The sequence below is a fragment of the Lycium barbarum genome, chromosome 12 (genome assembly GCF_019175385.1).
Source record: "Lycium barbarum isolate Lr01 chromosome 12, ASM1917538v2, whole genome shotgun sequence".
Lineage (NCBI taxonomy): Eukaryota > Viridiplantae > Streptophyta > Magnoliopsida > Solanales > Solanaceae > Lycium > Lycium barbarum.
Genome location: NC_083348.1, coordinates 89,743,754 through 89,815,199, shown reverse-complemented (window position 1 = coordinate 89,815,199; position 71,446 = coordinate 89,743,754). Strand labels below are relative to the sequence as shown.

The following is a 71,446-nucleotide window of genomic DNA, read 5'->3' as shown; positions in this document are numbered from 1 at the left end:
ACCAACCCAGTAACGGTCAGGTTCCAACCCGAGGTAGATCAATACGAAGAAATGGAAAGGGATGCAAAGGCAGGGGCAGATAACATACTGCTAAAAGAAATCCACAGTCTCAAAAAAGCAATGAGGAACCTTCAAGTTGCTAGAGGAACTAAGAGTGTAGAATATGAGGATCTCTGTGTCCAACCTGACGTCGATTTACCCGTAGGCTACAAACCGCCAAAATTTGATACATTCAATGGAACAGGCGACCCTCATACACACTTAAGGGCTTATTGTGACAAACTGGTTGGAGTGGGCAGAGACCAGAGCATAAGGATGAAGCTCTTCATAAGAAGCTTATCTGGCGAAGCACTTACTTGGTATACACAACAGGATGTCCGTAAATGGCGTGGTTGGAGTGACATGGCGCAAGACTTTATGGACAGGTTCAGTTTTAACACCGATATCACACCAGATAGAGTTTACATGACTAAGTTAACCAGGAAGTCAACTGAGACGTTCCGCGAATATGCGTTACGTTGGAGGTCAGAAGCAGCCAGGGTTCAACCTCCGATGAATGATAGGGAAATGACTGCTACCTTCATTGAATGCCAGGCTGGCATATTTTACGAGAAAATGATAGGTATGATGGGACAAAAATTCACAGAAGTTGTTCGAATGGGAGAAGCACTGGAAGAAGGAATCAAATCGGGGAAAATTCAGGATCTTATTGCTTTACAAGCAATGAACAAAGCTATACAATCTGGTTCTATCAACGAGATTAAAAAGAAGAAGCAAGATGTCGCTGCAGTCATGAACGCTCAAGGACATGAGCCGAGCCAAGCCATTCCATACTTTAACCACCCACAACAAACTTTCCACCCTTACCACTACCCTGAACCCTACCAAGATCCACTACCTCTTTACCCCGTTTACAACACCCAAGCAAACTACTACCAACCCCGAGCGCCTCCGCATCAAAACCCACGCCCGTATCAACCCAACCAAGCTCCAACTTACCAAAATCGACCACATACTATACCTAGAGCCCGTCCAAACCCTGACACCAAAAACACCTGTAATTACACTCAGATCGCTGAACCCTTGGCTCAATTGTTCGAAAGAATGAAAGCAGCAGGCATAATACAACCGATTGAAGGAAAAATTCCCGAGCCTATCCCAAAATGGTTTGATGGTTCCAAAAGCTGCGCATATCACTCTGGAGTTGTTGGGCACGCCACTGAAGATTGCTATGGGCTTAAAAACAAAATTGAAGCCTTGATTAAGGAAGGAGTAATTCAGCTCGCTGAAGCTAAGCCCAATGTGGTCAACAATCCTTTGCCTGCTCACGGAAATGCCAAGATTTAGAGGAGTCCAGTGCGGAAAGAGTCAGATCAACAACTTTGTCGCTCTCGTGGGAACAATCTAATACAACTACTCGCAACACCAAGACACTGACAATATGGGGCGCCGAACCAGGAAAGACTCTGAAGAATTGGACTTGTACTCCGTCCTCGATCCGTCGGGAGCCTTGGTAGCATGAACATGTAGTGAACTTGTTTTCTTTTATTGATGCTTGAACCGTACTCAAAATTTTGTTTGTTTTGCTTCACCTTGTGGAAGCTTGAATTGCAAAACTATGAATGCATTTCTGATTTTTCTTAATCATCTATTTTCTACTTTATTTATCATAACTGTCAACTCTACGATTGTGACATGAAATGTACGAATAGACAACACACATTCCGAGAGAGTAACAAAGAAACTAGGGGGACAAGACAAGATTCCACTCACAAGAATTGAAATAGCCGATAGGTGATAACATAAGCCTAAAAGCTAGCAATTCAAGAAGAAATAAAAGTACGACATTAGGTTAGACAACCTAGTTTGCAACCTTTCCTTTAGGTGCGAACTACGCTTGACCTGATTCCTCGGTGGATACGTAGGCAGCCCACATAGGGACTCGGTCATACTAGGTTAGAATTTTTCCCATTGGCATGCATGCGAACTACGCTTGACCTGATTCCTCGGTGGATACGTAGGCAGCCCACATAGGGACTCGGTCATACTAGGTTAGAATTTTTCCCATTGGCATGCATACGAACTACGCTGACCTGATTCCTCGGTGGATACGTAGGCAGCCCACATAGGGACTCGGTCATACTAGGTTAGAATTTTTCCCATTGGCATGCATACGAACTACGCTGACCTGATTCCTTTGGTGGGATACGTAGGCAGCCCACAAAGGGTTCGGTTGCTTTACAACAAAAAAAAAAAAAAAAAAAACAAAAACAAAAAATATCTTATCCGTACGAACTACGCTGACCTGATTCCCATGGGGGATACGTAGGCAGCCCACATAAGGTTCGGTTACGCTATAACATAAAAATCAAAGAAAACCACACAGGGCCTGATTCCCTCGGCGGGATTCGTACACTATCAACATATAGATCCGTCACACCTAGATAAAATCCAACAAATCTTTTACCATTTATATAACAGAACTACGCTGACCTGATTCCCTTGGTGGGATACGTAGGCAATCCACGTCGGGTTCGGTCCCTTTATTAGAAAACTTCAGACCACTTTATGTATTTTACGAACTACGTTCTGACCTGATTCCTTGGAGGGATACGTAGGCAACCTATACAAGGTTCGGTCGCACCGCATCATAAATTTAGCATGCTTTTCTGAACCCAAAACTGGGGCATATTTTGGAAAAATATAGACGAAAGAACAGTTGTGCATCGACAAGATTAAGGCTACTAGACAATAAGCATTATGAACCAATTACTTTAGAAGTGTCACAATCCGAAGTTGGCAGAATATTTTACAACTTGCATGCTTACACTCACGTATATATTTTTCAAATTGAAAACTTTCTTTCAATACTTTCACTACTGTTCATCTACCGAGGCTTAAACAGAGATCACAAGATCCAAACAAACAAGACGAATGGAGCGCCAACCACGTCAAGCTTCGAGTCAACACGAATCAACTTCCCCCTCCCAAACTAAGAATTTTTCTTTGAGTGCAGGAACTTAAGACCGCGAGATCAACAGTCAAGTCTATCAATCATGGCAGAAAAGCATCATCTGGCTCAATATGGCCTCGCCTAAAAAGCCAAACGGCTTTATTTGTAACCCTATCTTTAATTTTTATTTTATCACAATAACTTTATGACTTTATATACCTGTTTTGTAGGTTGACGAAGTTGGAGGCGAATTAAATCAGGATCGCACGTCATTAGAATTATTGTCAAGTCCCCGAAGACAACCGGAGACACATCATCAAATCTCTGAAGACAACCGGAGAAGTATCATCAAGTCCCCGAAGACAACCGGAGACACATCATCAAATCTCTGAAGACAACCGGAGATGTTCATTCAAGTCTCTGAAGACAAACAGAGACAGATCATCAAGTCCCGAAGACAATCGGGCATCACTTGGCTATACTGCCTCATATGCATATGCCAGACGGCTACACATCATCAACTCTAACGATTTTATCTTGAACTTTACAGGAATATCATCAAGTCCCCGAAGACAACCGGAGACACAGCATCAAGTCCCCGAAGACAACCGGAGACACAGCATCAAGTCCCCGAAGACAACCGGAGACACAGCATCAAGTCCCCGAAGACAACCGGAGACACAGCATCAAGTCCCCGAAGACAACCAGAGACACAGCATCAAGTCCCCGAAGACAACCGGAGACACAACATCAAGTCCCCGAAGACAACCGGAGACACAGCATCAAGTCCCCGAAGACAACCGGAGACACAGCATCAAGTCCCCGAAGACAACCGGAGACGCATCACCAAGTCCCCGAAGACAACCGGAGACATCGCATGGCTATACGGCCTCACTCGCATAAGCCAAACGGCTATACACTTACTTCACTCCTTAATTCATTTCTTTATTTCATCATCTACTTTACCTACTTTAACGAATTCACCTTAAATTTCGCAGATATCATTTATCATCGAGTCCCGGAAGACAGCCGGAGGCCTTATCACTATCATCTTCAACTGCAACTAGAGATATTATCGCATCCTCAGCATACGCATCACGCATTCATTCAAGTCCCTGAAGACAACCAGAGACAACATTGGCCACACGGCTTCATTTTTCATTCCCCCAATCATATTTACTATCATTTACACTCTTTATAGTTTTACATTTTTTAACTTTATTACTAATTTTGACATGAATTCCAGTTTTGGCAGAAAATACAACCTGCAGGGACACAGCACAACGTGGAACTTTATCTTACGCAGTGAACTGGGGCAAATTTGCTAAAGAGGAATACCAAACTCACAAGCAAAGGTCACGAATCTACTCCCGAACTCAATTCCGCCTATGTCCACAAACACGTGATACGTAGGTTAAAATTCTCTTTCACATCCACCGCTAAAACTCTACTAAATCTACTCTTTTCACAATCTCATATTCCTTTCTACATCCCCAGTGTCTCCATAACTCAACACTGGGGCATCTTTGAAGAATTTACATCGTGCCTAGTAGAGTCCTACTTAAAGGTGTGTTGCGCGCCACATTTATAATTAGGAGGCTATAAGCACATGTTCCATTCTTGAACGTTCTCGTCACCTGTCTACAACCCCCCGCTAGATTATGAATCCACAAAAACTTTCGAACTACACATGACCTGATTCTCGTGCAGCCCGAGATATGTAGGCAACTCGAAATTGAGATTCGGCCATAATTTTCCATAATTCCTTCGGTCCTCACAATATTTTCCATCAATTTTCCTAAACCGTACTTTCTTACAAATTCATATTCATTGGTCAAAACAAAATTGGCTACTACGTCAACTTCTTCGCCCGGAGATTCTTACATCATCTTCGATCGAAGAGGGGCATCTGTTGACACCCAATTTTGTCCCTCTTTTATTTTTAGCTTACTCGGATTTCTAAATTTACTGACAAGCTAAATACTTTATTTTCACTATTTTTTTTCTTTCTTATTTATTATTATTGCTACTGTTATTTTCAACATCGCGAGCATTACTTTATCGCAGATTTTAAATGTCCATCATCGTTTCATTTTTTGGGTTTGGAATTGTTAAATTAATTACAAGACAATACTTTATAAAATCTTTATTTTTTCTACATATTAATTATTAATTGTCTTTACATAGTATATGTTGCATTAAATTAGAAGCCCAAGAATAATTAAATAGAGGAGAAAGGATCAGCAATTTTCACCTCATAAACAATTTCTCGGAAGTATATCAATATTGGACTCATTTTGAAGCTCGTATTTTAAAACGACGCGCTATAATTTTTATTTCGTCAAAATATTATTTTAAAAGGGACAAATTCTTGATAATTCTATTTACCTTTTTTCCCTATTCCATAAAAAATAAAATAAAAAAATTTAAAAATCCTTCTCAAAGTTTCCATCTGATTTCTTTCTCCTTTTTCCTATTTTTTGGGTTCCACACGTAACTTTTCATCTTAATTTCTTCCTTCTTTTCTTTTTGGGGCTCCACATGTTTCCTCCTTTTTGACTTCATTTTCCCTAAATTGCTCCCCAATTCAAACGACAGAATCCTCTTTCTCTTTCTTTTCCCTCTTCTTTGTCATCTTCTCCTTCTCTCCATCCCTCATAGCTGCACACCCCTTTCTCCCTTCTCTCTCACGCTCCCTCCACCTTTCCTTGTCCTCTGCTCCTTGCCTCCTTCCACTCACCATCTGCTCCCACACGCTCCATACCTCCTTTCCTAAACCCGAATCTAAACCTTATAAGGAGGCTGGTCTTGAAGGTTTTCAGGGGGGATTCTTCACCTTTCCACTACGTTTTAGTCTCATCTTTGTGCTATCTCTACTGATTTTTTTTTAGTTTTGGGAAAGGGGGAATACCATTTTTCGTTTTTCTTGACCTCAGTTTGTAATCTCAAAACATTATTTCTGTTTGGTTTCTTTTATTTCGAGTTCGAGTATAAAGGGGATTTTTTAGATTTTTGAGGACTGAACGTTTTCGAAGAAAAGGAATCCCTACTCCTTTTTTTAATATATCTGGCTTGATTCATAAAAGAAGGGATACTTTACTACCTTCAACATTTTCTACTTTACCTACTTTAAATCTGGGATTCTTGTTTAAATTCCATTCTGTTTTGGGTTCGTTCGAGTTCGAGCGTAGATTTGAGGCTTCGACATCCCAGTTCATTGCGCGCAAAACAGGTAAACTTCGATATAATTGTCACTCGTGATCTTTAATTTCTGCTTGTTTAAGATTTTTAGTTTACTAATTGCGCTGTCGTCGTGTTGCTTGTTTGGTGTTTGGAGCTGTAGGATAGAACATTAGTTGCTAAATGAACTTGGAAGATGTATGCTGTAGTTTGGGTGCTAGACTGAATTTCCAGGATTCAGAATCTATTTTAAGTTGAATATACATAGGATATACAGTGGGATATCAAGGCAAGAAGAAGATATACATTCGATATACATCTGATATATACACCATGGTGTGTATATCTTAGGTATATCGTTCATATGATTAAAACAGACTGACACTGACTCATCTCTATAATTATCTTTCGTCTGTAGGTTCAAATTTTCTGTTTTGATTAATGCTAAAATGAAAGAGCATGGATTATTTGTTCTTCTGTGATTTAGAGGTTGCTACTGCATATGTTTTGTACCAATCAGGTCCTGAGATTGCATTAAAACACTGAAAGATTGACTCAGTCCTGTCTGTTATGTTTAAATGCCCATCGAAGTATTAGTTTGATACCGTGACCTGAGTATGAGGTTAAGGCATCAGTTTGTAACTTGATTCGGTCTGTCTAGTAATGCATTGGATCTGTATTAGTATACAGTGCTCTTTTCCTACTCTTCATGGCATTACACTGTCACTCCTTCCTCTGATGCTGCCATTAAACCCCCTTGTATATTCCTCCGCGTTCAGATGTGCATATATTCTCCTGTTTGTTAGTATAAAAATGAGAGCTTAAAGTTGTGGTCACTATTCTGTATGAATAGCATGTCTATGTTCGAATTAAGGTTGAGTGTGTTGTTCTGTTCAAGCATGGTCGATAACACAAGCATATGATTGTTGTGTTTAAAGACATGAGGCTAGGAATCTTTGTACTAGACCAATCACAGTTATGCAATAGAGTATGTCAAAATATGAGTTTTTGAAATAGGCCCTGTCCATTCTGAGTGTGAACATGTCTTATGAAATGAGTAGTCTCTTCTGGTTTATCAATTTAGTTTTACCTGAAGATTCTGGTTGCATTTTAATTATCATTTCAGTATAATAATTTGTGTAATTTTGAAAGGTTCAGCTAGTTTACCAGGAACTATGGCGATTTGTTGTTTATTCTATTGCTATTTTTGATAAAGCAAACGACACACTTTGAGGGGGAAGTTAGCTGCTTATTGATTTGTTCTATAAAAAGAATAGACACCATATTTGATAGGCCTGTCCTGCCTGTGGTCGAAATGGCCACCATGTTTGGTATATGTTGCTGTCCCTGTTTGGTTTTTATACATCTGGTCTCTATTTCAAGTTCTTTTTTCTCTCTGTTAATTTGAGTCAGCATGTCTGGTAGGAAATATTGAGTGTCACTGTTTTTTTTTCCAGTTAAATTCATCATGACTAGGTAGTATTTAGTCTCTTTCATTCCGGGTATGCCACCAAAGGTATAGCAATCAGTGGCCTTACTTAAAGTTTTTCATGGCTTTTATAATTCAATTCTGTGGAAGGCTCATTGGACTTATTCAATCAAGTTAGTAACTGCCTGAGTCTGTTTTTGAATTGGAAAACTCTCCATCATATTGACCAAAGTGATTTGAATAATGAAGAAATTATGTAAAATGAACAGAAACAGTTGAAATTGGAAGGTCCCTTAAACTGAATATGTGGAACCTTACTTGTTCAATGATTGTATATGTTAAATGTATTTAGTGTGCGGGCAGTATAAGGTTGTTATGCGTTGAAGAATGTTTAAGGCCTTTTCCAAATCCTATAGTCAAATTATGCGTGCAAATTGCCTCCTGACATTCGTATTTGTTATTTTGAGTTGTGTTTCAGCCTGACTGTGTTGTGTTAATTTCCCGAATGAATATACTTAAATATATACAGTATATACATATTCAACTTACTGATCTGCTTTGAGTCCACATTTTATGTGTTTAGCCTTATTTATCGATTACATATTAATCCTTTTCTTTTTCATTTTTTATGCATGAACATCGCATGCGAGTCCAAGCGACTCGTCATCTTCTCCCGCATTTTGGCGTTGGGCTAAAAGCCCAACATGATCTCCTTCCTGTCCAACCTCTGTCCGCAGCCCAATGAGAAAACAAAATCTGGGCCGAAGCCCACTAGACCAGACAACCTACAGCAGCAATACAGAGGAAATGATTGGGTCTAATCCCAATAAGCATGAATAGTTCAGCTGGGCCTTGAACCCATTTATCTATTTACTCTCTCCCCTTATTCTATTGTTGTGTATTCTTATTTGCTTTGTATGACTAACATTTTATCTTTGGATAATTTAGATAAATTCTAGACATTAAGAGTTTAGTTTAATAATGGGTAGTTAATTCCACAAAATTACATTTACTTCTATTTTCTAAACTATTTATAGTATTTATAACATTTATTCGAGTAATTGATTTTCAAATAATATGACTACATATTTTTGGGTTAAAGAAATCATTTTTCATTCTTACTATCTTATGAATTTCAAAACGTCATTAAATAAGAATCCAATTTTATTTTATAAACATTTTCAAGATTTACCCAATTACACATATTTTAGCCGAAATTGGTTAAACAAAGAGTTATAAAAAAATAGAAAGAAACTTATGGACTTTTTCATCTTATTTAAGAATATAAGTCTAGGCATTTTTACACCATAATATTCATATAACATCATTTTTATCTAAAGATCACATTTGACAAATCATTTTTTTTAAAAAAGGGCTATTAATCATAAGCAAACCACTCTATTTTTTTATGAATCTTATTTTTGGGATAATATTACTATATTTTCATTTTAGGCTTTAGCCATATCTTTAAGGTTCATTTAACATTTAGAATCTTCTATTATACAAATTATTATGTTTTCTACAAGTATTATTTTAAAACAACATTATTATACTTTCGTTTAAAATCTTAACAACATTTATAAAGTCGTATTTCAAAATAGCATTAAAGTACTCTTTTATACAAATTGTTATTATTTTACAAGTTCTATTTTAAATAGCATTCTTACATATTTATCTATAACTTTAGCCGTACTTACAAAATTGCTTCTTTTTTTTTCTATAATATTATGTTTATATTTAGCCTAATTAATTTTAAGTCCGGTCGGTTAACCATTGTTAATGGGTCTTAAAGGGTGCCTAATACCTTCCCTTTAGACTAATTGAACCCTTACCTAGAATCTTAAGTTTCGTAGACCTTAAACAAAGTTAACTTTAAACATAATTTTAATAAACTTTAGGTGTCCTAATTCACCATAAAATAATTAGGTGGCGACTCCTTAACATAACACAAACAAAAAACAGGAATCTCCAATACGTCATACTTCTAATTTTAACCTCCGGGTAAAAATGGGGTGTGACAGCGACGAATCTTGAGATTTCACAAATCAGTAAAAGAGATGTGGTTAAGAAGATAAAGACGAATATAGTTCAGTTTAGTGTGCACGAGTGGCATGTTGCAATATATTTCCTCCATGTTTTCTACCAAGAGAATCTCGAAATCCTACTGCAAAAGTAAACGTCCATTTTAATTTAGGCCCTACTTTTGAATCCGAATCGGAATAGATTTTCATGCAAAAGGCTAATAAGTTCTTGGTTCTACTATAAGGATCGCTTTTTGCCCTTTTCAAGACTATTTTTTTTTTAAAGTTAAATTCTCAAGACGAATAAACAACTCTCTTGGGCATAATTTAAGTAGTTGTAGGAATATTTAACTCAATGCAAGTTACTTTTTCTTACTTCCTCCATTCCATATCAAGTGACCTTTTAGGTCTTTTATTTTGTTTCAAAATAAGTAACGCTTTAGGATTTCAAGAAGAAATTAATCCTATTCTTCCAAACTTACCCTTATTTATAATCAATAATCATTAAATAACAATTTTTTTCTCAGCATTAATTAGGGGTAAGTTAGTAAAAATATTCATAATTTTCTAAAAGTAAGCAATTTTTTAAAGAGTGTGCATAACCTAAAAGAGTCACTTATTATGAAATGAGGGAGTATAATTTACTTCTACCTCGCTCAAAGAAATACGATTTTTTATTTTATTTTTTTTATGCATTTTATACAAGATCAAAGCACTCCTTGAGCATTCAAAGATAATGGACAGCACTATATAACAAAATCATACAAATTACATTTTTGACAATGGCAGCTCTTTCCCTCTTTAGAATAAGATGCAACCTTGGATTAACAAAAAGTTTTGTTTTTATTATGAGGTAGTAACACAGAAGGTCACCCAACTATGGGTAATGATCTCTCCATGTTTTTTTATTTTGTAACAAATAAGGTCACTCAACTATGGGTAATGATATCTCAGGATCATGTTGTTTTATTTTGCAATAACAAGGTCACCCAACTTTCCCTATATCACATCAAAAGTCACCCAATAAATATTTGACAAATAAGATATGACATGACATTTAATTTAATCTACATGGACTTTTCCTTTTTTTTTTCCCTCAGTTCATGTGGCAAAAAAAGATCCGACTCGACCCAAACCCAAATTAATCCTATTCTCTCTTAATTAAAATAGAGTTTCTCTCAAAAAAAAAAAAAAATTGGCTCATCGTTTTATTAAAATCGTGTCATCTTCTTTTTCCTTCTCTTATTTGGCATGACTAAGGAGCAAGTTGACGTTACAGAAGGTTTTGAGAGTGCCAATAATGAACAAGTTGAAGTCGCGGAGAGTGTGAATGAACAAATTGCATTTTCTGATGTTATGTGCGTATTTCAAAAAGAGGAAGACATTTTAAGAAAAGAGTCATGAATAACTATGTACAAGAAGTCTAAGAAGTGTTAAAAGTAGGAAAAAGAAGACGACACGATTTTAATAAAATGATGGGCCATTTTTTTGAGAGAGAGAGAAATTCTATTTTAATTAAGAGAGAATAGGGTTAATAAGGGCTAATTTGGGTTTGGGGGGGGTCGGATCAGGTCTTTTTGCCACGTGGACTAAGAAAGAAAAGGAAAAGTCCATGTGGACTAAATAAAAAATGTCATGTCATAATTTTTTTGTGAAATATTTATTGGGTGATTTTTGATGTGATATAGGAAAAGTTGGTTGACCTTGTTGTTATAAAATAAATAAACATGACCTTGTGCTATCATTAACCATAATTGGATGATCTTGTTGTTACAAAATAAGAAAACATGACTTGAGAGATCATTACCCATAGTTGGGTGGCTTTATGTGTTACTACCTCTAATAGTTTATTACTTATACTATGTACTACTAAAATAAATACCCTTTCAGTAATGCTGAATCAGTATTAACAAAAATATAACTGTTAATCTGGATATACGACCAAAAATGAAACGTTAACTACTTGAACCAATCGATCAAAAGCTAAATCTTTCCGTTACTTAGCATTCTGGCTACTTGAGGCATTTTCTCATTTCAAAAGTGATACTATTTCATTTCTGTTCTTGAACAGATAATCATTTTATGGAGTGCACCTTTGGTCCCGATAAATTATAAAAATTCCAGCTCATTATTGTCAAATTCAATGGTTGAATTATCACTGTGGGCTCAGACAACATGTATTCTTGCTTACAGTAGCGATTACTTTGACATTGCGAAACGGCAAACTTAAGCATATCTGCAGTTACTTGCACTTATAAGATTAAGGAACCTTTTTGTATTGGGTTTATTGTGAGTAGTATACTTTATTTCATCTGATCTTTGATAAGCTTTTAGATAAATCATAAGAAGTGGAATCAGATTTTTGTGCGATAGAATTAGAAAGACAAGAGAAAGACTCAGTTTGTAAGTATAACTTTGATAGAGGTATATATATATCTACCAGTATATGCTTAATTACAAAATTGTTCCTTTACATGGATTTCATAAGCATATCCTACAAATATTTGGATGCTTATGCAATACAAGACAGGACTAGTACTGTTTTCATTGGCAAGAGACTACATTCAATAGTGTGCTCCTTGATCTGATCAAACATCTAAAGATGTTGTCAAGACCATTCTCAATGCATTCAAAATGAGATTCCACAGTTTCTAATTTGCTCTGCACAAATTGGATCTTCTCCACTTCATTAGAACCACACTTGGAAAGACTGCTTAATGCACCATCAACACTTTCTATTTCATTTACATTGTATTCAGATCCCTTGTTCACAATTCTTGAAACTAAAGACCATTTGCTTGTTGGCTTAGAAATTGGGGCTGACAAGAAAACCAACACCATTTGGAAAACTGAAATTCCCATTGTACTGGCTTCTCTTAGGACTCTGATAACAGCTGAGACAAGTTGATCAACTTCCATTACTGCAACCACCTCATCAAGATCCATTTTCTTCAAATTTGTAACTAAGTTTCTGGCATCTTTTTTCATCTTCTTCCTGAACGAGGTGTAGCTAGTGATGCTCAAATCTCCCTTTCTCCTCCTCAGTGAAGACTGAACATCTTTAACATTTTCTTTAAACTGTGACACAAGCTCCCTTGTTGTCCCACAAATGTCGAGAAATCTCACATATTTATCCAAGATCTCATCGACCCATTTCTTATCTCGGCATTGGGAAAGTGCTTGAAGGGTAAGGGGCAAGTTTAAAAGATCACCCATACAATTATGCACCTCACATAAGCCAACTAGACCATTGTAAACAGCTTCTGCAGTTTGTGAAGCTGAGAATTCCCAATTCTTGAGTTTGTTGAGCTCCTCTTCAATTCTCTCAGTAGCTGGATGTGATCTGCTTGGCAAACTGATGGATCTCTTATTGGATTTTGCAGAAAAGGTTGCCATCTTTTTTCTCTTTTCTTTCCTTTTACTTGGAACTCAATGCTTCGGGATGATCAAATGCCTTTGAAACTCATCTTATTTATACCAAAGTCGTATAGAAAGCGACAAGATGCAGAGTACTCTGCTTTGTAGATTGCCACTTGGCATTGCCCTATTGCTTGTAAGTGGGGGAAGATGTCTCAGCAAATACGTGGCTTTCTAATATTGCCTTTGTTGGAGGAGCCAATATTTGTCAATGGTAACAGCAAAGCGCCAGTAATAAATTGAGATGAAGATCTGTTATGAGAGATCTTGATACTTCTGTTTCAAAAAGAAAATCGTAAAGAACTAATAAAGATATATTATATATTGAAGGGATAACTTAAGGGAACTCTGAGTGCTACTGTGGCAAAGGTGATGCATATTAAATTTGTACCCGTATTGCTTTGTCGGTTAACTTCCTCACACGAAAATAGGATGAGCATAAAAAAGTGATTTGTATTTTCTAAAAATAATGGTGATATTCAAATTAACTTGCACATATATATAGCTGCTAATCTCCTACCTGTTTCAAGTAATTTAATCTACCAAAATTTAGACAGAAAAATCTTCTTCCTAATTTTACCTCACCTCAGTAATCACTAGACTATATCTTTGAGTGCAAGTGTGCAACGATCTGATTAATATGTGATAGCACCGTAGGTAGTCCATTAACCTAGTTGACCTGTCACATTATTTGGGCAACAATCTCCAATATTTTGCTATTTCTTTAATCCTTCTAGTTATGAGATAGTATGACATGATCTTCTAGATGAAGCCACGAGTAAATAATAAGCTCCCTTCCTCCCGGGCATTGCGCCAGTACAAGCGCCTCATTTGTTAGTTTTTCTAATTAATATTATTTTCTACAAGTTTGTCTGCAAATAAATGGCTCTCTGAGGTCGTCTTAGCTGGAGGAGTGGAAATCTTCCATACCAGAAGGAGACATCACCAATATGATTATTTAAATAGATCATCTGCTCATAATGGAGATTAATACTAATGAAGTAAATTATTTAATTGTGCACGAATGGAAGGCTGGATTTGTGTGTCCGGGATATTTAACTCAGCAATCCATAAAATCGTCTAATCTGAAGAATACGACCCTCTATTGTGACTTTGTCTCATCATGTTAAATCAACAATTTAGATTTTTTTTTAAAGTAGTCTAGTTATTGTCTAGGGTTTATATTTGTGCAGTTTGTGAACTACTCCTATACGATTAATTCTAATTTTAAGCTTTACTTTTTTATTCCATATTGAGATAAATTTCTAGCTAAGAACGGAAATTTCTTCCTGATCATTTAATTTGATATTGTTAAAGACATATTCTGATAATGGTTTATCTATATCAATCAAAAAGATTACCCTTCTAAAAACCGCAACAAAAAGGGAGAATAATAGGTCGGCATTTGAACGATTTGAGATCTAATCAAACAGACGAAGAATCTCGAGGTTTCACTAAGCTTATAATAAATAGATTTAGTGGTGAAGAAGATAGAGACGAATAGTTTTAGTTAGGGGTGCACGAGTGGCTTGTTACGCAGATGTTTCCTTGGTCCGTGTTTTCTACCAAACGAATCCTCATAGCTGATTAAATTAATGCTTAATAGGGCTAATTTCTTAAAATCCAGTTCTACTGATGGTCATGATATTCAAATATGGGTTAAATCAGTTAATTACCTCAAAAGAAATACTAGACATGTGGAATTAATTGGAAGGTAAGGAGATCCCGAATTAAGTCACTCACCATCATGAGATCATCATCTCCTCCATGGCGCTTTACTTGCACTTGTAAGATCACGTAGCTTGGTCATTTTTAAGGTACCTTTATTATTAGGTTTATTCTAGTACTTTATTGATGAATCATGAGTAGTACTAGTGGAATTCATGGGCCAAGTGAGTTGTTTGTTAAAAGTTATGTACTATTGAGACATCTCTGCTATATATGAGAAAGGAACAACAAAGTAATTAACTTGTTCATTCAAGGAAGAATTTCTTGGATTTGACCAAAAGTATATCTAAGTTCATTGCTAGATTTTGTTTGACAGAAATTAGAAAGATAGACAAGAGAGGCAGAGTTCGTGAGTATAACTGTGATTTAGGTATATATGTTTTTCTGTATATGTCTAATTACAAACAAAAAAAATCCTTTACAAGGATTTCATATGCATATCCTACAATAATCGGATGTATATGCGCTTCAAGACTATTTTCATTGGCAAGAGACAACATTTAGGAGTGAGCTTCTTGATCTAATCAAGCATCTAAAGATGTTGTTGAGACCATTCTCAATGCTTTCAAAATGAGCTTCTACAGTTTCCAATTTGCTCTGCACAAACTGGATCTTCTCCACTTCATTAGAACCACACCTGCAAAGGCTGCTTAACGCAACATCAGCGCTTTCTATCTCATTTACATTGTCTTGATCTCCCTTGTGCACCAATCTTGAAACCAAAGACCATCTGGAAACTGGCTTAGAATTTGGGACTGACAAGAAAACCAACACCATTTGGAATACTGAAATTCCCATTGTGGTAACTTCTCTTAACACTCTGATAACAACTGAGACAAGTTGATCAAACTCCATTACAGCAACCACTTCCTCATGATCCATTTTCTTCAAAGCTGTAATTAAACTTTTAGCATCTTTCTTCATCTTCTTTCTGTATGAAGTGTAGTTAGTGCTGCTGGCTTCCATGCTCAAATCTCCCTTTCTCCTCCTCAGTGAAGACTGAACATCTTTAACATTTTCCTTAAACTGTGACACTAGCTCCCTTGTTGTGCCACATATATCCATAAATCTAACAGATTTATCCAAGATGTCATCAACCCATTTCTTATTTTGGCACTGGGAAAGTGCTTGAAGGGTAAGGGGCAAGTTAAGAAGATCACCCATACACTTATGCACCTCCCCCAAACCAAGTAGACCATTGTAGACAGCTTCTGCAGTTGGTGAAGCAGAGAATTCCCAAGTCTTGAACTTGTTGAGCTCTTCTTCAATCTTTTGAGTAGCTGGATGTGATCTGGATGGCAAACTTATGGATCTCTTATTTGATTTTGCAGAAAAAGTTTCCATCTTTTTCTCTGTTTTTCTTTGCTTCTACTTGGGACTCAAAAGTTTGGGGATGATGAAATGCATTTGAAACTCGTCTTATTTATATCAAAAAGTCTACAGAAATTGACAAGATGCAGAATTAATAATCTTCTAATATTGCGTTGAGAGTGCCATGTGACGAGAGAATGGGCACTTCCTAAGAGTTCGGTGAGATAGTTGTGCTTCCAGAAAACAAACATTTAATCGTTAGTGATTTCTTTAATGTTGTTGTCTTCCATAGATTGTCACTTGGCACTCCCCTCTTGCTTCTTCTAAGTGATGAGAGATGTCTCATCAAATACGTGGCTTGCTAATATTGCCTTCGTTGGAGAATGGAGGAGCCATTGTTTGTTAATGGTAACAGCAAAGCGCCATTATTAAATTGAGATGAACATCTTTTTATGTGTTGTGAATATATTGAATGTCCATCAAGTAAATTTGGAAGCAAGGGAACTTGGCCACCAAGCCGTTTCCTTGGTTGCTTGCCCACCAAGCACTTTCCTCCTATAAATAGAAGTTCATTTATAAAATTTTATATATAGACAATGAAATCTCTCTTAAGTTAAAGATTGAATAATACATCAATCTTTTTTTATATAATTGCCTTTGGTGTATTTACTTTATATCCTTTATTTTATAGCATTATGCAATATTTTGATACTTCTTTTTCAAAAGAAAATCATAAAGAATTTTAAATAAAGATAGATTATACGTGGCAAAGGTGACAGTACTATTAAATTTTGTACACGTATGGCTTGTTGGTTACCTTCCTCATAAAAATACAGGATAAGCCATAAAAGAGTCATTAGTATTTTTTTTTTAATAATATTGGTGTTCAAATTAGCTTGCACACATATTGACAGGTATATCATGTATATGAATCAAATATTTTTATGCATACAAATTTAGATATATGATTTTTTTATATATAATATTTATCCTACCTCAGTAATAACGGGGCCACATTTTTTTTTGTGCAACGATCAAATCAATATGTATTTGGAGTCCGGGAATCAAAATGCCTCCAAAAAAAACATATTGAACCAAAATACACCAACAAAAAAAAAGTTACTAAAGTACTTATAGCGCAGTATTTTACTGCGCTATAGCACTAACGGAGACGGACCCGTCAAGTCCTATAGCGCAGTAAAATACTGCGCTATACGAAATACGGTCTGACCTATAACGCATTATTTTACTGCGTTATAGGAGTTTGCCTCTCTCCTATAACGCAGTAAAATCATGCGTTATAGGCCTCCACTATAACCCGATCGGGTTCCACCACTGGCCCCTCCAGTGGCAAAAAAAAATTTAAAATGCCATTGGAGGCGAGCCAAGGTGGTCCCCACACATTAAAAACGTCGTTTTCTATTAAATTTCATCCGGAAAGTTTAGATTCTCGGTATATTCAAGTCAAGGAGCAAGATTCTAAGTTCGAATTTTGAGAAAAAGCGGCGTACAATTCGATTAAAATAACTCTACAAAAAATCTTCGATTAAGGTTTTTTACTATGAACTTTTGTTATTATTTTGTTATATACATTATATTGCATGCATGTTTAACATTTAATCGTCATTAATTTAAAAAAAAAAAAAACAAATTTCATTTTTTTTTTTGGGTTTGATCGGCTGGGCAGTGGCCACTGTTCCGTTTTTTTTTTTTTTTTTTTTGGTTTAATTCATTATTTGTTAAATGTTTATGAATTGTTAATTTGTTAAATGTTTATGCATTGTTAATTTTTTATATGTTTATGAGTTGTTAATTTGGTTAATTATTTATGAATTGTTAACATTGTTAATTTGTTATATGTTTATGAGTTGAATTTGGTTAATTATTTATGAATTGTTAATGAATTATTATTTTGTTAATTGAGTATTTGTTAAATATTCTTTATGAATTGAAAGAAGTTGATTGGTAATGAATTATTATATTGTTAACATTTTGTTTGGATGATTGTTATGTATTGTTTTAACATTTATCGTATTGTGTTGTATTAAATAGAACCAAATCAATGGTTACATAAAATAGAACCTTTCGTCGTTACATAACAATAAAATTAAAGTAGCAATCAAAGCAAACATTTTATTTATACTAACAACATAATATAATACAATAGGTAACAACCATCCAAACAAGTTGTAAACGATTATGAAATGTTACTCTATACAATTTTAAAAGCATGAATATATATGTTAAATAAAAAAAATTATCTTAAAAAGAATAGTTAAAGTTCTTCTTTTCATAAATACATAAGCTAACGATAAAAATGTAAAGTTTATAGGAAAATATGTGGTCGACGAATATGAACTCTTAGTTTAATTTTATCGTAGTTGTGTTGGCTATTTGGTCAACTAAAAATATATCACATATTCAAAATAGAGTTCCAAACAAATATTATTGCTAAATTTCGATTAGTTAATATAATTTATCTTTCATTTCAAGAATAATGACTAATTTAGTTTGTACAGACCGGACTCTTTCATGGATCCGAATGTTCCCCCTGGGGCCGATGATCACCCGGGGCCCGCTGTTCACCCGGGGCCCGCTGATAGATCACTATTGTCTTTGCAAGACAATCATAGGTCAGAGTTATTATGGGCCGGTACTATAGGGATATCTACTAGGCTCCGTCCCTGTAGGCTGCAGAGAGCGTGGACTCTTTTACGCGAGCACCCCCCACACCCTCGCATGTTGGAGATATTGTTTCGGGGCGGCATCTACCGTTGTGTGTCCGTTGGTCGGGTACAGCATGATTGGGCGCTCATCACGACCATGGTTGAGCGGTGGAGGCCAAAGACACATACCTTCCATCTTCGCACTGGTGAGGCCACGATTACACTTGAGGATGTAGAGGTCCTCTTTGGATTGCGGGTTGATGGAGAGCCACTGTACACTCGGTACGAGCCTCCTCCTGGTCGGACGTGGGTGACAGAGTTGACTAGGCTCACCCACTTCGTGCCTGATGCCGCGGCCCAGCTATCCGGACAGAGTCGGGTTCAGCTTAGTGCACTCTGCACTTATTTGGAGGGTCTGGATCCGGTTGACGACGGCACCCCGCAGGACGATGTTGATCGTCATGCCCGTTTGTACCTGTTTATTATATTCGGGGGCATCTTGTTCCCGAATTCATCGGGTGCCTTTGTCAGTTTACGTTACTTGATTTTTTTTGGAGCATCTGGACCGCTTTGGAGACTTCAGCTGGGGCGGTGCTGTTTTGGCGTATCTTTACAGATGCCTGTGCCGAGCGTCTATTGGTGCTGTCAGAGATGTGTGTGGATTTTTTGCTCTTCTCCAGGTAATATTTAAGTGTGCGTTCCTTTAATGTCAACAAACCTCTTGAAAGGGCGACTAAAAAATCGTATTTTCTAATATCGCTTACAGTTATGGGTGTGGGAGAGGATGCTGCCTTTTCAGCCCGTACCTAGGCATCACCTCGAGATTAACATGCCTTATGCGAGGAGGTGGACAGCGGGTTTTGACCGGGATGTCGATACGCACCACAGTATTCTTCCATTCCGGGACCAGCTTGGTCACATGACGGATGATGCGGTAAAACTATTTAAATTTACATTAATAATTTAATTAAACGTCTTTTCTACATGGTGATCACTGATTTGTATTTATATGTTATGCAACTATTTATATGGACGCCGTACGCTGCTATATTAGATGGTTTGCCCCCCTTCTGTAGGGCAGGTCAGGGGGTTTGGAGGTCGCGGTGGCCATTGATACACCTGGACATCGTAGAGGATCACATGCCCGAGCGTGTCTTACGACAGTTTGGGCATACACAGAGTATACCCCCTGATGTCCGTCATGAGCTCCGACACTACCAGCGGGACGATCGGGCTGCTGTCACGACCCAACCCCGTAGGCCGTGACTGGCGCCCTAGTTGGGCACCCTGACGTACTTATTCCATCGAATCACACACAAATAGCATATACGGCCATAAATACTATATGCCGTCTCAAACTATATCAAACTGTATCGAACATATCTCAACGCAACCGTATGCGGATATATATATATCAAAAAGCCGGCAAGGCTATCAAATGTATCAAAAGCCGACAAGGCTATCAAATGGCACAACGGCCCAAAACATATACAAATGCACGCCGACAAGGCTGCCATAGCGAATAGGGTCATACAACCACATCTGAACAGAAGTAGGCACACACACCCACAAATACGTCTACAGACCTCTAAACAGACCAACAGAACATATGGCGGGACAGGGCCCCGCCGTACCCCTGAGCGAATATATGTATACATACACAGTGAACAAAATATATATACCAAAATGTAGGCTCTGGAATGAGAAGAGCACTCCAAATAGCAGAAGAGGGTGTCCTAGACTGGTGGATCACCAAACTGTGCGTCTGTACCTGCGGGCATGAAACGCAGCCCCCGAAGAAAGGGGGTCAGTACGAAATATGTACTGAGTATGCAAAGCAGAATATACAGAAGCAAACCTGAGACATAAACGAAATAGTAGTACAGAGAATAGGTACAAATCCATCGTATCAAAATGTTTACTTTAAAAATATGTAAGTCATGCAGAAGGTACAGAAGAATATGGTCGCCCGCCAATCGATGGCGCCATAACACAGCATCACACCAGAAAGGTTTCAAATCTCCGAATCCCCGTCACATATCATAACCCAGCATAACGCCATACACACCATAACATCATATATAAGTGGAACCCGACCCTCTTTGGCGAGTAGCTCGGTGAACCATAAGCACAGCATAACTCCGGAGTATATCAAAGTGTGCACGACAGCAGAACCCGCCCGGGACTCGGCGAAAGGAATAACAGAATGCACGAATAGAGTCGTGAGTAGTCATATGCATAAAAAAAATCATTATCATAACTTCAAACATAAGTAAAATGATCATATTTGAAATCTGAATAATGGTCATACCAAATTCTTTCAAAGATTCTCCGAATTACATAAAGGAAGGTTGCGGGACTCACGGACGGGTATCGACCCGAATCAGGCCCGCTTATGGAAAACATACTCATTATACATCATGCAAACTCTTATGAAAATGTTGTAACAATCCGAGCCTTTATGCGAAAGATATGGCATTCAAAAATTACGAAATTCATTAAAGTGAAACCTTTTGTACAAAGTTTGGAAATCCCTTCTTTCAAAAACATAATGGTTCATTTTTCATCAAATCATACATAGGAGTGCCAAGGAATATATAGATCATATCATGCTCGGATGTCGGATTTGGAATTTCCTTAAGGCTCTAATCTAGCCTATGTGAAACTAAGGCATGCCAAGAAAAGAAGGTTGCTTTACATACCTCGTACGCACTCCAAAATAGCCAATCTAAAGTAAATCCCAATCTACGCCTCGGGCTCCCCAAGGTCTACAAATACGCCAACGAATACCAAACATTAGCTAAGGGCACTTAAGCCATTCATTCCAACTATTCATTAAATTCTACAGAAAATTCGGCAGCATTTCCCCTGTAAATAGGCCAACCCGAGAATTTAACTCGCTCAAAATCAACAACAACAACCACAATAACCAACCTAGTAACATCGATAATCAATTCGAAAGGAAAAACAACATTAGTAGCTCTCTTTTACACCATTCGACAACTTTCCAAATATTCAATTCAATGGCTTACTTTCAAGTCACAATATCGTTCGTACATTCGATTATTAACCCAAATCCTTACCAACAATATTCAAGGGCATTCTAAACAATTCACATAATATTTCCAACAATCCAACAATTTGCTCCAAAAGTGGCCGAAAACAACCCCCTAAACCGTGAGCAGCCCCCTTTTCACGTTCCATACTTTTAAGTCATGTTTTGTATCACAATCCACAATATATCGAGGTCATTTTCACAAATATACGACTTACATCAAACGCACAATAAGACTCAAATCAGCCCACAAAATCTCAACATCAATCTTGAGTTATTAATTGCTCATTTCCAACTAGAATTCATAACGACGACGATTAAGACGTTAAGCGATACTAATTCATTCTTTGGCAAACATTTGGGGGCTATACACGGCTACATTACACACATATATACATATATTAATGATTCGTATTCTCTTCTCCACTCTACAACAATTTATCACGATACAAGAATTAATTTATCAATTCAATCACAACACCCATTTACACAATCACACCCACACTACACGGCTAGCACACCCATCACACAACCCACTTCCAACATTCCATATTTCATGATTTTTATCCATTTTAGCATACTACAATATGCATACAACATTTATAGCTCAAAAACAAGATTAGAACTCACATTTCTTCTTCAATCTACCAATAGGCTAGGGTTTGCAAATGGGCAAAATGAGTAGTTGGATGATCCAAACAATACTTCCAAGCTACTTAGGGACCTCCAAATAGTGGGTTTATACCAAAGAAATAATTTTAGAGAGGCTAGAAATGATCTTGGTTTTCTCCTCTTCTTGGCCGAAAACAGTGGGTTGAAGGGTGCTCCCAAGCTCTTATATTTTTCTAAGTGTTGAAATGGTGAGAGATGACTTAGAGGTCATATTTTAAGTCCACAAAATATCTACATTGTCTTTGGCCCACACAATGTGTTGGACCAATTAAAATTGGACACACAAATGTGTGGGACCATTTAATACACACGGCCACCATGGCCTTTTGCACAATGTTTTTAATTCCAATTTTATGAATTGTGATCCCAATTTTTCCTAAGTGTTCAATGCCAACAATTTCATATATAACTTATGTCTCAAAATAAAATCAAGGGTCAAAAGTCCCGACTTCAAATCCCGAAATAGTCTTGGCCTTAATTTATCATAGTTAATCCGGGTTGTCCCAATGTATAAAAATACGGGACGTAACAGCCGCCATTGATGATAATTTTTTGGCTTTCATGGATGTCCAGCTCCACCGTTGAGAGAACAGGTTGGGCACTTTAGCGGTGGTCGGCCATTTGACTCCCATTGAGCATTACATGCGCTGGTATCATCAGATCACACGCCGATTGATCGGTAACCCAGCTTTGCGTCCGCCTAGGGATGTAGGATATTCAGCACTCGCGGGGCAGTACGAGGCATTGGTAAGTTTATCATATTTAAATTTATCTAATTTCATTAATTGTTACGTTTTAAAAATAAACTTTTTTTGTTTATGTTAAACACAAATGCAGCTGGTGGTCGTACAGCGTTTACGCATCTTGGGGTTAGAGCATATGCCTTACCCTGGGCTTGCGGGGCTTGCCGCAGAGATGGTTAGGATTTCCGAGGATGGTATCCGCCAGGCAGGCGAGATTAGGCGCATGGCGGATCCTGTTCCGGAGGTTGAGTATCAGGCAACACCGGGGGCTCCCAAAGGAGGAGGTCGTACTGGCAGAGGACGCCGTGCTGCCGGAGGACGCCATGCGCGTAGAGGACGCGGTGCTGCTGCTAGAGGACCTGGTGGTGGAGGACTGGTAGATGAGGCGGATGAGGCCGATCCCATTCCAGAGGGCGTTCACGGTCTAGTCCATCTGCAGCCCTTCCAGGCCGGTGGCAGCTCACCTAGAGACTCACCTACGTTTACGCCGGCGCTCTTACTTGCTGAGATACCCGGGTCTTCATCACAGCGAGACATAATGCATACATGGAGGAGCGTGATAACGTTGATTGGGCGGCGTTACGCGCTTCATTAGCTGATGAGCTGCCTGTGAGGAATTTAGAGGGAGCCCGGATTCTTGACTTTGATGAGTTTTTTATCCCGGTTAGTATTTAAAATACTTATTTGTTCATTTAAATTATTTATTTTAAAATATATATATATATATATATGTTATTCATTATTTAGTAATATTTTATATTTTAGGATTCGGCGCCAGCGGGTCCATCAGAGCCACCCACTCAGCCTGCCGAGGCAGAGGTGTCTTCTCATGAGACTACCGAGGCGCATGTAAGTTTTTTACTTAAAACTAATTTTATTCAATATAAGGTCAATATTTAATATACATATTTGATCATTTAAAGTACTTTTTATTTCATTTTTTTCATATTTTAGGATTCGGCGTCAGCGGGTCCATCAGAGCCACCCACTCAGGCATTTTCTCATGGGTCTGCCGAGCCAGCAGTGTTTTCCCATATGACTACCGAGCCACAGGTAAGCTTTTTATTAAAATTTATTTTATTCAATGTAAGGTCAATATTTAACATACATATTTGATCATTTAAAGTACTTATAATTTCATTTTTTTCATATTTTAGGATTCGGCGCCAGTGGGTCCACAGGAGCTGCCCATTCCGGAGCATTCTCATCAGCCTGCCGAGGCAGAGGTGTCTTCTCATGAGACTACCGAGGCGCATGTAAGTTTTTTACTTAAAACTAATTTTATTCAATATAAGGTAAATGTTTATTTAATTTTTATAACCTTTACTTGGACTTCGAACAACATCTCGTCCAGGAGACTACCTCATATTCACCATCACACCCATTTCAGGAGGCTACAGACCCATCTCAAGAGCCTTCTCAGGCGCCCGTTGACACACAGGTTTGATTAAATAAATAACGTTAATGTATTCAACATAAATAAGAAATGGTACTAATGTTTATATATTTTTCAGGTTCATCCTTCGGCGCCTGCGGTGGCGACTCCCGACGAGAAAGAGGTCGAGTTTCCAGACCCAGCTCAGCCTGAGGTTCTGAGCGTGCTAGCGGGACAAGATCCCAAGAAGAAACACGTTCTAGTTAAGGGCGCAAGGGCTAGGGGAAGAGGAGATGATCACGACTTGGAGCGCCCGGTTATTAAGAGGAAAAAGGGCGACGGAGACGATGGCGAGGGCGGTGGGGATGGTATGAGCCTTAGGCCTAGGGATAGTCTCCGGCATACTACATGTGGGACCCATCCTCGATAGTGTATATACATTAGTGTTGTACAATTTATCGTAAATATTATATATTTTTTGCATATTTATAAATATTATCATTAGTCTTTATCATTGGTAATAAAAAAAACGTGACACATTCGAAATAAAGTTAAGCATTAATTTAAAAATAAGACGAAACCCTAAAAGATAAATAACTTAAAGCTAATGACTACAAGCCTTCAAACAAAAAAGGACTTCGAGCAATTTTCAACTATTAAAACGACAATTCAAAGTATCACGTATTCTTGATGTGTTGAGCCTATTTTATTAATTGTACAAATATAACTAGAGTTCTATATAAAATATTGAAGTTTCGGAGTCTCAAAGCATGATTAATATACGGCTAAACTACGTAAAAAAGATAAATTACATAAAAAGGAGTGAATGGAAATGGGAGACTCATATAACGCATTATTTTACTGCGTTATAGGAGTTTCTCTCCCTCCTATAACGCGGTAAAATAATGCGTTATAGGTCGGACCGTATTTCGTATAGCGCATTATTTTACTGCGTTATAGGACTTGACGGGTCCGTCTCCGTTAGTGCTATAGCGCAGTAAAATACTGCGCTATAGGTACTTTAGTAACTTTTTTTTTTTGTTGGGGTATTTTGGTTCAAAATATTTTTTTTGGAGGCATTTTGGTTCCGGGTACCACAGGCATTCCCAGTAACCTAGTTGAGCTGTCACATTTGTGCAACAATATCCAATCATTTGCTATATTATGTAATTCTTCTAATTATGAGATGGAATGACAAGATTTAGATCGAGCCACGAGTAAATACTAGGCTCCCTTCCTCCCGGGCATTGCGCCAGTATAACCACCTTCCTCTTTTATTTGTTAGCTTTTTTATATTCTTTTCTACAAGTACTTTGTTGTCTTAGCTGGACGAGTGGAACTCTTCAATACCCGAAGGAGACAGCACAAATGTGATCTTATAAATAAATCAACTGGTCATAATGGAGATTAAGAATAATGAAGCAAATTAATTTTAAATTGTGCACGAATGGAAGGTTGAATGTGTGTCCATGATACTCAATCAACTCAGCAATCCATAAAATAAGTAGTCTAATCTGGAGAACAGAGCCCTCTATATGGACTGTCTCATTGTGGTAAGTCAACAATTTGAAGGCAGTAAGCACGACTTTTCTAAAATCTTAACTAGGTCTAATTAGTGTTTATAGCTTGAATATTTGAGCAGTTTGTGAACTTTAAATGATTTAATTCCAAATTAATTTACGCTTTATTTAGATCCCATTTTATGATTTGTAACTCTGTTCCTGATCATGCATTTTGATATTGTCATTTATCAAAGACAAATTTTGATAATGGTTGTTTATTTGTATCATGCAAATGATTGTGGAGAAATATCCTTTAAAAACCCCATAACAAAGGGAGAAAAGGTCAGCATTTAAACGATTTGAAATTAAAGACTTGGAATCTCTCGAGATTTCACTAATTAATAAAGAGATTCAGTGGTTAAGAAGATAGAGACAAAGCTATTTTAGTTAGGCACGAGTGGCTTGTTGCGTTGATCATTGATGTTTCCTAGCTCCATTGTTTCTACCAAGAGAATCCTCATATGTAATTAAACTAATGCTTAAATACAGCTAATTTCTTAAATATCCAATTTGCAAATCCTGCTGCAAAAGTTGCCTTTCATTTTATCCAAATCTTCTATATCTGAATAGTGATAGATTTTGACGCAAACTGATCACTGATTTTTGGTTTCATCTTTAAAATATTTTGGGACCCTTTCAAGAGATCTCTTGCTTCTATCCTTTTCGATTCAATCAAATGGTCTCTTTTAATTAAGTGCAGTAAGCACTTATGTCAATTAACTAAGTTATACTCCCTCTGTCCCATATACTTTTTGTTTTTTGAGGTTCAAATAAAAATTTTGTTGACCGCGAGTTATTCGTATGCTCTTTAAATATTTTAAATTAATTATAATAATTTATAATTTTTATGTAGCTTCTAAATATGTAAATTATTTTTAAAAAATCTTAAAGATTGTATGTTCTAGTATAAAATAAACAAGTTTGACTCTCGAAATTCGAACCGTGTCACATAAAATGGGACGGAGGGAGTACTTTATTTCTTCGTTTATATTGTTCATTATATTTAAATTTTGTTTTTTATTTCTTTATTTTAACAAATCAAGAGATTTTTTATATATATATATATTATCCTAATCATTAAGTAATTACATAGAGTATATAATTAAATTTAAATTTCTTAAGCATAATTAATACTATGTATAATACTATAATTTAGTAAAATGATCAAAATGAACGACAAAGTAACTTGTTCATTCAAGGAAGTATTTTCTGGATTTAACCAAAGATCGCTTCATTTTTCTTTGGTTGAACTTAGAAAGGTAGCCAAGAGAGAAAGAGATGCACAGCTTGTGAATATAACTTTGATATAGATATAGGTATATGTATTTCTCTGTATGTATGTAATTACAAAATTGTTTCTTAGGATTTCATAAGCATATCCTACAAATATTTGGATGCTTATGCAATACAAGATAGGAATGGTACAACTATTTTCAATGGCAAGAGATAACATTTAGTAATGTGCTCCTTGATCTAATCAAGCATCTAAAGATGTTGTCAAGACCATTCTCAATGCATTCAAAATGAGCCTCTAGAATTTCCAACTTGGTCTGCATAAATTGGATCTTCTCCATTTCATTAGGACCACACTTGAAAAGGTTGCTTAATGCAACATCAGCACTTTCTATCTCATTTACGCTGTCTTGATCTCCCTTATTCACCAATCTTGAAACCAAAGACCATTTACTAATTGGCTTAGAAATTGGAGATGAGAAGAAAACTAACACCATTTGGAATACTGAAATTCCTATTGTGGTAACTTCTCTTAGCACTCTGATTACAGCTGAGACAAGTTGATCAACTTCCATTACAGCAACCACCTCCTCATGATCCATTTTCTTCAAAGATGTAATTAAACTTTTGGCATCTTTCTTCATTTTCTTTCTGAACGTGGTGTAGTTGGTGATGCTCAAATCTCCTTTTCTCCTCCTCAATAAAGACTGAAGATCTTTAACATTTTCTTTAAATTGTGACACTAGCTCCCTTGTTGTCCCACAAATATCGAGAAATCTCACAGATTTATCCAAGATTTCATCGACCCATTTCTTATCTTGGCATTGGGAAAGTGCTTGCAGGGTAAGGGGCAAGTTTAAAAGATCGCCCATACAATTATGCATCTCACATAAGCCAACTAGACCATTGTAAACAGCTTCTGCAGTTAGTGAAGCTGAGAATTCCCAAGTCTTGAGTTTGTTGAGCTCCTCTTCAATACTCTGAGTAGCTGGATGTGATCTGTTTGGCAAACTGATGGATCTGTTATTGGCTTTTGCAGAAAAACTTGCCATTTTTTCCTCTGTTTTTCTTTGCTTCTACTTGGGACTCAAAAGTTTAGGAATGATGAAATGACTTTGAAACTCATCTTATTTATACCAAAACTTTACAGAAAGTGACAAGATGTAGCGTTGAAATAGCCATGTGATGAGGGTGTGGGGATTCCCCCAGAGTTCGGTGAGATAGTTGTGCCTCCAGAAAACAAACATTTAATCTTTAGTGATCTCTTTGCTGTTGTTACCTTTCGGAGATTGCCACGTTGCATTACCCTATTGCTTCTAAGTGATGAAAGATGTCTCAGCATATACGTGGCTTGTTAATGTTGTCCTGGTTGGAGGAGCCATGGTTTGTCAAATGGTAACAGCAAAGGCCCATTATAAAATTAACGGAAAAGGGCCAAAATTACCCCTGAATTTTAAAAAATAGTTCATTCATATCCTTCGTTATACTTTAGGGCCAATTATACCCTTACAGTTATACTATGGGGTCAATTATACCCTTCTGTCTAACTGTTGCCACGTGGCATCATCCCCGCCCTTCAAAATTATTTTACTCAAATAATTTTTTACTCACTAAAATAACTCAATCCGACCCGAATTTTTTTTTTTTAGCAAAAATAATACGGATAGTTTTTATATTTTTTTTCTGGAAAAATTATCCGTATTATTTTTGCTGAAAAAAAAAATTCGGGTCGGATTGAGTTATTTTAGTGAGTAAAATAATTTTGAAGGGCTGGGATGATGCCACGTGGCAATAGTTAGACAGAAGGGTTATAATTGACCCCATAGTATAACTGTAAGGGTATAATTGGACCTAAAGTATAACGAATGGTATGGATAAACTATTTTTCAAAGTTAGGAGTAATTTTGGCCCTTTTCCGTAAAATTAATATGAAGATCTGTTATTGTAGATTTTGATACTTTTTTCCCAAAAAAAAAAAAGGAAAATAACTTTAATAAAGATAGATTTTATATTGAAGGGACAAGGGAGTGCTACTGTGGCAAAAGGTGATCGCATTAAAGTTGTACACGCATGGATTGTTTGTTACCTTCCTCACAAGAAAACAGGATGAGCCATAAAAATGTCATTAGCAACTTTTTAAGATAACGGTGGTATTCAAATTAACTTGCACACACGTTGAGAATTACTGCTATGCATGGATAAAGTATTTTTATCCATCAAAATTTTTCTTATAATTTTTATCGCATCTCAATAATTACTAGCCAACACCTTTGAGTGTAACTATCTAATTAATAAGTACTATGTGATTGAACCGTAGGTATGCCCCTTAACCTGGTTGAGCAGTCACATTTGTGCAACAATATCCAATCATTTGCTATTTATTTAATTGTTCTAGTTATGAGAAGGTATGACATGATTTAGATCAAGCCACGAGTAAATACTAGGCTCCCTTCCTCCCAGGCATTACGCTAGTACAACCACCTTCCTTTTTCATTTGTTAGGTTTTTTATATTCTTTTTTACAAATACTTTGTCTGCAAGTACATGACTTTCTGAGGTTGTCTTAGCTGGACGAGTGGAACTCTTCCATACCAGAAGGAGACAACAAAAATATGATTATATAACAAATCATCTGGTCATAATGGAGATTAAGAATAATGAGACGAAATATTGTAAATTGTGCACGAATGGAAGGTTGGATTTGTGTGTCCATGATAATTAACTTAGCAATTCATATAAATTGTCTAATCTAGAGAATAGAATCCTCTTTATAGACTGTTTTTTTTTATTGTGGTAAACCAACAATTTAAAGGCAGTATTCATGATGTTTTTAAGTACCAGGTCAAGTTATTGTTTATAGGTTCACATATGAGCAATTTGTGAACTTTAAATGGTTTGATTTCCAAAATCTACGTTTTATTCAGATCCCATTAATTTATGATGGATCTTTGGCTACGAAAGGCAATCCGTTTCTGATAATTTTGATATTGTTAAAGACTTTTGATAATGGTTTATTTTTTATAATGCACAAAGATAATGTTAAAAAATAAAATTAGAATACCCCCCAAAAAAATGGAGAAGAATAAGTCAGCATTTCAAGAATTTTGAATCTAATTAAACAGACTTAGAATCACTCGAGATTTCACTAATCAACGAAGAGATTCAGTGATTAAGAAGATAGAGACGAATCTATTTTAATTAGCTGTGCACGAGTGGCTTGTTGCGTTATGATGTTTCCTAGCTTTTTCTACCTAGAGAATCCTCATAGGTAATTAAATTGATGTTTAAATACAGCTAATTTCTTAATTTTTCAATTTACAAATCCTGCTGAAAAAGCTGTATTTCATTTTATACAAGTCTTCCGAATCTGAATAGGGATAGATTTTCACGCAAAATGATCACTAATTTTGGTTCTATAATAAAAATGCTTGTGGACCCTTTCAAGAGATCTCTTGTTCCTATCCTTTTTGATTCCCTCAAACACACTGTTTTAATTAAGCGCAGTAAGGACGTAAGTCAACTGCATTATATTTCCAGATTAAAATACAACTCTCTTGGGAATTAACATACCAAGATGTCCAAAAGTTTTGCTTAACACGGACTACTTTCATACTTACGTATTACTATGGCTCTGGGCTCTGAGCTCTGACCACATGTATTCTTGCTTACAGTAGTGTTACATATTCTACTCTTGTCTAATGCATAATACAGAACATATGTGGACTTAATTGGACCCCAAAAAGATTCAGAATCAAGTCAGTCGAGATCATCAGATATCTCAGCCATGCCGCTTTAATTTACTTGCACTTGTTAAGTCCCCTTGGGCATCTTTAAGGTACCTTATTATTAGGTTTATTGTATCACTTTATTGATAACCATGAGGAGTACTATTGGAATTCATGTGTCGAGTTCGTTGTTTGCTTTTCAAACATCGCAGTTATATATCTGAAGTGAACTACAAAGTAACTTGTTCATTCGAGGAAGAATTTTGGCGATCTAACAAAGTATGTTTAAGTTCATCGCTTCATTTTGGTTTGGTTGAATTTACAAAGAGAAAGAGAGGCACAGCTTGTGAGTACTTTAATAACTTTGATATAAGTATATATATATATTTCTCTGTATGTATGTAATTACAAAATTGATCTTTTACATGGGTTTCATAAGCGTATCCTACAAATATTTGGATGCTTATGCAATACAAGACAAGAATATTGTTATTCTGATCATTGGCAAGAGACAACATTTAAGAGTGTGCTCCTTGATCTAATCAAGCATATAAATAAAAGATTTAGAAGATGGTTGAATTCCTTGTGTATTATTCACATAATGGTTCAGTATTTATACAAGAAAGCAAGAGAAATATCCTACAAAATATAGAAGATCCTAATTATAATGAAATCCTAATCATGTTAATTACAACCAGATTACAAGGGATTATAATCAAATCATATCAGATTATAATCAAATCCTATCAATCACTTGAGAATAGGGTGATTTCCTTATACGCCCCCTCAAGATGGCGATCGATTAGAAATGCCAATCTTGCACCGAAGATCTGCAAACAGAGAACTAAGGAGAGCTTTTGTAAGTAAATCCGCAAGTTGATCTTTTCCAGAAATATGAGAAACTCGAAGCTGGCCATTTTGAACCATAGTGCGAACAAAATGATAATCAACCTCGAGATGCTTCATCCGCGAATGGAAGACCGGATTAGCAGCGAGATATGTGGCACCTAAATTATCACAGTAGACAACTGGCTGCCTTGGTAATGAAACAACAATCTCACGAAGTAAATTCTGAATCCATTGAATTTCAGCAGTAACAGAAGCAATAGAAAGATATTCCGCTTCAGTTGATGATCTTGCGACACTTCGTTGTTTCTTTGAGCTCCAGGAGATTAGATTTTTATCAAGATAGACAAGAAAGGCACTGGTGGAAGAGCGGTCATCTTTATTTCCTGCCCAATCTGCGTCTGAGAAGGCATGTAGATCAAGTGGAGACTTACGATGTAGAAAGAGACCATAGTTCACCGTTCCAACTAAGTATCGAACCACGCGTTTGACTGTAGACCAATGATATTCAGTTGGACGATGGGAAAATTGTGCTAGCTTATTTACAGCAAAGGCTATATCCGGTCTCGTCAGTGCCAAATACTGCAAGCTGCCAACAACAGTACAATAGAGCTTAACATCATCAAGATGTGTGCTGTCCTCCAAGGACAATGAATTTCCAGTAGACATGGGAGTATTAACTGCTTTCGCACCAGCCATCTGTGCCTTATCAATTATGTCATTAATATACTTCTTCTGAGATAAGAAGAGCCCATCAGAAGTTCTCACAACTTGAACACCAAGAAAATAATTAAGAGAACCAAGGTCTTTGATAGAGAAGCGTTTCCCAAGTGTCAAAATAAACTGATCGACGGTATTTGGATTATTCCCAGTAACAATCAAGTAATCGACATAAACAACCAAGTAAATAGTGATGGCCGACTGATTGTAAATGAAAAGACAATGATCAGCATGAGAAACTTGAAAACCCAAGGTTAGAAGATGGCTCTGTAGTTCTGAATACCAAGCCCGTGGTGCCTGTTTAAGGCCATAAATTGCCTTCTTGAGTTTGCAAACATGTGTAGGCCATGTGTGGTCAACAAAACCTTTAGGTTGAGCCATATAGACCTCTTCCGTTAGATGACCATGCAAGAAGGCATTATTGACACCCAATTGACGTAAAGGCCAATCTTGTGTCACAGCTACCGTTAAAATAACTCGAACTGTAGTGTGCTTAGCAACTGGAGAGAAGGTCTCAATATAATCAATGACCGGTCGTTGTGTAAATCCCTGAGCAACAAGACGGGTTTTATATTTATTTAATGACCCGTCAGAATTGAGCTTGACTCGAAAAATTCATTTAGAGCCAACTAATTTTTACTTCGCGGTAGATGGAACGAGCTCCCATGAACCTTGTTTCTGTAATGCTTCAATTTCTTCTTCCATGGCTGCCTTCCAATCAGGATCTTTTAGTGCTCTTGAAATAGATTTTGGCTCGGTTTTGATGTTGGGCAGTAAGTTGTGCTCAGGCAATGCAACATGCTGGACACTTAAGGGAATGGAAGAAGAGGAAGAATCACGGTTGGGTGTATTGGCAGGGGATTTGGATGGAGTGTCATTGGCTTGGATGAGAGAATTGGCTTTTGTTCCTGAAAGAGATGTGTGCAGGCACAACTTTTGTGTGGGTTTATGGATATTATTCTTTGCTCGGGTGATCATATGATGAGTGTTTCCTGGTAAGTTACTGTCATGGTGAGAAGATAATAAAGTGAGAGAGTTATTAGGTGGAGAGCTCATACCTAAAACATGTACTGGTGATCTCAATGAGTCATTTGATGATGAAGTACTGTCGTTAGAAGCCACTGGAGTAGTTGGACCAGGAGACGGACATTCACGACTGACCAAATTTGGACTAGAAGAAAGGGTTCGTCCAGTAGTAGAAGAGGAACAAATAGCTGGGTTTGAAAGGGGTAAGTGTGGAACAATGAAATGGGGAGTCCAATTGTCAACAGTAGCATCACTCACCCGAGCATCACTAAGTTGGATGGTTTTAAAGGGAAACTCATGCTCAACAAAATCTACATGTCTCAAAATAAAAAGTTTCGAAGTGACTGGATCATATCATTTATATGCACTTTGATTTAAAGAATACCCAAGGAACACACATGGAGATGAACGAGGTTGTAGTTTGTTTTGTGCATATGGTCTCAGCCAAGGATAGCACAAACAACCGAAAACACGAAGTTTCTTATAATTTGGGAGAGATCCATAAATTCGAAGATATGGTGAATCGTTATTCAATAAGGGGGTGGGCATTATATTTATTAGATATGCGGCAGTCTGAAAAGCATATGACCAAAATGATAATGGAAGATTAGCAATATGAAGAAGAGTAATACCTGTTTCAACAATATGCCTATGTCGTCTTTCAGCCGTGCCATTGTGTTCGGGAGTGTGTGGAGGAGTCAAAAAGTGAGAGATTCCATTGGAAGCAAAGAAATCCTTTAAACCGATAAATTCACCACCATTGTCTGAGTAAAAGGAGACAATAGAATGATTAAAGAATTTCTCTACGATGGCTTTAAATTTTGGAAAAATATGCGCAACTTCGGATTTCCTTTTCATAGGGTAGAGCCAAACATATTTTGTATAATGATCCACAAATGAGATAGTATTTAAAGCCATCAACAGAATCTAAAGGTGAAGATCCCCATACATCAGAATAGATAAATTCCAAAGGTCGCGTCGATTTTATTGATGAAACTTGAAAAGGAGCCTTGTGCATTTTATTGCACTTACAAAAATTGCAGAAAAACTTAGAAGTGTTTATTGTAACAGGGATATCAATTAGTTGTAAAATTCGACCCAATATAGGAGAAGACGGGTGGCCAAGACGACAATGCCATTGTGAAACAGTGGACAGTTCCGTGGAATTGATAGTTGGTGCAGAAGAAGTAGATGTTGCATGAGGTAATAATGGCCACTCGTAAACGCCGTCCTTAGGCTTTCCCACTACCAGAGGCTTCCTCGTGCAGTAATCCTTCACAACAAATGAAAACGGTGAGAATTTAACAGTAACATTATTTGATGAGCATAATTGATAAACAGAAATAAGATTCTTTTTCATTCGAGGGACACAAAGAACATTATTAAGATATAAAGGCCTTGAAAGGGAAGGTAAAGAAGTAGAGCCAGAATGTGTCACTGCCAAATTTTTACCATCACCCAGCATCACATCTTTATCACCATCATAGTCAGAATGCATTGATAGATTTTGGAGATCTGCAGTCACATGGTGAGATGCACCAGAGTCTACCAACCACTTAGAATTATTTTGGTTGGAGGTTTGAGCAAAATTTGCTCTCGGAAGAGCCCTTGTGTTTCCAGCAGAGGAGGAACTTGAGCCACCCATGGCAGATTTCTTTAACAAGGAAATAGCTTCCAGCATTGTTTCACTGTATGTCCAGCCTTGTCACAATATTGACAGGTCACACTAGAACCATCTCTCTGATTCTTTGATGGGAAAAATTGGTTTGGCCGTTGATTTGAGATAGGTTGGCCTCTAGAAGCAGAGTAACGATTTGTGCGATTGGTGTGTTTGTTCGATCCCCCATTCTGAGAAGTATAATTTGCTGTTATTGGAATGGAATTGGAAGAAGTTTCGTGAATAGCACTGCTCTCATGATCACAAAGCTTTTCATGGAGTTCATCAAAAGAGAAAGGAGTTTCTCGCGCACGAATTGCAGCAGATATCATCTTATATTCAGAGGGGAGCCCATTAAGAACATGAATGGTAACATCATCCATCGTTAGATTTGCTCCAGCAGCATTCAAAGTTGTAACAAGCTGTTTCACTTGTTGAAGGTACGTAGCCATAGATTTAGTACCTTTGTTCACTCGTGTCAAAGACTCCTTGAGTGTAAGGAGACGAGCACGCGAAGGTCGGGCATACAGATTGTGGAGTGTTGTCCACACAGCATAGGAAGTTGGATCTGAAAGCACATACGCTGCTACCTCTAAAGTGAGTGAGGCTACAAGCGCACTTCGGAGCAATTGGTCTTGTCGAACCCAATACAAAAAGTTTAGTTGTTGTTCTGTAGGAGGAGAAACAACATATGAAGTGAAGTTATATCCAATCAAGATAGAACGCCACTGAGAGTACCAAAGTTGGTAATTGGAGGATGAAAGTTTCACGGGAGCTTGAGCATTGGTATTAATAGAGATAAGTTGCTGGTCATTTTCTGGTACAGTGGGTTTGTGAGTGGTACGGAGGTTATGACAGTAGAGTGGTTATTAGGAATAGAAGGAACGTATGGAAGGATAGAAATGACAGAAGGAGTGGTAGGAACTGGCGGAAGATGAACAGTTGCGGACGACATTAACAGTGACGTCTCTGGAAGGTTAACTGAACTGGTAATGGTCGTTGTTGGTGCAACGAAAGACTGTGTGATTTGCTCCATGTATAGAAAGATGGTGCTGGAGGATTAAAAAAAAATAGAGATGTCGTAAGGCGAGCAGCTCCGATACCATAAAAGATTTAGAAGATGGTTGAATTCCTTGTGTATTATTCACATAATGGTTCAGTATTTATACAAGAAAGCAAGAGAAATATCCTACCAAATATAGAAGATCCTAATTATAATGAAATCCTAATCATGTTAATTACAACCAGATTATAAGGGATTATAATCAAATCATATCAGATTATAATCAAATCCTATCAATCACTTGAGAATAGGGTGATTTCCTTATAATAAAGATGTTGTCAAGAACATTTCCAACGCATTCAAAATGAGCCTCTAGAGTTTCCAATTTGCTCTGCACAAATTGGATCTTCTCCATTTCTCTTGAGCCACACTTAGAAAGGCTTGTTAATGCAACATCAGTACTGTCTATCTCATTCACATTGTTTTCTGATCGGTTGTTCACCAATCTTGAAACCAAAGACCATTTGCTATTGGGTTAGAAATTGGGGCTGACAAGAAAACCAACACCATTTGGAAAACTAAAACCCCCATTGTGCTAACTTCTCTTAGCATCCTGATAACAGCTGGGACAAGTTGATCAACTTCCATTACTGCAACCACTTCCTCATGATCCATTCTCTTCAAAGCTGTAATTAAGCCTTTGGCATCTTTCTTCATCTTTTTACTAAGCGAGGTGTAATTGGTGCTGCTGGCTTCCATGCTCAAATCTCCCTTTCTCCTCCTCAGTGAAGACTGAATATCTTTAACATTTTCTTTAAATTGTGACACTATGTCTCTTGTTGTGCCACAAATATCAAGAAATCTCACAGATTTATCCAAGATTTCATCGACCCATTTCTTATTTTGGCATTGGGAAAGTGCTTGAAGGGTAAGGGGCAAGTTAAGAAGATCACCCATACACTTATGCACCTCACATAAACCAAGTAGACCATTGTACACAGCTTCTGCAGTTGGTGAAGCAGAGAATTCCCAAGTCTTGAGTTTGTTGAGCTCCTCTTCAATTCTCTCAGTAGCTGGATGTGATCTGCTTGGCAAACTGATGGATGTCTTGTTTGATTTTGCAGAGAAAGTTGCCATCTTTTTTCTCTATGTTTCTTTCCTTTTACTTGGGACTCAAAACTTGGGGATGAACCAATACCTTCAAAACTCATCCTATTTATACCGAAGTTGTATAGAAAGCGACAAGAAGCAGGTACTCTTCTTTTTTAGATTGCCATGTGACGAGAGAATGGGCATTTCCTAAGAGTTCGGGTAGATTGTTGTGCCTCATGAAAACAAAAATTCAATCATTAGTGATTTCTTTAATGTTTTGTCTTCCTTAGGTTGCCACTTTGCATTACCTTATTGCTTCTGAGTGATGAAGAAGATGTCTCAGCCGATACGTGGCTTGTTGATGTTGTTCTTGGTTGGAAGAGCCACAGTTTGTCAATTGTAACAGCATCACAGCAAAGCGCCATTATAAAATTTAGATAAAGATCTTCTATGGGAGATTTGCGTACGACTTTTTCAAAAAGATAATCTAAAAGGAACATTTTAGAAAGGGAGATTTATATTGAAGGGAGGAAGGAACACGAGTGGTGCAACAGTGGCAAGATGAATATTATATTTGTAACACGTATGGATTATTGGTTACCTTCCTCTCTTACATTAATGTAATTGTTTAAACCTAATGAATTCTAATCCATTTTGTGGGAGCTATTGCTTAGGTTTAGCCACGACATACATATCACATTATTTTGTAATCATGCATTCCGTCCGTGATTATTTTAAATGGACGGGAATCAATTTTAAGGATGTCGATCTAGCTAATTACAAGAAATAAATAAAGTACACTCATTTAGATTTAAAGAACTAACGTAAAAAAAAAAAAAAAAAACTATAAAGGTCCAACTTTTTAGATACTTTAAAACTAATTGGGGAAATATATGCTTAATGAATTGTCAATGTATTGTCTTGTTAAATAATGAAATTGAAGGGCTTAACCACCCAGATCAATCCAATATATAAGCACATCTTCAATCTTATCAAGTAATTATTAGCTAACTCAAATAATTGATTGAATTGTTTGAGTGCGAAACAAAGATGATGACCATGGACGCATCACAATGTGGGGTCAAGCTGAGGTTCTAAGCTCCTAATTGTTTTGGTTTGAATTGAATAATTTCCAAGTAGATTTTTATTTAACTTTTGTTCTATGTTTTTTTTCAAATTGAGCTTTCATCAGTTCGATCTGAGGTTTACATTTTTCTTCGGTTATTTTTTTTCTTTTTTTTTTCCCTTACCCGAATTTTAGCCAATCATCAATTTGATATATATCTTATTATACTTTATTGCATCCGTCCTTTGGAAAATATGAAATATCAAACGAAAAATAAAAGAAATTTCAATTTAAAGGTATTTGGTAAAGTAACAAACAACAGAAAAACCAAGCAGAAACTAGTGGACAATTGTAAAGAAAAAACAACTTTCAGGACTACCCAAGGACCATGGTCCCAAAAAAATTAAATGAAAGGCGAGGATGGAACAGTTGTTATTGCTCCTGTCGCTATGAAGAATGCAATGCATGGACTAATTGCTAGCTATGAGCATGAACAGACAAACGCATTTGACGTAACAAATGTTGAATGGGTTGAATCAATCTATGTCATGCAATAAGCAGTATAAGTAAATTAATGTCGATTCAAAGAACTTATAACCAAGACAAATACACAGCGTGTACTCATGCTATCCATGCATGGGAGTTTAATGTTAAAGTGATGGATTGTTCATGAACGAATGCGTGGGTGCGGGTTGTGGGCGATGAGGGAGCCACCGTTTTTGTCCTTTCTTTTAATTAAGAAAAAATAGATGTTAGTTTGAGGTAATTTGACGGGATCCAAGTTCCAACATGCTACTCATTATTTGTTTTCAATGTTACTAACATATGCTTGTTGAGAATAAAAATAAGTAAACAAATTAAAGTGCGTTCTTTCTAAAAATTTAATTTATTGAAGAGACACTACAAGAAATGTGATATTTAGCTACAAAATTCTTAACTACGACACAAAATTCGTCACTAATTATTCATTTTTTGTGACGAATTTTACATTTCGTGTTTAAATGCATGGGTCATATACTTTTAGTGACGAAACAAGAATTCCGTAGCGAAAAATTTGTCCCCTAAAGTTTCCCACCAAAAAATGAGTTAGCGCCATTTATTGGGTAACATTAGCCACAAAATTTAGATTGTCAGTGACACATTATTTTGTCACTAATAATACCCAATTTGTGACAAATCATTTTTTGTCTTAAAATTAGTTAAGTATTGAACACGAAAAAATTTCATCACAAAATATACGTTGTTACAATAGTGACAAATTAGCATTTGTAGTTAAATGTTGTAAGCTTTAGCCACAAAATTTTATATTTATTTGTGACCTTAATTTTCGTCACTAATAATATAAACAATTAGTGACAATCACTTTATTGTCTCTGATCAAGCTGCGACTTAGTGACAATAAAGATTTGTCACAAAATATGTAATGTGTTAAATAGTGACGACTTAAAATTTGTAGTTGAATAAATTCAACTATTTGCTACGAAAAATATTCGTAGCTAAATACAAAATGTTCTTTGCTACAATTGATAATGATTTGAGGCAGAGGCGGGCCCACATGAAAGAGTGGAGGTGCAAGTGCAACCATACGCAAATGAGTGAGTCGAGATTCGAACCTGTGATTGTGCTTACATTTTGTATAACCTTAACCATTGCGCTATCTCTGACAGTTGCTTCACATGTGTTGAAGATTTATTATTATAGTAGAAATCATATTTGACCTATATAGTATATACCTGTGTTTTCGTCACTGCTCACACTATCAGTAACCAATCCGATATGGTTTATTCATCAATCGTCACTGAAAATTTTGTCGCCGTTTATGTTAAGATAGTATTATCCCTGTCGTCTTTAAATCATGGGTCCGTCTCTGATTATGAGTGACAAGTGACAACTAACAAACATCTATTCAAGCGCTTTTAAGGGGAAACAACAAGACTAAATCATAGAATGATACTATATCTTATGAAAAGGCAAAGGTCAATACAAACTCAAAACATAGTGTGAGTCAGGCTTATGATTCACTAGTAAAATTACTGCCTATTCCAAGGGCAAAAACCGAGCAACAACATTAAAAAGTAGTTGATTTTCGATTAAAAATCAATTGATTTGTGATTCTCGAAAAGTAGCAAATTGGTATTACTAACCGACCGAATCTTCGATAAAAACAAAATGAGTCTATTGGTTAATTGGGAGGGAAAAAAAGCTAAAAATCGACGGATTCAATCTATTTTATAATGCACCGACTGAAAATCAAAACGAGGTATGGACCATGGCAGGTTGTTATTATTCTACCCTAGACTACTTATGTTGGTCTAAGGTTTTCGTTTTTCTTATTTATACTATATAACCGCATTTTTGTGCCAAAATAATCAATTATTCCATTGGTTTTCCTTAAAAAATACCTTCCAATATGCTAGTTTGAGCAACTCTCGTTGGTCACACTTCTTAATAGCTGCTATTAAATTACTGACCATGCCAATCGGTTTTTCAATAGGTCATTTTTAATAAGTTAACATGAGTTTTGACCAAAAAGATTGACCGATGGTTCAATTTTCTGAATATTATTTTTCATTTATTTTTAATACAAAACCGACTGATTTTGTCGTTTTATGAAATAAATGAATTTTTTTTGTTCAATTTATCAATAGACTTAGTTGGGAAAATAATTCCCAGCATTTTGGCTCTATAAAAACTGACGAATATCCGTTGGTTCCTTAAAAAAAGTGATTTCCAAAAAAAAGAGCAATTATACAGAGACTTATATTTAATTAGTGATTCCATAAATAGCAATTATATATACAAAGATAGCGTCGATTTGCAAAAATAGACGTTGCAAAAGTGCGGAGTTGCACGAACCCGTCAACAAGAATTGAGGGTTTAATTGGACTTGGGAGTTTATATTACGCCAAGCACAGTGGCGGAGCCAGGAATTTGGCGAAGAGTATGCAAAGTTAAATATGCATTCATAGTAGCTAACTTTTAACCCATGTTCACCGTGTAGTTTTACAGGGAAGGGTGTGCACCTGGCCACCCTTCACCTAAGGGGGCTCCACCCATGGCCAAGCAATGTACCCGATCCTATTTTATTTAGCTTCAGCGTTGTAATTGGATACTCAATTTTCAAATTATTATGTTGTTATCTTAGCATAAGCCTTATTATTGTTTTGAGATGCGTATAGTATTGTTTAATTGTGATTCACTCGATACAAGTGTTGTTGACTGCTAGTATAGAAGCTATGAGATTTTGGATCGTGATAGATACATTTTAGAATTTTTACATTTTTTATTTGCATTTGTTTTTACCAAAAACCACGATATTATTGGTCAATTTCAATAACTTGATTTAATTTTTGGTATATATATTTTCTTACAAGGAGCTTTTTAAATTTTTTATTTAATGATGGCAAACATTTTAATGTTGGCATATTTTATGGGTTGTTATAGATCCTAAAATCTAACAGTTTGATAAGAAAATATTTTTATTGTTGCCAAATTTTTTATGTTATTTTTAAAACATATCTTTCTTTATATTTTCTTTCATCAGAACGGTTTGTAGAATACTAATTTACTCTACAACATATTATTTTGAAATAAAACACTTATTAGCACTTGGTTTTTGGCGTAAATATTTTGTAGATTTTCAACTTTCCGCCAAAAAGCAAACGCGGCAAAAGAAAATTCTTTCCCTCTTTTATTTTTCACTTGGGCTCCAGGTTTTCTCCTTTCAATTACGGTTAGAACTGAATTTGGTGTCTCTCTTCCTTAATTGTACTCCCACTTATTTTTTGATTAGTTTTGGAGGTTGATTCTTCTCCTTCTTTGTTACTATGTTTATTACGAAAGCCCAACTTTGGTAATTCAACCAATTACTTAAGATTCTTTACAATCTTTTTTTTTCTTAGGTTTTTTTTTTTTTTTAATTAGGAGTTTTTAGCAGATTCTAATCATCCAAAGGCCGTTGAATCAGGGATGGCAACTGGGCGGGTTTAGTTTTGTAAAAAGAAAAATAGAGCGGTTGCGGGTTAAATGAACATCGAATCAGCAAAGCTAAGTTAGTTAGCTTTGCAAATGATCCAGTAAAGCTTATCTTCAGGCATTCAATTCTGATACAATTATTTTTTGGTACGTAGTTAACTTCTTAGCAATTCTTACAGATCTTATGAAATATTTTGGAAAAGTAATTTTGAGAAAAGAAGGTTTATAAATATTTATTGGATAATTATAGTTTGGAGTGTTCTTACTTTGATACGTACTTTTGAAGTGTTCTTATTATTTTTAAAAATGTTTTAGATTCTAGAGTCTTATTTTGATAGGTATAGTAAAGAACAATGAAGACGGATCAATGGAGCTTGATCTAATTGAAGCTGCAATTCGAGATGCTGGCTTCTAGATATGTTATCCAACCACTAGGCTTATCTGCTTGGAAAACTCAAATACACAGTAAGAATGTTCTCTCCCCATAGAACTGCTTCTATGTCAACTCTCAAATTGGTGCGTTATCTGAAAATGCTATCAGATTTTGCTAGTTTTTGTTAGAGGTGTATATATATCTAGTGTATCATTGGACCATACACAACGACTATGCTTCAATTCCAAGCAAGTTGGGGTTGACTACAGTGGCGGAGCCACATAGAGCCGAGGGTGTTCATCCGAACGCCCTCGGCAGAAAAAAAAAAACTATTATAAGGTTAAAATTATTTTTTATGTATATATAGTAGATGTTGAACCCCCTTAGGCTTCTTCGTATGTTTACTTTTTTATATTCTGAACTCCTTCAGCTCAAATCCTAGCTCCGCCATTGGTTGACTATATGGATCTTCACTGTTCATGTCGCTTCGTTTAAGACCGTATCAGTTCAATATTATGACATTAGAGTCTCTAGCATTAAAAGTTCTCTACATTTTCAATTGGCCTTAATCTCGTACAAGATTAAAAAACTCCTATAAAACATTGGATATAAAATATGACTAAAACTTAATTCCAACTAATTGGTATCACTTATATAGATCATGCCCTATCTTTCGCTAGGTTTTGCATGAATTTCAAGAGATTGTGGTTTATTCGAGGCAACTTCTTTGCATGTGTTTTTTGGTCTACCTCTCCCTGTTTAATACCTTCATTGGCCGTTGTTTCACACCCACGAGCCAGTTTTGAAGGTTGATACAGGACATAAACAAACCCATTTCAAGCAACCTCTTCCACTTGCACCTATTATGAATGTGGTCTTTGTCTTATTAAACTATACATAATACACATATTTGAGTACTATACTGTAATCTTGTTCCCATATTTGAGTACTATACTGTAAGCTTGTTCCCACTACTACATTGTAAAGCAAATCTTAATCTTCTTCCCTCAACTCTTGGACCTTGTCTGCAACTACTCTCTTGCTTTCATTCCATGATGTCCATCAATGCATGAAGATAAAATAAGGGAAGACTTAATAACCAGTATTCAAACTTCTTGGATATTTCTTACAAATTGAACTCTTTCTTTAATATAGAATACATCCTGTAAATTTTCTCGTATTTAAATCATCAATCTAACTAGTATGGACAAAAGTCATGAAGTTGATAAAGTTTACAATTTATCCTGGTTCTTACACATTACTGAGGAATTTGACTTTATGGGATAACCTATAGGATTGTTGTGTTTCTGGAACTTCTAAATGTTTCATCAATTCCTCATAGTGCAGTAGGAGTCAAAAAAATTTATATGCTCCTCGAGCTCAAATACTTGGGTATAAAAAGCTCTGAAACTGTCATTAGAAGTTGTGGCAAAAGCACCTCAAATAGACTTCAATTCAAGGAGTGTGAAGGGCTTTGACACTCTTCTTCATAGTTTTTGTTTTAAGAAATGATTTGATATATCCGAGGATCAAGTCTGAAAATATAGTTTAGTTGCTTAATTCTCATGCTTTTATGTTGATTTAATCAGTTTGAGTCTCTTTATAATGCAAATTCTTAATCAACAGCATTGCACGAGTGCAGCTCAGGAGGCATATGGCTTTCTGCAGAGTATATAGACAAAGTTGGAGAGCTAGTGAAGAAGTATGGTCTGAAGCTTCACATTGATGGAGCTCGTATATTCAGTGCATTAGTTGTGAGTACTAAAATTTCTTCTTGTTACGAGAATAATGCTACCCTGAGTCATATGGATCTTGAAATTAGAGTGATTTTCAGTAGTTTCCTTTAAAGAATATCCTAATAGTTCAATGTCATATTAAACACACTTTGATGAATTGCATTTTTATGGGACCTGCAGTATAACTAAAGAGCTAAATTTGAACTAGGATATATAATGCATGCTCTAAAGACTAGGAGTACCATTTATTGGAACGTGTACTAATAACATTGATAGATTTTTCGGATTGATTACAACATATAGAAACTTTTCTATAAAAAGACATGGGACAAGTTTCCTCAAGGAAGGTTATTGAATTTGAACAGAAATATTATGTATCTTGTTAGTGTGCTAATTAAAAAGGGTTAGCTTGTTTTACTTGGATGCTCAACTGTAGGTAATTCCTTCTCTGCTAAAAGAATTGAAATGATCATTAGTGGTTATAAAGTGATAAATATTGTATTCAGATAAATGATTAATGTGTATAGCCAGGTAAACGTCTTTTTATTCTAGAAGCATACTTGTGTGTACTACCCTAAGTGGCTGATTTGACTTAAACTTTGACAGATCTAACAAATATCATTCCTTTTTATGGACATATGATTTCATGGATTCTTGAGTCTTAAAGGAGGGCTAAAATGTAGAGTTGTCCATAGTTACTTTTAAGGGCATTTACGTTTGTCTTTATGTATGCCTTCTTTTTATATTCATTCTGATTAACTGGATTAATCTGTCTTTTAGGCACTTGGAGTGCCGGTTCATAGGCTTGTACAGGCTGCTGATTCAATTTTGGTAAGTGATCTCATAGCCAAAGATCTAGATAATCTCTCTTTATCTCGGTGCTAAGAGTCCATAAACTTTTAACGATAAAGTTAAACTTCTAACGATAAAGTTTTCAGTTGTAAATTAGAAATTACTATTGCAGTATTTTCAGATAGTAAATGTAGAGTTGTCCATAGTTACTTTTAAGGGCATTTACGTTTGTCCTTATGTATGCCTTCTTTTTATATTCATTCTGATTAACTGGATTAATCTGTCTTTTAGGCACTTGGAGTGTCGGTTCATAGGCTTGTACAAGCTGCTGATTCAATTTTGGTAAGTGATCTCATAGTCAAAGATCTAGATAAGCTCTCTTTATCTCGGTGCTAAGAGTCCATAAACTTTTAACGATAAAGTTAAACTTCTAACGATAAAGTTTTCAGTTGTAATTTAGAAGTTACTATTGCAGTATTTTCAGATAGTTTTCTGAATTGACCTTTTTAATATAGATGCAGAATTCATTGAAATCAAGAAAATTCATGGAAAGCTTGAAGAAAGGTCTTGCGAAATGAAGTAGTTTGTGGGATTAAATTATATTAAAGATCCAGTTGATAAGGTGAGGTCTGTTAAGGCGATTCCATCAGCAAAGCTGTCAATAGAGTTGGAAATAACAGTTGAATATTTTCATTTGTTCCAACGAAGTGGAAGGAGCTCACAGGATATTAGAAAGATGCAATGATTAATTACATTGTGTTTTCGAGAAAAACACATTTTTGTCATAGCACATTATTTTGTCATAAATTGACTACTTTTGTGACAAAACATTGTTTTTTCCTAGAATTGTCTTCTTATAAAAAATATAATTCATTCTTTATTTTATCACAATTGTTATTGTCATTAATCACGACAATTTACAGTGACAAATTTGTAGTGTCGGTAAAAATAATATTTTTGGTGACGAAATAATAGGTTTCAACAACAACATTATACACCATATTTATAAGAGCAAATTTGTCATTAATTTATATATTTAGGGACGAAAGATTTTTTCGTATATAAAAGGCTATCTTCAGTGACGAGATTACTTTTGTTCAGCTACGAAATACATATAACTTTAGGGACAATTGATGTCGTCACTAATTAAACTAAAAAATTAGTGACAAGGTAATTTTGTCGGTATTAATAACCTTTTTAGTGACGAAAACACACCATCAACTACAATTTTTTTGTACTTTTTCTGACGAATGATTTCGTCATAAATACTATACATTTGGCGACAAAAACAATTTTCGTAGTTAATATGTCTTTATTTAGCGACGAAACATTAAGTTGTCTTTGTATACATTTAGCGACGGGGCTTTAGGGACGATTGATTGACGAATTTCTTTTCGTCATGAAAGGATTTTTGTGACGAAATTTGATGTTTAAGTGACAAAATAATTCGTCGTTGATAATCGAATTTGTTGTAGTGAGAGCACGTTTTATTTACTTAATTAGTTTCTTATCATGATATTAGAGCTGGCACTACAAAGAAATGGATAATTTGCGGAGGTTGAAAGTTCAATTCGCGGAGATCTTAGCCTCTTCTAGCAACTAGTGGAGGCTAAAATTAAACCTCCGCGAATTGCAACTTTCAACCTCCGCAAATTACCCATTTGTTTGTAGTGTGGGACCTATATCAATTCTCGTTTGTCGATGTTGGGCCCCCCTTACACTCCAAATGTCCATACGTGCTGGACTCATGAAAAGAATCAGGCTGCACGTGACGTGTAAAAAATATAATTAAGTAAATAAAAATGTGTTATCTCTAACATCTTAAGCTTTTAGATGAGATTGTCGCATACATCAACAATGCTTATGTATTAAATAATTTTAGGGACATAAAGTTTCCTTTTAGGGTGTGCGCAGTAATTTCTCATGTTCGATTGGATCAAAATTTTTGAAAAACATTTTTCTAGGAAAACAAATTCCTTAAATATGAGGAAAATGACTTTCCTAATTGAAGTACGGAAAAAAACAAGTCTAGACGTGGCATTTCAAATTGATTGTCTCCTTCCCACCCCCAAACGCACCTGGCCTTGACCCCTACCTCACCCTACTCCACCCCACCCCCACCCAAACCCTACCCCCCCCCCCCATAATATTTGTCTGGATTATATAATAATGTTTTTAGGATAATATTTTTTGCTTATGTACCGAACACAAGAATATAAGCAAAAACCCCATTATTTTCCTCAAAAACATTTTCCAAGAAAACAATATTTTCCATGAAAAACATTTTCTTCCTGGTTAGCACACCCTTAGTTAACTTCATTTTGTAAAGTTGTTTTACGCAATAAATAAATAGTACTCTCTCAGTCTCAATTTATGTGTTGTAGTTTGATTGGACACGGAATTTAAGAAATAAAAGAAGATTTTTTAATCTTGTGGTCTAAAACAAGCTAAAGATATTTGTGGGGTCATAAATCATCACGTTAAGCGTAAAAGGTAAAATTTAAAGTTATATTGTTGTCGGATAAGAAAATGTGTCATTCTTTTTTAGATTGATTAAAAAGAAAAGTGTGTCATATAAATTGAGACAAAGAGTATAAATTAAACTTTTATAGCACCGTTCTGACGTGCAAAAACTTAAAAAGTTACTTAAAGGGCCGGTTGATGGCAGCGATCCTGTGATTTGTGAATACAATGAAGCAAAATGTCTAACATTTGGTTTTAAGGAGAAAGGAATTAATGAATCAGTTGCTTCCAAAGAATTTTATTACATGGGCCTTTGATGGTATGGGTGACATTATACTGAAACATCACGTGCTCCAATACTCGTGACAAATACCATTAAAAGATGGGGAATTGACATAAATATACAACTCTTAAATAAAATTGGCATGTTTTTAACCAAATATTTTATTTAGCAAATGAAACCTAAAACAAATGGCATTGAGTAGCCATTTATCTTATGCCGGCTCAAAAATAGGGGAAGGAATATTCCCCCCTTAATCTCACGCTATTCACCCAAAAATAGGGTAATGGATGTCTTTTTATATATTTGATTAAAAAATCCTATCAATAGTAAAAAAAAAAAAAAAATGCAACTGAAGATAAGATGTCACAAATGGATACCAATTTCAGATATTAATTAGATTTTTTACCCAATTATCATATACTTAAAAAGTGGAGAGTTGTTAGTAAAGGGTATTCATATAAAGATAATTCCTTATTTCAAATTATTGTATCCTTAAACTTAGGGATACAATCTTTTCCCTTTATTTTGTTACGTGATATCCCTAAAATTAGAGATCCAGGAACCCAACAAATAGAAAATTCCAGTAAAGAAATCTCTTTAATGTTTCTCTCTCTTATTTCTTCCATCTCTCCATTACTGTGTATATCTCATTAATTTTTTTCACTCTCTTTTCTTCCATGTTCTTAAATTTCTCCGATCAAAATCAAAAATCTATCTTGATATATTATAAAGTACCATGTATACATTATGGTATATATATATATATATATATATATATTGTGAAGTACCATGTATACATATTGATGTATATTATGAAGTATCATGTATACATTATGATATATATTGTGAAGTAACATGAATTTGATTACAGAGAATAGTTTACGTATACATTTGATGTACAAAATAAAAAATAAGTTGTTTTCCTTTTCAAGAATAATTTATGTATACATGTAGTCGTCTGAATAGAATACTTGATGTATACATTTAATTGATGTATTCTTTTATAATTTAGAAAAACGAGTTCAATTTGTTATGTGCACAACCATATGTTCCAAATCAGAAAGTGTATACAATATGTCTATGGTAACCCAACTAAAATCAAACAATAAACCAACTGTATTCAACAAACAAGCACGTGTATACAATAGATGTATACAAGCATATACAATAAAACCCGACATGTGTATACATTTCGTTTATATAACCAAAAGGTGCATACAATATATGTTTTTTTTACAGATTCAACAAAATACAATAATCAAACACATGTATACATTAGGTGACTATAACAACCTGAAGAAAGAAAAAAACAAGAACGTGTATAAAATGTATGTATACAAAATAGTGATGCGATAAAAAACAAGAACCCAAACATATGTATGCATTAGGTGTATACAACTCAAAATTGCATTCATCATCCAATGCACGAATTCTATCAAACAGATTCAGAATCAGAATTATCCATATCAGAATCTTTAGATTCAGAATTATCCATTAGAATTTTTGAAATCGAAATTTTTGTAATTGGAATGTTCAAAATCAGAAACAGAAGCCCGACTCTTGAACTCCACTAAATTCATTTTTTTTTTAAAACAAGATTCTTGTAGTGGAAGTTCTAATTGTAATGGGAGTTCTAATTGAATGATTTTAGGAGAAGAAAGTGGTGGGGGAAATTTTGGAGAGAGAATGAGAAACTAAGAAAATAAAGTGGACCAAAGAAATGGAGAAACCAACGTATAAAGAGAACAAAGTAGAGAGAGAATGAGAAGATGAGTGCTATTTTTTCTCAAAAGGTTATGGGTCATGTTATACTAAAATATTTGACCCAAAACATATATATTGGCCTTTTTATGCCAACTTATTAAAGATTGGCTAATATATGCCAAATTAGTCTAACACTTGGCATACTATGCCAAATTCCCTTAGAAGATGGGCTTAGATTTGACCCAACAGTGAATTATTCAGTTCGTTATATAGAATAAAAATAGCATTCAACCATGCAATGTCAGGATGGCCGAGTGGTCTAAGGCGCCAGACTCAAGTTCTGGTCCTCGTGAGAGGGCGTGGGTTCAAATCCCACTTCTGACAATCTAGAGTTGTTTTTGTTTTTTTCCATGTTATAATATTTTAATGTGTATTATTTCCTATTTTGGTAGGAGGGAAAATTGTACTTTACTGTAGTTATCAAATGGTTTGTGAGTATCTAAATTTTAATTTTTAAAGTTAAATTAATCTCATGATCTGATAAAGTTTAGAAGAATTGGTAAAATTGACCTGATGAGATATTTTTATTTTTTTCCATGTTATAATATTTTAATGTGTATTATTTCCTATTTTGGTAGGAGGGAAAATTGTACTTTACTGTAGTTATCAAATGGTTTGTGAGTATCTAAATTTTAATTTTTAAAGTTAAATTAATCTCATGATCTGATAAAGTTTAGAAGAATTGGTAAAATTGACCTGATGAGATATTTTTATTTTTTTACATATTATAATATTTTAATGTGTATTATTTCCTATTTTGGTAGGAGGGAAAATTGTACTTTACTGTATTTATCAAATGGTTTGTGAGTATTTAACTTTTAAAGTTAAATTAATCTCATGATCTGATAAAGTTTAAAAGAATTGGTAAAATTGACCTGATGAGATAAATTGTTAGACAAATGAAAAACAAAAATTAATGACCTGATGAGATAAATTGTTAGACAAATAAAAAACAAAAATTAATAACCATATCATCTCATGCAAACCTTGGGAAATAAGCTTAATCATAATGTGATCAAGGAATGCAAAGTAGGGAAATTACATAGAACCAAACAATAGTAATTTATTATTATTAGAGGGAAATATAGAAGAAAGAGAGTTGTGACAATGTAACCTATACACAACTTCTTCTTTAATTCAAAAACAAGAAGACTCTCAACAATAGTCAATCCTAAGCAACAAAAGTTGCTTTCCTAATTTGAAAGAGAAAAACAAAAACTTCAAAGTTTTGAAGGGGAAAAAGAGCCCGTTTGGTTGAAAATAGGATTTCATTTGTTCATGCCAGTGGCATTTTTAACTGCCTCAGTTGCACCTTGCGCCTTGGCCTGCATTTGCTGTCCCGCCTGTAAGGGTATCAACCAAAAGATAATGCATTATTCTTTTAATCTTATGGAACAACAAATATATAATGGAATACCAATGGCCAAATTACCTGCTGCATTGTTTCCTTGGCAGACTGTGCAGCGTTGGCAGCCTTATCCATCATCTGGTTACCCTTTTCCTGATTATATATGACAACATATATCATATGCTACTGTGCGAATAAGGTAAAAGCAATTTTGTTTGTATATACATAAATAGTTGCATCCTTTTAATATAAGAGAAACTTTTAGAGTAGCCATAAATGATGACCCAAAAATTGCTTTATGTTACAGGTTCCAAGTCCCGAATATGCCATTCTTGCATTTTTTTCAGATCCATTTATTAGAATTTCTGGTTCCGTCAATTATATGCAAGCATGTTAAAGGAAAAGTGAATGTGCAAGTAAATAGCAGATAAATTACCTGGGCTTGGCCCTTGGTTTGGCCAGCTTGGTAGCTCAAGTTCTGGGAGTTATCCATGATTTTGGGATTGAGATTGAGCAAGTAATATTACAGACGGTTAGAAATCAAACTATGTTTTGAAGAACTTAAGAATTGCTTGTTGATGTGTTGTTTTAGGAAGACTGAGGTATTTATAGATCTTGAAGCCCACTCAGCACTTGACATTTGTTAATCTTGGTTGAAGGGTAAGACCCATTCTAGGCCTCAATATGGGGAAGCAGTTGCGAAAAGTTAGCTTTTCAGTAATGAAAAAAAACATAATTCAAGAAGAATGGGTCTCATTATCATTAGGCACTACGGAACTATTTTTATTTTTTGGTGCGTCTTCTTTAATATGGTTATTTATAGCTAACATTAACCAAAGCTCAATGATAATTAGAATTATAACTGCTCAATTCACCCAAGTAGATAAATTGCACGAGTTAATTACTTCATTATTATTGTCAGCCATTGTCAAAATTGATCTCAACGTAGATTAGTTTGTGAACTTTTTGTCATATAGTAAAGTAATCGAATGAAAATAAACAAACTGGAAAAGATGAATAAAAGATTGAGACAAAGGATTGATTGAACTTTGGCTTGCATAGTTCACTTCCAAATTTTACAGAATTGGTTTTCAGGAAAAGGCATATCCTTACAAAAATGTATGCCTTAAATATTAGAACTAATGTACAATATTTTCTAAGGAGTTAGGATGTTAAGAAGGCAGACTCTGTTTCTGATTAATAGCCTAGACAAGCACTCTGTGCCAGCCTCAATAGCCTCAAGACCAGCATTTAATGTCTTCAATTTTCTCTGAATCATTGGTACATCAACTTTAAAATCACTGCTGTGAAGGTAAGAACAAAGAGCAAAATCAACACATTCCACTTCATTGATTGTCTTTTCATCTCCCTTAGAAGCCATTGATTTTGTGACAAGCATTTTTAAGATCAATGACCACCCGTTTTTCTTCGCCTTTGAAGCTGGCGTAGACAAGAAATAAAGTTGAGATCTTTGGACTGAGATGGTCAAGGCTGATACTTGTCTTAACACTGTAAGTAGCTTAGATAAAGATTGATCTGAAGAAAATTGAGTAGATGATTCTATCTTGTTTTCTCCCTGTTTTAGTGCTTTGAGGCTCTTGGCTATATCCTTCTTTACTTTCTTTCTAAAACTAATATAGGCATTGAAGAAATTTTGTATGCTTGAATCTCCTACTTTTCTCCTCAATGCTGATTGAAGATCTTGCACTTGTTCTTTCATCATCAAGACTAGTTCCCTCATCGTGCCACATGAGTCTATTAGTCCAACAGAGGCCTCAAGGGCTTCTTCAGCTAATCGTCCCATTTGATGTTTGAGGAGAGATTGTTGAGTTCTAGGGGACTTGAGAAGGTCTTGTACACAATTATACAACTCTGCTAGGCCTACAAGGCCTTCTTGAATTGTGTTTAAACCAAGAGGAGTTGCTGCGGAAGAAATTGATGAGGATTCCCAAGTTTTTATCCTGTTTAGCTCAATCTCAACTCTGAGATACTCTGGCGGGGAACAAGAAGGAAAACTAATGGACCTAACATGACTTGAATTGGCCATCTCTATGTGTAAGTATTAGCTAATGCTGAAAGAAACTCTGATCAAGTGAATGCGAGAAGAATGATGTTTACCTCTACTTCTATTAAAGCAATGCCAATGTGGACTTATGGATCGTTCTAATTTTTTCAATGATTGTAGTGATGTTTATTGGTATAGCCAACAGCCGGCACTCCACAATTGTTTTATTTGTTGGCTCTAAAAATAGGTTACATTAGGCTCTAGTCCTTTTCTCCAATAGTGATTCTCATATTGAGAATAGTTATATTGTTGCCGCCCAATCATTATGTAAAATTTGGCCTCACCGCCTGAGAGTTGAAATTAGTAAAATGGCATCTTTTAGTAGTTATTCCTACTACAACTCTACAGGTTTCAACATCAATAGCTGGCTTATCAATCTTGCTGGATACAATGAAAGCAAACCTAAACATACTCAATTAGTAAACTCTTAATTTCACCAAGAAAGATATAGAGAATGAAATACTGGATTTTGTGCTCTTTGAAGACAATCTTGCGCAATTATTATAGTATCTAGAGTTGTTCAAATCGCTATTTTCTGAAAAGGATAACTCCAATTCAACTAATATAATCCACTGCCCCTTAACCGTCCATTTTAGTTTAAAAATTGAGTTTATTTTATCTTTCAGTTAATACATTGAATACTTTTTTCCTTGGTTAAGTACCAATTAATCTGATTGTTAGCTAGCGCTAGATGATTACTTTAAAACTAATTCAAAAGGAGTTCAAACCATTGATCAATAAAGCAGTAAAATAAATCAAGTCTCAACCTTTAACCTGTTAAACATATCATTAGGCAGGAAACTAAAACCAATTAGGTGATGTTTAGTTATCCGTAAACATTCTTTGTCTTGATGTCTATCATTGTCATGTTTTTTTTTTTAATAATTTAATCATGCAAGATTTTTGGCAGAAGGGAAAGCACGTTAATTAAGAAAATAGAACATAACATAAAAAGAAGACATTTTTATTTTAATTGGGTTGAATTTTCAGTGTCAGATGACCGTACATGATGTGATTCTTCTGTACAATATTTGCATTATAATCTTTGCATGACTTTTCCAGTGAACCAAATGATCCCCAACAATTTAACTCCGGGGTTGGCATGATCTGTTTCTATCATTACCATTTGATTCCTAAAATATGGTGAGAAGATTTAGGAGTGTGTTATAACCGTACGTGATAATGTTCTCCAGTACAGGAATCCAGACTTAAGTAGCACAAAAAAAGAAAAGTTGAATCAAACTAGTACAAAAAAAAAAAAAAAAAAGCACATTAATAGGTTTCACGCACGAATTTCGTGCGTGAAAGGACCAAACTGCAAAAATGCACTTTGAGCCTTTCACGCACGAAATTCGTGTGTGAAAGGAGTAAGTTGCAAAAATATAGTTTCCACCTTTCAGACACTAATTTCGTGCGTGAAAGAGCAAGTTGCCTTTATGCCTTTCACGCACGAATTTAGTGCGTGAAGGATGCCAACAAAAACCGGTCCCCTCCTTCCCCACCACAGAACCTGACAGTTCGCCCCCACTGCCATTAAAGCCGATTTTCGGTGGTCCCCCACCCCAAAAATGCTTTTTTCTTGTTGTTTTTCAATCCAAAACTCAATATTCTTGGTATATTGAAGTGCAGGAACAAGTTTCTAAGGTTAGATTTTGGAATAGAGCGGCGCAGAGGTCATTTTGAAAACTCAAAAAAAACTTCAATCTAGGTATTTCACTACGAATTTTTTATTACATTTCTAAATATATTATTACCCTAAGGATTGTTGAGGTGGATTTGCCGTTTTGCGCTATTTTTTTGTGCGTTTTTGGGCAGTGCCCCCGCACTGTTGGGACTGCCCTTTTTTTTTTTTAATTTGTTTATGTATTATTAATTAGTTAATTATTTAGTAATTGTTTATTTAGTATTTATTAATTATTCGATTAGCGACTTAAGCATTTATTAATTGTTATACTAGCTATTTTAATTGTTAGACTAGCTAATTATTTATTGAGTTTTTGTTAAGCCAATTGTTTATTTGCTAATAATTTCTTAATTGTTTCATTAGTTAATTAATTGTTTATTTGTTAAATATACGATAATAATTTATTAATTTTTTGATTAGTTACTTAATTTTTTATTTATTAAATATATGATAATAACTTGTTAATTATTTGATTAGTTAGTTAATTGTTTATTTATTAATTATTTATACTAATTGTATGCTAACTAATTGTTAATTATTTGACTTATTAATTTTTAATCTTTATATTTTAGGATTGAAAACCCTTAGTTTAGGATTCATAACCCGTAGCTTAGGATTGAAAACCCTTAATATAATTTTCGATAAAAGATTACATAACTAATATTACTTGTTAATGATTTATTTAAAATACGTAAAACAGATGGGTCACCACAATCCTTAATAAAAAATTTCATAAAAGATTACATAACTAATATTACTTGTTAGTGATTGATTTAAAATACGTAAAACAGATGGGTCACCACAATCCTTAATAAAAATTTTGATAAAAGATTACATAACTAATACTACTTGTTAATGATTGATTTAAAATACGTAAAACAGATGGATCACCACCCTCTTGATCCGGGACCCTTCGACCGAGAGTTACTGTATCTTCAACCCGAGCATAGGTCGCAACGTATATGGACATCCGACCTGCAGCCTGAGTCTCAGGTTCGTACCCGGTTAGGGGACTAATCATGGGAGATCTTAGCTGCTCACCCCCACATCCTCGTGTCCTGGATATACTACGTCGGGGCGGTATCTACCGGTGCGTCGAAGTTGGTCGGGTACAGCACGATAGGTCGCTAGTGACGACATTGATTGAGAGGTGGTGACCGGAGACGCACACATTTCATCTCCGCACCGGTGAGGCTACCATTACCCTTCAGGATATAGAGGTCATTTATGGGCTACAGGTTGATGGACGCCCATTGTATATTGAGGAGCCCCCTGTGCTGCCACCTTACCGGGATGAGTTGACTAGGCTCACCGGTTTCGCGGCTCCGGATGGTCATATTTCCGGCCAGAGTCAGCTTTTATTGTCGGCCCTTTACGCTCACTTGCGCCTCACAGACATGCAGCATCCGATTGGAGAGGACTCGCCTCAGGCTGATGTTGACCGACGCGCGCGTCTGTACCTACTCGTCATATTCGGGGCCATCCTGTTCCCGAACACTTCGGGTTCGCATTTGAGCTTAAGGTATCTTTGGTATATCGACGATCTTGCCGAAATAGGATGTTATAGTTGGGGCGCTGCTGTACTGGGCTACATGTATCGTGATTTTAATAGGTTAAAAAAAAAAAAGCAAATCTGTGCGTGAAAGTAAAAAGTTTAAAGTTGGATGAAATGGTGAACCTTTCACGCACAAAAACTGTGCGTGAAAGTGAAAATGAAAAACACAACCTTTCACGCACAAAAACTGTGCGTGAAAGTGTAAAAACCAGCCATTAACCTTTCAGGCACAGTTTTTGTGCGTGAAAAGTTCCTGCCTTGTCTGCCCGACTTGTATTGCGCACCATTTTAATGCGCAATGTCAATTTCAGGAATCTATGACACATAAAGGCTTGATTTGACAATACGTTGCTGCATTATTTGACTGTTTTAACACGACTTGTATTGCGCACCATTTTAATGCGCAATCTAAGTGTTGATTTGACAACACACCACGCATTACAATTTTGAGTGGTCTATTTAACTTGAAGGCTTGATGAGTGAAAAACTCATCAACTTCATAAGTCTAAGTCTTACAAGTCATTAAAAAAAAAATCAAACTTCATAGAAAAATGTCTCAGAATGCTTCAACTGTTAAGGTTTCACTATTTTGGGATGGAGATATCGTCGAGGACAATTACTCCATTCATTATAGTATCAAACCAAAAGCCCATGTTAAATTTCCAACAACTTTAAATTAAAACACTAGTCAGTTACATGCACTCTAAACAAATTGATGTGGGGGGCTGCGATGGAGCATCAACAACGAAAATGGGCTGCAAAAATGGATCTGATCAGGGCAGTGAGTGAACCCGCATATGTTTGGTTGATGAAGCTCGAAGTTGAAAAATGGACGTTTCATGCTGATGGAGGCAAAAGATGGGGCATGCTCACAACAAACAACTCAGAGTCTTTCAATGGCTTGCTGAAATCTGCTCGAGGACTACCTGTCACCGCAATGGTGAGAATGACTTTCAAGAAGGTTGTGGAGCGATTTGTTGTTAGGACAAGGCAGGCTAGAGCGATATTAGCCGACGGCGGGACATGGATGCCAAAGCCCTTCAAAAATATGGAGCATTATAGAAAAAAATGTGAGCATTCCAAATGACCGAGTATGACCCAATTCAACATGTGTATGAAGTTAGGACGGGTTATCACAACGGTAAGGGTGGAAACGTGCATACCGTTTATGAGGCAACAAGAACATGCACTTGCGGTAAGTGGCAAGCGTATCACATGCCGTGTTCTCATGCTATCAAGTGCTTCGAGAGAATGAGAAAAACGGTAACAAGTTATGTGGCGGGGGAATACAAGGTCCACAGTTACCTTAGAGCATATTCCGGCCAATTCCACCCACTTGGTAATGAAGCTTATTGGCCAAACGAGCCGTTTTCGATGGTTGCTAACAAGGATTACATCAGGAAATTGGGCATTAACTCACGGAGTCGTAGACCCAATCAAATGGATGTTAGTGAAAGAACTTATTCTCGCAAGTGCTCTACCTGTAAGCAATATGGCCATGACAAGCGTTCGTGTGGGCAACAAGGCTGTGGTAGTACAAGCACGTCTCGAAGTAATAGAGCCTCTAGAACTTGAAGATTATATTATTATTGTATTACTTTGAATTAGTATTGTAATTAGATGGAATGAATTATTTTTTAATTAGTATAAACCTCTCGTATTGGATGAATTATTATTAAATCAAATATTTATATTTGTACATTCAAATATAATAAAACACTTAAATCAAAACCCTATAAATATGACAAGTTTCAAAACTTACTTCGGGGCACTTTAGAACCCCTAAAACGGCGATCCAAACTTTTAGGTGGACTTGATGTAATGAGCCGACATTATTGTACGCAAAAAGATATTAAGTTTTATATAAAATATTGATATTTTGGGGTTTTGAAACATGACTAATCTTTGCCCAAAGTATGGAAAAAAATGTGATTTGAAAGGTAACATCAAAAAAAAAAAAAAAAAAGACTCTGCTGCTTCACGCACGAATTTCGTGCGTGAAACCTAGTAATGTGCTTTTTTTTTTTGTACTAGTTTGGTTCAACTTTTCTTTTTTTGTGCTACTTAAGTCGCGGATTCCCAGTACAGTACAGCTAAGTACCAAATAATACTTTCATTGGACAAATAATTCAATTCTTTCTTCATGATGATTAATTAGTGAAGCATTGATATATTTTCGTTGAAATCTGAACCATATAATGCAATTATCAGCTAGCATGATTGATAAATTTTCATTGCTAAATTAGGCAGGGTCGATATGATTGATTTTGAGTTGGATCTGAGGAAAGAAATACACAAATCATTCGAGGTGAAGTTAAGATTCCTTTTCTGATAACATAATCTTTTAGGCTTTGATCTTAAAATTTCTATGCTAATGACCACAATATGTTCTTTATATGATAGTAACAATCTAAAATAGTTTTAAATAAGATTATCTTAAATCGAGTAACATTCTAGAGGCCCTCTATTTGTGGTTTACTTTAAGATTATCTTAAAGTGGGTTAAACGAGTCATATTTTTTATGAGCTAATTTTGGCGTCCGTTCCATGCTAATTAAGCACTGCGGTCTCCTCTCCGTTTTCCACAATTTAATTTGTTGCAGTGCCTTAGTCATAGTCATTTGCAAACAGTCGGCAGCCTATAAATTTTTAAAATCTTGTGGTCACAAAATAGGCTACTCACAATTTGATTCCTCAATCTGTAATCATCATTCCCAGCTACAGAGGAGAACAGTAAACAAGATAGCCTTTTCTTGCCGCCCCAATCATTTTATATATGAAAAGATTTCCTATTTTAAAGTCCAAGAGAGACATATTCTAGCAAGTAGCTACAGAAACAGTGAACTTCCAAAATTTCATAGCTGTCTTATCATTTTTGCTGGATACGTACCAAGAATGAAAAAACCATTCAAATAACGAATTAATTTTGCATGGGAAGAAATTCAATGGGGCCAGTTTTAAACAGTGCTAGATTTTGAATAGCCAACATCAAACAAGGACTCTAATGGCTAATATTTTCGTTAGGCCCTTTTTCTGCGGAAAGATACACTTTACCGGACAGATCCCACTGCCACTCCCATTATTTTACCATGAACTGCATGTGGTGACAGAAAATGTAGCTCATTCAGGTGACACTGTAGATTATTTAAAACAAATTAGAATTCCTTCCTGTATTTCATCTGCTTAATTTATTTCGAAAGATCACATCCATGGCGAAAAATTATGTTTCTTGTCATTACTGTACTACTCAGGGATGGAGCTAGTCCAAATTGTCCAAAATTATAGGAGTATTGTGCAAATAGGGTCAAAATAATTTTTTCAATGTATATAAATTGTTGCATCCTTTAACATAAGAGAAACTCTAGACTTCTAGTATAGTGGCAAATTAATCTTCAAAATTGTAATATATGTAATATCAAATTCCTTGGCATAAAGAAAAATTCTAATATAGTGACAAAGGAATTCAAAAAATTCCTTAAGCCACAACTTCTAATATTAAGGTGTAACATTATATTGTTTTTTTAATCCCGTTATATAAATTATTGGTTCTGCAACTTATTGTCGTCATTATGAAATAATTAGAGCATATATAGGTTCCATATAAAAACCATTTAGGCATTTAGCTAATAAAATTGGATTTACAAAGGTATAACTTTGTCCATATGATCTATTAGTGGATTTGCAAAGATACTATTTTGTCCATATTATCAGGTTCTGTGTTAGGATTGATCAGACTTTACAACACATCTTGTCATTTTCTTGTCCCTCAATTAATTATTCCTCCTAGATAAATTCATATAATTAAGACTAATGAAGCAACATTCATCGTTAGTCCATGAACCTTCGAAATATTTCGGACAAGAAAAACTGAAACAATTGAACATGTTTTATCAAAATATCATCCAGTTCCTTTGTGGTTGTCATTAGCATGTGGTTTTCCATAAATTAGTCCTGTGCTAAGTGCTCATTAATTGTTCTCCAAAAGACCAGAAAATAATTAAAGGAAAAACATCTTGTCTTATACTTTTGTCTATGGCTTCAATCTCACATAATCGTACAAGAAATAGTCCTTTAGCAGGTAAAGATGTTGAGAATTATACTCAAATGGTTATAAACTACTAAAACAACCAATGCCATTCATGCATGTGGTTTTATTTATTGCTAAGTGAAGATAATTATCCGAGCTTAATTCATTGTATTTTGATTAAACATTCACCAAATCTGAAGCACTGCTGGCTACTGTATCTTATTCCAATTGTCAGTACTGAATTTCTTTGCTTTACAGCATGGATGACAATTATTAGTACTTTCAAATTCATGGATTCTGCAACATGCATATAAACTATAGAATACTAGTTTAAGATATGTATAGAACCTAAACCCCAAATTTCAGATCATCTTTTAATTAAATCAATTATCATCTAAGATTGTTGTCAATCTAAGTGTAAGGTGGAGGCTTAGCCGCGTAGGTCGAGATATTTCATATATCATGTGACTGAGCTTAGACCCATGAAGCTTATGTTTAATAATATTGGACAAGATTTGCCCGGTGTCGTCCTTGAGAACCATTGATAGGCTTGATTGTTGAAAAAGACAGAGTGAGTCTACTGATTTTGAATATTTGGGTTGAATCTAACCATTGGAAATTATTGGGATTGGTATTAAAATGTCAAATTTGGAGTTATTCGGGTTGATTTGAACCAATCTAGATCAATTTTGAAAAAAAAAAAACATGTTGGTGAAATTTCTTAGTAGAAACTTTTAGTGATCCGCTAAAAATTGGACAATTTGTTCCAAATTCATAACATAATTTGTGTTAAAATCCTGGTGATTCACCAAGATTAGTGGCAAGTCCATCCATTAGAAACTCCTGATGATCTACCAGGATATTTTTGTACTAAACGCATGCAAAAGTATGATCAAAATTTAAACTAAGCAACTAAAACAAATTATCTTCATACGAGAAATTGACATAAATAGTCGCTAGCCAAAATAATAGCTAGCGAATGTATAATTTTTTGTATATTAATGTAAAATATACATAATATATATATTTTTCATACATGATTGTGTATATTTTTTTATATATATTAGCTATCGAGTATAATTATTTTTTGTCTACCGGTCAAGCGTGTAACTTACCCATTGCGTAAACCTCCCTGAAATAATTCATGCTTCAGACATGCCTAACTTGAGTGGGCCGATCTCACTCCAGGTGAAGCCCAGTTGTTATGTCTGGACCGAAACCGGTGCAGTATAAGGCAAACCACAGGTGATACGGCACATCCATAAAGTAAATATGTCAAGTTAAGGTGTCTAAAAATGTCAACTTAAGGTATTTAGCCTTTATTAATATGAACTTGTTGGCTCTTCGTTACAGATCAGAAGTCGGAGAAAATATTTTGGCAACGGCACATGCAAAATTTTACTCAATAATAGTTATTGAACTTAGCAAAGTAGTTCTGATGGGTACGGTGTGGTAGAACCACTAGACTGTGGGATTGTATCTACAACTAGCACTAACTTCTGTATTTCAAGAATGAAATAAATAGTAAACTAATTATCTGAGACGCGATATTGTAAAAGATGAGACAAAAACACGAAGACACACTGATCTCAAAGTTAAGATTTAATTATAGCTTCGTGTCAACTATACTTCTCTATAACAAAAAATTTGTGTATGACCTATAGGATATGTACACTATTGTGTTCTTAATGTGCCAGAACATTAAGAAATGAAACTCTACTTTGGATCAATTGTTTGTACAAGCTTTCTAATCCAGCCTCAAATCCCTCGATGCTACCATGAAGCGTTTGTAATCTCCTTCGTGCAATATTGACATCAATTTTAGCATCATTGCTCTTAATATCTTCGCGAAGATCGCCAAGAGCTATATCAACACTCCCCATGTCACTGAAAAGTTGGCTACTTTGACAAGAAGCTGATTTTGTGATCAGTAATTTTGAAATCATTGACCACCCTCTAGGCTTAGTTTTTGTATCCTGGCAGGACAAAATTACCAAAAGGGCCTTAAAAACTGATATAGTCATTCCTGTTACTTCCCTTAAGTGCTGCTCAATGTCCAAAAACAAAGAAGATCCAACTCTGTTCTCCATGTGCTTCAATTTCTTCAAGTTCTTTACTATCTCTTTTTTCATTTTCTTCCTGAAGACAAGGTAATTTCCAATGTCCTTCTCAATGCTTGACTCTCTACCTTTTCGTCGTAACGCTGACTGAAGAAGTTGCACTTGTTCCTTGATAGTACAAAATAAGTTTCTAATATTAGCACATGACTCAAGTAACTCAAGGGATCCCTCCAGTGCCTCTTCTACTATAGCCCCATTTTGATGTTGTACAAGAGTTTTTTGTGTGTTTGGACACTGAATAAGTTCCTGAAAGGAATTGTATAATTCTACAAGACCAAGAACACCAGCCTGAATTGTTTCTACACTATGAGACGACAGTTCTGAGGTTTTCAGTTTGTTTAATTCCGCCCCAATATTTAGGTCATTGGGATGTAATCTTGTAGGCAAGCTAATGGATCTAACAGGATATAGAAGACTTTTAGATTTAGATGACATTGTCATGGTTTTTGATTTGTTTTGGAAGAAAGGTTCACTTGATTTTGAGGTAACAATCAATCATTCAAGAATCTATTTATAGGGACATGCCCTTTTCCTGGAATTAATTTGCAAGCGACAGCTAATCTAGGTAACCAACAATAGTTTAGTAATCTTGTTACGTCATTTAGCAACAATATGCAATTTGATACAATTTTCTTTCCCTTGCATCTTATGGCCTCAGAATTAGCAACGTTTTCGCATTCATTACTTAATTGGATGAATTCTGAATTCAATCATTGACAATAGTGAGTGCTCTAGAGCTGGACTATGCCTTTTCACCCAACAATTTTCTGCAAGATTCCATTTTTTTTTTTGGGATCTTTATCGTATAGTTGAATTCAGATTATTTTTTAACATACATGGGGAAATGTGGATGTTTCTAGACACTGCATGCATAAAGAATCAGGAAAATTTGGAATAGTTATCACTTATCAGCCTAGGGTTGCATTGTGCTAGATATAGAGTTTTAGGTGAACAAGAATCATTTAGCTGGAAAACATTTTCATTACAAGAATTACTATTCTATTTGTTTTGAATGGGTAATAGGTTGTGTTTTGGGTAGACAAAGAACAACTTTAGGTTGTATAGTTAATTATCGTATCTTGGAAATTGAGCTGAGGTGGTGTTTAAAGATTATATACATAGGAACAAAAAAAGATTTAGTATGGAGGAGGGCGGCGATTTGTTGGGTAACTAAAGCAACAGAGGAAAATTTAATATACTACATGCTTATTCGTGCTTCTTGAGTGAACCATTTGCCATTAATTCAGTCACAGCTTCAGTTTGCGAAGCCCTCTTTGACTCATTAAACGTATAACAAACGGGGGCTATTAAATCGAAATTTAGAATCAACAGGTTCAAAATGAAAGTAATCTATTATATATTTACAACAAAAACATACCCAGTGAAATCTCACAAAGTGGAATCTGAGAAGCGTAGAGTGTGCACAGAACCCCTACCTTAGGAAGTACAAAAGTTGTTTCCGGTAGACCCTCGACACAAGGATAAAAAGGAGAACCCTGTGCACTAAGAAGCCCCGCTATGCATGGGATCAAGAGAAGAGCCGGAGCTCAAGGATCTATTAAACATGTGACCTCCTAATCACATGACAACATATTTACCAGTTACGCCAAGCCCCCTTCCTGATTATATATTTACGTTTTTAAATATTTTATTTTTGTATATGCATTAGTGATTCAAGCTGAAAGTAATACATTTAGTTGAATTTGCTAAACCCGTCTCAGATTCATCTCTCGTAAGAAATAAGCAGTTGGTTGACAGTGGACACCCCAATGGCACAGAGGTACACTGAAACCTAGGATAATAAAGATAACATGTGATTTCAGTGTCAGAAAATTATGAGCATAGAACCTTATCCATATATTTACATACTTCAATTTGAAATTCTTCAGTGCACTGAAAAGAAACCAACAGACAATCAAGCAGATTTCTTGTTTGCAGATCCCATGAAAAGAATAGACATCCACATGTGACAGAATCATAAGCCAAAATCCATGCAATGGAGCAATATAGCCTTCTTTTGAGTCCAAACCCGTTCTAATAGAATCAAAGAGTGTGTGGGCCTATTTTTGTCATTTTAGGGACATAATGCTCCTATACTCAGCCCAGTCAGCCACTTGCTTGGGCAATTCTTTGGGGTGGTCTTTAAATTTTGCCCCTAATATTTGAAATCTTTAAATTTTACCCTTCGGCTAAAATCCATGGGTTCCAGGTTCGAATCCCCATTCAGTCAAAAATTCAAAAAAAAAAATCGCAAGGTAGAGTTTAAATTTCGCTATGCCCCCACCGGCATACACTTGTTAAGGAATTACCAAAGTTATGCCGGACCCGGCATACTATGCCTTATGGGCAGAGTTGGCATAAGTATGCCGGGTCCGGTATAACTTTGGTAATTCCTTCACAAGTGTATGCCGGTGGGGGCATACTTATGGCAAATTTTTAGTTAAGCCTTAACTAAAAGTCTTTTCCTAGTTATGCCTTATGGGGCAGACTTTTAGTTAATGCATAACTAAAAGTATGCCCCATAAGGCATAACTAAAAGTATGCCCCTTAAGACATAGACTTTGTCTTATAAGACAAATTTTTAGTTCCTTAAGAAAAAATTCCGCCTTATGGGACATACTTTTAGTTATGTCTTAACTAAAAGTCTACCCCATAAGACATAACTAGGAAAAGACTTTTAGTTAAGGCTTAACTAAAAGTTTGTCCATAAGTATGTTGGACCCGGCATAAACTTGTTAAGGAATTACCAAAGTTATGCCAGACCCGGCATACTTATATGCCAAGTCTGCCGATAAGGCATTAGTATGCCGGGTCCGACATAACTTTGGTAATTTTTTAACAAGTGTATGATGGGTCCGGCATACACGCTACTCAAAACTTTGTCTTGCAATTTTTTTTTTAATTTATGCTTGAGCGGGAGTTCAAACCCAAAACCTCATGCTTTCTGCGTGAACGCTCAGGGTTGCAACGCGAAGGGCAAAGATTAAAGACCAGCAATATGAGAGGCATAATTTAAAGACCACAAATATGAGGGGCAAATTTAAAGACCACCCCAAAAGATGGGCAATCCGCGCAAAAAAATGCACTTGCTTCGACCAACAAATTTTGGGCCTTGGACTCTGTTTGGGAATTTAGATTTGATCCATATTCTATCTTGGAATCTATTTTAACATCATGTAAGTTTATTTCAGACTAATTCGTTTTATGGGCTAACTGAGCTACGGGCTGAACATGGGAACAGAACATTTCAGACACCAAAAGCTGCAACACTACGATAAGCAACAGAGATCCAAATTGGAAAATTTACAGAGTTCAGATGGACTCCTCTGCTTCATTTCAGAAATAAATGTAACATATAAACTGAAGATGGTCTTCGGATCTATTCGATCAGCTGTATATAAGGATCCCTCTCCGGTTAGTGGTTGTGCTTCCAATCTCTGATAACACATGCTCAATAACAGGATGGTTTTTAAATTTAGGAGAAAGTTCAATAAATTTTCAAGCCAGCCAAGCTGAGGCCTTGTGCCTTAAAATGTCACTCAGCCTCTTGGGATCACTTCTTGCCATTCCAACTCTTTGCATAATTAATCAGCACGCTAGAAAGCCAGCTATTGACCTCACTAGACTATTAACTACCTGCTTCGATTTGAAAGTTCATCTCTTGTATGCCTATACCCATGTTCAGTTCAAAGATTTCCAAACAAGCGCACAGCAAGACAACGCATAAGTTTGTAAAAGTTTTGAATTGCTCCCAAAGACGGGCAGAACAGAATGTTGGGAGATGATCAAAGCTTTACCAGCAGGCAAGTCATTCATTCAATCAACCGTTCTACATTTGTGCCAGGCAAAACTAAATACCGCACAGAGCCGCTGAACACATGCTTCAAATGATTATCGAAGCAGACCGACTGGTCAAGAAACAAAGAGCAAGGATTCAGCAAAGTCTTTCAAAAGAATATTCTTTGCTGGCTCGAGAATCTAAGGTCAAGATACATGCCATTGTGAACTATTCTTCAGCGGAATATATGCTCATCTAGCACCATTCAAGTAAAAATGACAATTATTAAGAGGCATAAGATAGGAAACCAAGTTAAAGAAGTACAGAAAGGCCAAAATTATCAGTGTTTGAGAAATTTCAGGACCCAAACTACTGGGAGTAATAACAGACACAGATCCCTAGGAACATCAGAGTCTTGATTATACAACTATATCAAAAAAAAAAAAAAGGGGAGGGGGGGGGGGGGTGTGGAATAAACCTATTTCTTTACCAAACAAACAGAAAAAAATATAATGTTGAAGTTGACTTTTTCATCTTTCATAGTTCAAGGATAAAGCGCTAAACAACATCCAAGGGTGTGGCTCAGTAGTTTATGCAGTGGGAGGAGAACCTTGAGACCAGTTCAAATCCAAGACAAAGAACACTAGGTGATTTCTTCCATCAGCGTAAGCCTTGGTAGGTAGAGTTACCCGGTACCTATGCTAGTGAGAGTTAGTAGGTATCCAATGGAATAGTCGAAGTTGCAGACAAGCTGGCCCAAACACTACCATTATTAAAAAATCGATAAAGCAAAAGACAATTCAAGACACTAAGATGACCTTAATACATTTCCAATCTGATGCAAATATTGGTTTCACTCAGCGGGGTATATTATATACACAACGAGAACTTAGTATTATTATCTAAATAATTGGAAAATAGTTAATGTTCCATGCTCTCCAGTTGGATAACTCCTGTTGTATTTACAATTAATTCAAACACATACTTCCTGCCATATGTACAATTAATTCAAACACTCTTGTGTATTTCTTAACATGAAAAAGTACATAAAAAGGATCAAATGATGAGAAGACTAGACTTCTCAAGCCCATAGAGGAACATTTAGAGAGGTGAAAAATCTCTAAGGAAGATTAAGAATGCCCGTGAATAAGTAAAAAAAACACTACAGATGAATCAGAATACCAGCAATGGAGGTCAAACGACAAGTCCCTGTTCTCTAGCTTTTTTAAGCCACTTCAAAGTGCTCTCCAAAGTTGTATAAGCAGAAACATCAGTCAAACTCTTGCTCTCTATTGCATAATCAAAAACTTCATAAGCTTCTGCTACTCTGCCATTCCGACAGAGAGCTCTGAGAAACGTTCCGTAAGACCCCGTCTCAAGTTTCACACCATTATGCTTCATACCATCATACAGTTTCATTCCCTTATCCAATAATCTTGCCTTACATAACCCATGAAGCAATGTATTATATGTACACGAATTAGGCTCACAGCCTCGTGCTTCCATTTTCTCCAACAATGCCAGCGCTCCTAACGGATCTCCTTCTCTACACATCCCATTCATTAATGAAGTATACGTGACTGCATCTGGAATATGGCCTTCCTCCATCATAACATTCAAAAACTTCTTAGCATCTTTCACCCTTCCCGACTTCGACAATCCATAGATCAATGTATTATAAGTCACAAGGTCAGGCTTCACTCCTTCCTCCTGCATTTTCTTGTATACACCTAATACTTCACCACCTTGACTTAACATACAATAACCCTTCATAATTGTATTATAAACATAACAATCAGGCTTATAACCTTCCTCACTCAACACCCCCAACAATCGAGTCGCTTCCCTAAGATTTTTACTATTACAAACATTGTCAATCATAATAGTATATGTAACAAGATCAGGCTTTATATCAAAACCCTCCCTCATTTCTTTAATAAAGTTATTCATAGTACTCAAAGGCCTGTTCTTGCATAGATGCCTGACAATAAAATTGTAAGTATATGTATCAGGTGGAGAGTCTTTTGAAGAAAGTTCTTTTACCAGTTCAATGGCTTGTTCTTCGCGGTTCGAAGAGCAAAGGGTCCTCACAGCAATGTCTGTTGAGACTTTATTTGGTGGGAAACCATTATTAGTCATAAGATTAAGAACTTGATGAACAGGGGTTAAAGAAAGGTCAACTGATTTGCAAGATTGGATTAGGAGAACATGGTATGTAAACCTGTCAGGTGAGAAAGGAGGGTGAATCTTGATCATGTGATTAAGAAAAAAGATTGAATCTTGGAGAGTTGAATTGGAGGAAAATGATTGTAAGATTGCATTATAGAATTTATTGTCTGAAGGGATGTTTCTGGTATTGGAAATGAGAGAGTTGAAAAGGGTTTTAGCATCTGAAAGAGATGTTGAATCAAAGGCTGTAATTGATGGGAGTTGGGGTTCAGTATTTTGTGTGGGTTTTTTCTTTGGTGATTGTGATTTTTTGGGATAATAATGGGGTTTTGTGGTTGGGGGTGGGATATTTTGGTGAGGAACCGAAGATGGAGTTTTAATGAGAGTGTTTACAGCAAAGTTGGCTGACCTTAAGGATGGTGGTAGTTTCCCCATCTTGTGTGTCTACTTCAGCTTCTTGTTCTTGTTATTCAAAGTCTTTCAGTTCTTCTTTCTGTTAGCTGTGTGAGGACTAAATTAGGGTTCTGCAAGGGTTTATCATTTTGAGCTTCAGAAGGTATACCGTAATGCTATGGAAGAACTACAGAGTACAGTATTGGATGTCTAGTTTGTCAGACAAACACCTTGGCCCAGAGATTAGACTACCAGGTCCAAAAGGCCCATTGGAATGCAATAAGCCCATTTTCCTACTAAACAACCCCCGCTAAAGGGCCTTTCGGCCATTGAAACTCAAAGCCCCAAAGATATCATATAACATGGCTATATTAAAAAGGGAAAATTACATTCAAATACCACAGTTTACAAAATATGGACACAATGTATAAGTGGTGTATACTTTATACTAATATACATATGCTATACATATAATATACATATTTGTACACAATATATACATCTGAAGTGTATAGGTAGTGTATACTTCGGTCATATTGTAAATAAGTTGGCTGTAGGATACATTTAAGTACGTTCCCTATTAGAAACTACTTTGTCGGTTCAAAGACTAGAAGCATGTATGATAGCTTTCACTGAAAAAGAAAGCTATAGCATGATGTCGAAATGTCTACAACCTTCTTAGAAAATTCAAAAGCAAACATTTTTCTTAAGGAGTTGATTTCTTGCAAGAAGCTGCAAAGCTTATAAGTTAACATTTTCCTTGTGTATTTGGAATTGTTACCGATACTTAATTAGTGAAGAAAACAAATCATTCCTTATTTCTAAAAGTTATGTGCTTTAGGGAATTAAACTTGGTCCCCTTCATTTTTCTCTCATGACCTCTTTTTTTTCTCCTGAGAACAGCATGATATATATCGTTATTTCGTATCGATAAACTTTCTTATGGAGAGCCTTGTCATAATGGATGATTTATGCAAGTACCTTCGAACACGAAAAGAGCAAGGCCTAATTTGATGCACTCCATTGTACATGATATAATAATAGTGTGGGGTCCAGTCCCCTATCCCATATTTTAAGGAAGGAAGATTTTTCTTCCTTTGACAAAATCACATTTGTAGCAATTGTGGAATTGGCCAACAAGCCAATTCTTTTGTTCACATTTTCGTGATGTAAGCGCTTACCTCATCATAGTCGTGACGTAAGCGCTTACCTCATCATAGGAAATTCATTCCTATAAATAGGCAGCTTATGGTTCATTTGTAATACACCAAGATCATTTGCTATACACACCAAAATCTCAGATAATACATCTGAGTGAGAGCAAAGTGAGGTATTCCATAGACTGTAAGAAAATAGTCTGTGAAGAAAAATAGAGTGTGAGTGATATTGTAGTGAGGTGGGAAAAATCAAAGGAGTGTTTTTCTTTTTTGAGTGTGTAGTGGTCTTTGGAGTATTTATACTCGTGACTACACAGTGTAAAATTCCTTACTATAGTGATATCAGTTGCTCCTCTTGGCCGTGGTTTTTCCCTTATTCAGAAGGGTTTCCACGTAAAATCTTGGTGTCATTATTGCTGCATTTTATTCTTGCTGATTTAACCATAACTTAGTGTTCCGCGTTTATCACTAATACCGTGAATATTATTTTTGCGGGTCTATTTTATTCCCAACCAGTGGTATCAGAGCCAAGGTTCTGTCTGAGTATGCTCTGTGGTTGCAGCACAGTCTGAACTTCCACATCAGAAAATAATTACTTTGGTCTTCGAATAAAATAGTATTTGTATTTGTGATAAACGATGGAAGCCAACACTAGTAGAATGGTTACTTTGAGTGGCGTAAATTATGCCATTTGGAAGGACAAAATGGAAGATTTGCTCTATGTCAAGAATTTTCATCAACCTGTCTTTGGAAATAAAAAGCCTGATAATAAATCAGATGAAGAGTGGAATTTGTTGCATCGGCAGGTTTGCGGCTTTATTAGACAGTGGGTTGACGATAATGTGTTGAACCATATTTCTGGAGAGACACATGCTCGGACCCTATGGGAGCATCTTGAAAGTTTGTATGCTCGAAAAACTGGTAATAACAAGATGTTTCTGATAAAGCAAATGCTGGGTTTAAAATACCACGATGGTTCCGCAATGACAGATCATCTGAATATTTTTCAGGGGATCATGAACCAGTTATCTGCTATGGGTATTAATTTTGATGAAGAAATTCAAGGCTTGTTTCTACTTGGTTCCCTACCAGATTCTTGGGAAATTATTAGAACTTCATTATCAAATTCTGCTCCGGATGGTGTGATCTCTATGGATCTTGCCAAGAGCAGTCTTTTAAATGAAGAGATGAGAAGAAAATCTCAAGGCTCCTCCTCATCAGATGTCTTGGTGACTGACACTAGGGGGAGAGACAAGAATCGTGGTTCTCAAAATAGAGAACATCAT

The 71,446-nt window shown here is 35.8% G+C and overlaps 9 protein-coding genes and 1 non-coding gene across 14 annotated transcripts; 2 read left to right on the top strand and 8 right to left on the bottom strand.

The window, feature by feature from the left end:
- Positions 1–12,127: 12,127 nt before the first annotated feature.
- Positions 12,128–12,979, bottom strand: LOC132624631 (uncharacterized). Its single transcript, XM_060339379.1, has one exon. The coding sequence runs from the start codon at positions 12,977–12,979 to the stop codon at positions 12,128–12,130; it is 852 nt and encodes a 283-aa protein (XP_060195362.1).
- Positions 12,980–15,208: 2,229 nt separating this feature from the next.
- LOC132624630 (uncharacterized) lies at positions 15,209–16,072 on the bottom strand. The gene has a single exon (XM_060339378.1). It carries the CDS (start codon positions 16,070–16,072, stop codon positions 15,209–15,211), a length of 864 nt encoding a protein of 287 aa, XP_060195361.1.
- An 11,473-nt stretch (positions 16,073–27,545) lies between these two features.
- On the bottom strand, positions 27,546–28,397 carry LOC132624629 (uncharacterized). The gene has a single exon (XM_060339377.1). It carries the CDS (start codon positions 28,395–28,397, stop codon positions 27,546–27,548), a length of 852 nt encoding a protein of 283 aa, XP_060195360.1.
- An 8,050-nt stretch (positions 28,398–36,447) lies between these two features.
- On the bottom strand, positions 36,448–38,383 carry LOC132622427 (uncharacterized). The gene has a single exon (XM_060337032.1). It carries the CDS (start codon positions 37,456–37,458, stop codon positions 36,820–36,822), a length of 639 nt encoding a protein of 212 aa, XP_060193015.1. The 5' UTR covers positions 37,459–38,383; the 3' UTR covers positions 36,448–36,819.
- Positions 38,384–42,051: 3,668 nt separating this feature from the next.
- LOC132622120 (low-specificity L-threonine aldolase 1-like) lies at positions 42,052–46,246 on the top strand. Of its 3 annotated transcripts, none has more exons than XM_060336656.1 (6): positions 42,052–42,212; positions 42,793–42,919; positions 44,454–44,581; positions 45,344–45,394; positions 45,647–45,697; positions 45,871–46,246. In XM_060336656.1, the coding sequence occupies exons 2-6, from the start codon at positions 42,856–42,858 to the stop codon at positions 45,931–45,933; spliced, it is 357 nt and encodes a 118-aa protein (XP_060192639.1). In that variant the 5' UTR covers positions 42,052–42,212; positions 42,793–42,855; the 3' UTR covers positions 45,934–46,246. The 3 variants fall into 3 exon arrangements, with proteins under 3 accessions (XP_060192639.1, XP_060192638.1, XP_060192640.1); XM_060336655.1 differs by lacking the exon at positions 42,052–42,212 and adding an exon at positions 42,221–42,601; XM_060336657.1 differs by lacking the exon at positions 42,052–42,212 and adding an exon at positions 42,221–42,601 and having other exon boundaries at positions 42,770–42,919.
- A 3,859-nt stretch (positions 46,247–50,105) lies between these two features.
- On the top strand, positions 50,106–50,189 carry TRNAL-CAA (transfer RNA leucine (anticodon CAA)). The gene has a single exon. It is a non-coding gene; the product is annotated as a tRNA-Leu (tRNA).
- Positions 50,190–50,908: 719 nt separating this feature from the next.
- Positions 50,909–51,805, bottom strand: LOC132623174 (stress-induced protein KIN2-like). Its single transcript, XM_060337889.1, has 3 exons — positions 51,650–51,805; positions 51,298–51,366; positions 50,909–51,208 (listed from the first exon to the last, which is right to left on the bottom strand). The coding sequence occupies exons 1-3, from the start codon at positions 51,704–51,706 to the stop codon at positions 51,134–51,136; spliced, it is 201 nt and encodes a 66-aa protein (XP_060193872.1). The 5' UTR covers positions 51,707–51,805; the 3' UTR covers positions 50,909–51,133.
- A 469-nt stretch (positions 51,806–52,274) lies between these two features.
- LOC132624851 (uncharacterized) lies at positions 52,275–53,513 on the bottom strand. The gene has a single exon (XM_060339582.1). The coding sequence runs from the start codon at positions 53,258–53,260 to the stop codon at positions 52,370–52,372; it is 891 nt and encodes a 296-aa protein (XP_060195565.1). The 5' UTR covers positions 53,261–53,513; the 3' UTR covers positions 52,275–52,369.
- Positions 53,514–62,228: 8,715 nt separating this feature from the next.
- Positions 62,229–63,104, bottom strand: LOC132624628 (uncharacterized). Its single transcript, XM_060339376.1, has one exon. It carries the CDS (start codon positions 63,102–63,104, stop codon positions 62,229–62,231), a length of 876 nt encoding a protein of 291 aa, XP_060195359.1.
- Positions 63,105–65,827: 2,723 nt separating this feature from the next.
- On the bottom strand, positions 65,828–69,193 carry LOC132623267 (pentatricopeptide repeat-containing protein At2g17670). Of its 3 annotated transcripts, none has more exons than XM_060337999.1 (2): positions 67,624–69,193; positions 65,828–66,696 (listed from the first exon to the last, which is right to left on the bottom strand). In XM_060337999.1, exon 1 carries the CDS (start codon positions 69,043–69,045, stop codon positions 67,636–67,638), a length of 1,410 nt encoding a protein of 469 aa, XP_060193982.1. In that variant the 5' UTR covers positions 69,046–69,193; the 3' UTR covers positions 65,828–66,696; positions 67,624–67,635. The 3 variants fall into 3 exon arrangements, with proteins under 3 accessions (XP_060193982.1, XP_060193984.1, XP_060193983.1); XM_060338001.1 differs by lacking the exon at positions 65,828–66,696 and adding an exon at positions 66,803–67,142; XM_060338000.1 differs by lacking the exon at positions 65,828–66,696 and adding an exon at positions 66,804–67,137.
- Positions 69,194–71,446: the final 2,253 nt, after the last annotated feature.

Excerpts from the sequence above, each read along its gene's own strand:
- LOC132624630 (XM_060339378.1), bottom strand. The coding sequence starts at position 16,072 with ATGGAAACTTTTTCTGCAAAATCAAATAAGAGATCCATAAGTTTGCCA.
- LOC132624629 (XM_060339377.1), bottom strand. The coding sequence starts at position 28,397 with ATGGCAAGTTTTTCTGCAAAAGCCAATAACAGATCCATCAGTTTGCCA.
- LOC132623174 (XM_060337889.1), bottom strand. The coding sequence starts at position 51,706 with ATGGATAACTCCCAGAACTTGAGCTACCAAGCTGGCCAAACCAAGGGC. Across the intron at positions 51,367-51,649 it reads AAACCAAGGGCCAAGCCCAG|GAAAAGGGTAACCAGATGAT; the intron begins GTAATTTATCTG and ends ATATATAATCAG. Across the intron at positions 51,209-51,297 it reads CCAAGGAAACAATGCAGCAG|GCGGGACAGCAAATGCAGGC; the intron begins GTAATTTGGCCA and ends ATACCCTTACAG.
- LOC132624851 (XM_060339582.1), bottom strand. The coding sequence starts at position 53,260 with ATGGCCAATTCAAGTCATGTTAGGTCCATTAGTTTTCCTTCTTGTTCC.
- LOC132624631 (XM_060339379.1), bottom strand. The coding sequence starts at position 12,979 with ATGGCAACCTTTTCTGCAAAATCCAATAAGAGATCCATCAGTTTGCCA.
- LOC132622120 (XM_060336656.1), top strand. The coding sequence starts at position 42,856 with ATGCTGGCTTCTAGATATGTTATCCAACCACTAGGCTTATCTGCTTGG. Across the intron at positions 42,920-44,453 it reads TTGGAAAACTCAAATACACA|CATTGCACGAGTGCAGCTCA; the intron begins GTAAGAATGTTC and ends CTTAATCAACAG. Across the intron at positions 45,395-45,646 it reads AGGCTGCTGATTCAATTTTG|GCACTTGGAGTGTCGGTTCA; the intron begins GTAAGTGATCTC and ends TCTGTCTTTTAG.
- LOC132624628 (XM_060339376.1), bottom strand. The coding sequence starts at position 63,104 with ATGACAATGTCATCTAAATCTAAAAGTCTTCTATATCCTGTTAGATCC.
- LOC132622427 (XM_060337032.1), bottom strand. The coding sequence starts at position 37,458 with ATGGCAACTTTCTCTGCAAAATCAAACAAGACATCCATCAGTTTGCCA.
- LOC132623267 (XM_060337999.1), bottom strand. The coding sequence starts at position 69,045 with ATGGGGAAACTACCACCATCCTTAAGGTCAGCCAACTTTGCTGTAAAC.